Consider the following 72,089-nt stretch of genomic DNA (forward strand, 5'->3'; position numbering starts at 1 on the left):
GATGAAGTAGCTTGCCGTGTCCCATCCTCTAGGCAAATTAAATCACTTGCTTGTTTCAACCTTCCTTAGTGAGGAGAATGTAGCTAATGCAGGCAGGCTCCTGCTCATGGAGCATCTTCTTCATTCCCAGATATGTCATCAGTCTAGCTCCCACCTACATGGAAATCCACATCAAGTCCTTTTCCACTATGTATTTTCATAAATACCCTGTGCTTGATATTCCTCCCCAAGCCATCAACTATGTTCATCCAAATTGTATGTTGCCAGGAATCTTAAGAAGGGCCATTGTAGAGTCTCTTTATTCTCCACCCTCCCATTTATCATATTTTCAACCCTCACACCCATATTCAGAGAGGAGGAGATTATATAAGAGTAATGGGGTATTAGGGTCACCTAACAAGGAGCCAAAGAACAACAAATGTCAACTGTAAATGTGAATTATATTTTACTTTCTTAAAATATCTAATCAATGTCCTATCTCCTTTCAAATGGAAGAAAAAACTGAATGGTGGAACACTGAGGCCTCTGGGTCATCTCCTTTCATGCCGTCTCCATCCCTAGCAGTTATTTATATCATAATGTCTTGATCAGCTGAAAATTCTGGTACCCAAAGGAATGCTTCTTCCTTTCTTGCCTTGAGTATGCTGTAGTTTGTTGACAGAAAAGCAGTTACTGAACAATCAGTTCAAATCCTTATGTTTTGTGATGCTGTCTAAGTTAACCTAACTTAGGCGCAGTCTTTTTGTGTAGCAACCACACTACTGACTGCCCGATGCTGATTTCAAAAGGATTAACTAGAATTTTGGAAAGCCCACGCTGTGGCACATTGGAAATTTCCTAGGACCTTAAGTTACTATGATGATGACTTTTGTCAGTTTTTCTTTTCTGTTTTTGAAATGTAATCGGCTTCTTGCCTCTCATCAGTTTTTCTTTTTCTCTCTTTCTCCAGTTTTCTTCTTTCCTAAAAGCGTCTATTGTCACTGTCCATTACATTTGTCAAAGTGATGGTACCAATAAGACAAGGAGTATTCATGTGTTCTCCCAATAAAGGGAGTAATTGCCAATTGTGTCTTCAGTCACATCTGGAATCTGACAGATGCTGGTTCTCCTCCCTTTACCTCCTGTCTGGATCTGAACATGGACCACAGTATAAAACACAGAATTTCAAGCACACTGGCCAAGAAAGGCTTCTCTTCCTCTTTGTTTGGATATACTTGATTGAACAGGAAAAGCCTAGAGGGAGGCTAAAGGTCTCCAAGAGCAAATCACAGATGGTTTATTAGAAATGGCTTTTCCATTAACTGTCTGTGTGACTTTGGGCAAGCTGCGCTTCACCATGGCAAAGCCCTCATGCCCTCCTCTGGAGAGAGAAGAGTTTGACCTGTGAGCTCTGACTTCCCACCCTGACACTCTGACATCCATGAAAGCAGAACAGCTCTCCAAACAGTCTGAGTCTCCCATACAGGGAGAGACACATTGGCTGATACAGGCTCAGCTCAGTGATCTAGCCAGCTTCGCATCAGCAACAGAGAAAAACAGATAAAGCTGATAAGCATGGGGCAGACAGGAAGCAGCCATGAAAACTCATGAACGTTTTCTCTCGCTAGGTCTATAAACCTTGTGGAGCATCTCTACCTACCTCCTGAACAAGTACCTCACCATCAACACCTATTCCTAGGGCAAAGAACAAAGACTAACAGCTAAAAGTGCTCTGGTAAATAAACTGCAAAGCCTTCAGATCTATAGTCCTTAATTTATGCTAGTATCTCTGCTAATTGGCCTTGGAACAGGACAGTTGTCATATTCTCTACTCTGAGTGTTATGATTTTTCTAACCTTCATTTGCAAAAGGGAGATGATGATGGTGGTGGTGATGGTGATAGTGATGATGATGATCCCAATGTCAGAGAGTATTTGATGATCCGATCAGATTTGAGATTTTACTTCATAAGCTACAAAATGCTGAGATTACTGCAGTTAAATCACTCTGTTGCTTGCTGCTGCATTCTACCCACATTGTAAACATAATGACTTGGAAATGACAAATATTCTACATTGTCTTTCTATGAATCTTCTCCTTTCATACAATTCTGCATGTCATACTTCCCACTTAGCCTAGTGTCCACCCCTAATTTTCTTACAAACCCGTTTTTATCTTACAACCTGTCCTAAATCCCAGTATCACCAAGGACCCTGCTAGTGAGATACCCTTCCGTGACCCCTGCTCTGAAGTCAGCTGGTTGGTTGCATAGGTTTAACTGAACTATATAATACCACTTACTTGTTTTAGCTAGTCACAAGTGACAGAGAGCACAACCTCGGGAGGCTACACAGAAATCCCAGCGCCACTCAGACCAGCTGCCTGGATTACTTTGGTAAATCACAGAACCCCTCCCCCCCGAAACAGGTTTTTTTATCTGAAAAGCTGAGAAAATTTTTTGTTATCCAATCCCACAGATTTCTAAACATCAGTACAACAGACATTATAAAATAGTTAATTAACCAAGAGTTGCTAGAGGCACAGATTTTGTTCTGATTTGTTATCTAAATATTATAATTTTGTGACTTTTTACAGATCTGTTTTATATCTCCAATCTGATAAAAAAGAAAAAAGAATTCTCCAATCTGAAAAAAAAGAACAAAATCTTCAATCAGAAAAACATATGATTTGAACTTTCACGGTATTTGGGTGGGGTTTGTTTGTTTGTGTTTTGAAGTCAGATGGAAGAAACATCACCTGAATGCTTACTAAAATCTACATTATACATTTTCTTGCTTCATTGTTCTCTTTTATTCTCAGGTCAGCTCTCTGGAGGAAGTGGTATGATTTCCTATCACAGAGCAAACAGACACTGTTCTTGGGTTTCTGGCTGAGCAGTGGCACATGCAGTGATGTCAGTGATGGAGAGACAGCTTAGGGCAGGAGATGAGAGTTGACAGGTGAGGCTGAGGTGGGCTGACTTTGTCTGCATCCAGGAGGACCTGGGCTGTTCCAGTATACTTGTGTCTTATTTATGAGGAAAGACGTGAGGCTGAATGTGCAGATGTGGGGCAGCTATGACAATAAGCCCAGGACAGGGAGGAATGCTGGGTAACTTATTCATTACAATGAGCTGAAAAAGAAAAGGAAAAGGGAAGGAAAATCCCTGAAAATGTGGGGGGATTGAACTACAGAATGTGAATTTCAAATGGGAAGTGATATTCAAAATTGCTTATAATTGCACAATTTGTTTAAGACAATGTTCAAGTTGTATTTGGTGAGTTTCATGTTCAGATATCTGTTAACAATGTTGAGCATTTACAGATCTGTCCAGCTCATGTATCTCTACAGTGAAAGCAACAGCTGTAAAATAAGGATCGTGCAAGGAAGACTCATAATAAAAGTGGGGACTGATGAATCCGGAGAAAGACTGGAGGTCCCCAGGAGAAGCCTAGGGAAGAGAGATGGCTGATAAGCTAACAGAAGCAGTCATTTGTGGAGGAATAATGATGAGTAATTCATTAGGTCCAGGGCCATAATATGTATTTCACCACTCCAAAATACCTGTAGAAGTGGGATCTCATCAGACCTCCCAAACTGGGGATGATCACAGGCACAGAAAAGACCAATCAAGAGAAATGAGCATAAGAAGGTAATTCAATAATGTCTATGGAATGTGCTGACGTAAACTCTCTCTCTCTCTCTCTCTCTCTCACACACACACACACACACACACAGACACATATATATATACATATAAACTCACGTAATATACACATCGTATATATATCATACAACAACATGAACAAGTATGAAATAAATATAAAACAAAATACGCAAAATAATGTGCATACCACACTCATGCACATACTATAGACTACATGCAGACTGCATGCATAACATATGCGTACATATGTAACACTACATATATGTACACAAGTGCATGAAACTTACATACACACAAAAATATACACACAATAAGGTTCCCTAGCAACCAAAAACTGTTCACAGCATGGTCTTTGGGAGAAGGTTTGACAAAAGAAAAGAGGGGGATTCATTCTAGTCATTGCCCAAGATCAAGTATTGAACCAGGCAGATGAGAAGCGACTGCAACCAAGGAGAAGGTCACGAGAACAAGAGGCAGAAGCCTCCACTCCCTGCAGATCAAGCCTCGGGCTCCTCTGAGAACAGGAACTGCAGTCCTCTGAACAGAGCTGGATTCTCAGCCTGAGGCAGACAAGTTGAAGCTCCTTGAAAGGACTGAAACAGCTTTTGTTATTTTTTTCCCTGGGCTAGCAATGAATGCACGAGCTCTCAAAACTCTTGCACATCTGTCTCAGCCACTCCTGAGAGTTCAGAAAGACCAGTTCAATCTTACAGACAGTAACTACAGACTCATTCCTGTTGATCAAATGGTTTAGAGAAATGGTTTCAGACCAGGAAAGATAGAAAGAGTATCTGGGCACAGGAGACTGTGTTTCACGCTGAGGCAATCCCATCATGAACCTGAATCCCAGAAAGTGTTTCTTGTTTTCCTGACTAAATTCTTTCATATGGGAAGAATGCTCCAAGATATCAATATTCACCTCTTTCTTTCTTGTCACCAGAGAAAAGGGGTAGAATAGGGAAGTCAATTACCCTCTTGTCTCCTCTTTTACCCTGATGGAATAAAATTCTGGGAAATGTTTCCAGACGCTCAGCGGTAGCATTCTGGCTCAATTTCTTCTTGCCTGACCTTTCTTGTCAGGACTTCTCTGACAGCACAGAGTTCCATGCTGAGCCATCTCTGAACGTTCTGAAGCTTTGGAAAGGGAACTGGCACAAAGAAGGCCAAGTTCTCCTCCTGTCTTGCTTAAAACAGTCAGTGATGGCAATGGGGGTAGCCACTTCCTCTCATGGTCCTTGTCTGCCTTCTTTTTCACATCTTTTCCCCTGAAAAGATATTTGAGATGAGCTCAGTCTTCATATCCCAGAAACCCAAGAAAGCTGAGACTTATCTTTGCCCTCAGACCTGGTTATAGTGCTCCTCCTGAGATGGATCTGTCCTTCTCTGGGAGCTGGGAGGAAGTTCAGACTTACACGTACCCGTGTCTCTTTGAGTTTTCATACAGTCACAACCCAGTTATGCTCAATGATAAGGTGTCCTGACTCATATAAAATGAAAAGACAAAATGTCCTCAGCTGTCAGCCCCTGCCTAGATCAGTGTTTCAGATTTTGCCTCGAGCACAAAGAATTGGCTCAAAGTGATTCAGCCTTTGAAAACACATGTCTGGAACAATGCTTCTTCATTTCGTTCAGGGCCATTCAAGTTTAGGTCTATTGTCCACGCACAGTTATTAATAGCATCCATTTTACTCTCAAGAGTGTCCCAGTTTGTACAGCAACTTTTATCGTCAGTGAGAAAAAGCTGGGCATGACAGGCACAAATACACAAAACAGCAGGGTCAGTGTCTCAGAGATGATAACTCCAGGATTGCGAGGCCACATTGCAGCTGGGAGACCCACTCCCTGCAACACAATTCCTGCACCTGGCACTGCCCCTCCTCACACCTGCTTTGTCTTTCTCTACTAAGTTGAGGAGACAGAGGGTCTTGGGTGAGTCTCATTGGTTTCCTGCTGCAGTGCTGACTGCTGAGTTCCCCCCCAGCACCCCAACTTTGCTGTTTATTCCTGTTGTTTCTGCTCTTGCTGTCTTGGCTACTGGCAATATTAACAGGTTTTACTGTTGATGTATCCTTATCAATGTTGAGACTTTGGAGACTTTGGGGGAAAGATTGCTCACTAGAATCTGTCTTCCCATGACTGGGTTAGGGCTCAGTGGGTTTAGAGTACTTGCTTTCACTCCAGCATCCTGGTACAGAGACAGATGAATACCTGGGGGTCACGGGCCAGGCAGTGTAGCCCAGTCAGTAAGCTGCTGGCTCAGTGAGCAATCCTGTCTTAGGAGAGTCAATGTAAGAAAGACTAGACGCCATTCTAGAGAAAGAGAAAGACAAACTATATAAAACCACAACTGCAATAATAAAATAACTGGAAAAAAAGTGGCAAAATATATGGACAGTACACCAAAAAGAGCCAATCTAAGCCAAACTCATCTTCAGCTGCATGGTTGCCAAGCAAGGAAGGGTGGAGCGGGGGAAGAAACCTCATCCCAAAGATCAGCCAGATGGCCCTGGTTTAAAAAAAAAAAATCAATCCTACCTTCAATAACAAAGCCACATTCTTTACAAATTTCAAATCTATTTGCAAGTTTTTGATGAGATGGTGATTTATCTGGTACATGAGACAACAGTGAAGAGGAATTGCTCTGTTGCTTTGTGTGACTCAGACAGCAGTGTCTAGGTGCTGTCTTGAGAGGGAAGTTATCAGGAGAGTTAGAGAACAGGGAACAAATGCAAGATATGGAACCTAAATTTAATATGTGTGAGAGACAGGCTCGGAGAGCAATTGTGTGACTCTGGAGGGAAAGGCAGTGACAAGCAGCGATGTGCAGGTTCTGCTCAGGCAATGAAGTGACCAGGGAGTCACTGAAGAAATCAGGGAAGGAATTTAAAACTTCCTGGACTCATATAGAAAAGCAAGCACAACTTACTAAAAACCTTTGGGATACAGTTAAAACAGTTCTCCATGAGGATATAGCTACAAATGCATATAGTTAATAAAATCAAAGATATCTCAAATCAAATAGCAAGTAAAATACTTCAAAGACTTTGGGAAAAAGAATGAGCTAAACTCAAAATCACTAAGAGGCAAGGACTAATAAAGCTCAGGGCAGCAATGATGAAATTAGAAACTAAGAGTAACACATAGGCTCAATCAAACAAACAGTTGGTTCTTAGAGTAAGCAAGACTGACAAGCTCCTAATTGAATTAACCAAAAGAAAGAGGAAGAAGATCTAAGTTAAGAAGATTAGATATGAGAAAGGGATATTTAATATATATTATGATGAAGTTAAGAGAGCCATTAGTGATATTTTTGAAAAGTAATAGTTGAAGAAACTAGAGAAACTGAAGAAAATGAGTAAATTCCTGAACAGGCATGATTTATTTAAGCTTACTCCTTTCAAGTAAATTTTTATTTTCAGAAGATGGAAACTTCAGTATGGGAAATCTCAGACACAGGGCACCTTGTGTGTTTTACCAGCACAGACCACCAGGTTTCTCCTTATGGACACTAAGTTCCTTACAGATGACATCTGCACTTCCCTTTTCTTCTTGAAGCTTTTAATGTGTTTGTGTTCTTCGGTTTTCTTATAGTTCTACTCCATGTTTTACTCTCTCCCAGGATAGACCTGAGGGAGAGCAGAAAGCAAAATCTGAGCTTCAGTCTAAACCCCATTCTGTCTTGAAAATTTCCTCCATCAAGTCATTATTCCTGCATTTAGCTTCACTCCGGTAGTACAAAATAGGGATCCCTGTCCCAGTGCAATACTCACCAACCCCTGAAACTCTGGGAACTGGACTTCTTCTATCTGCTTTCCCCTACGTAGTCTTGTTTTCCAAGCTCCCACCAAAATGGTCCACTAGCTGTAGTGATTGGAGCTGCGGGCGGCTTCTCGCCACCCTGCTCTCGGCCACCCAGCTAGCTTTACCCGAAATAACAACACACAAATTGTTTTCTTTTAAACACTACCTGGCCCATTAGTTCCAGCCTCTTACTCACATCTTGATTAACCCATATCTAATAATCTGTGTAACACCATGAGTGGTGTCTTACCGGGAAAGATTGAACATGTTTGACCTGGTGGCTGGCTTCATCGCATAAATCTCCCTGAGGAGAGGCATGGTGGTCTGCCCCAGAGAGGAGAGGCGGGGCAATTGTCTGAGTCATCTACCTCACTTCCTTCTTCCTGTTCTGTCTACTCCACCTATATAAATCCTGCCCTATCAAAAAGCCAAGGCAGTTTGTTTATTGGCCAATGAGAATCCTCCATCAACTAGCCTCTGATTACAGTAAACAAGGACTTCTCTTGCTCAAAGTTCCACGTTGTTGCGAATCCCTCCAAGGTTCTGGTGTCTAGGAGCCCCTGGTATTTTTATCACGGTAGAAGCCCCACTTCTTGATACTAGTTTGCTTTATTAGTTATTTTTCCTACTGCTGTGACAAAAAAAAAATCCCTGAAAAGAACAATTTTAGGAAATTTAGGAAACAAATTTAGGAAAGAGGGTTTATTTTGGCTTGCAGTTTTAACGGACATGTTCCAAAAGGGCAGGGAATAGATGCAACAGGAGTGAGATGCTTGGCCTCCACTGTCTGGAAATAGAAGGAACAAGAAGTGCATCTTGTTTACAAAACATGCCCATGGTAGACCACTTCCTTCAGCAAGTTCTCACCTCTCAAAGCTTTTACAACCTTCTTAACTAACACCAGCAGCTGGGAACAAAATGTCCAAATACATGTGCCTGTTGGGGGCATTTTATTTCTGAACTATAGCATCATCCAGTTCCCTTAGATTGATAGAATTAATAATTTTAAAATGGCTATGTTACTTAAATAAATGTATTAAATCAGTGCAATCATATTCAAAATTCTAATAAATCTTCACATAACTCTAAAAATCCTAAAATTCATATGGGAGCACAAAATACCATTAAAATGCAAACCAATCCTAAGAACAAAGATCTCTGTATTCTATTTTGAATTATACTATAGTGCTATAGTAACAAAACAGCATAATACTGGCACAAACTGACCTGCAGATCAATGGAATAGACCAGAAGCCCCAGAAATAAAATCATATAGCCATACTCAGTTAATTTTTAACAAGTATATCAAAAGCAAATACTGGTAACAGGGACACCTTCTTTAACAAATGGTACAGGGAAAACTATAAAAAAATGTATCTATCTGAAATGGATCAGCCTTTATTAAAGGCTGGTACTTTGAAAATGATAGAAAAAGAAAAGAAAAAAAACCATATTAAATGTTTATGACCTCTCAGCTTTCATTCAGTTGTCCCCTATGACATTTGTCTCTAAGACGGCAAATTCTTGAGAACAGTATTTTCTTTCTTTGCTCACTCATCTATAAATCTATAAATAGTTCAGATCGTTCTACTACCACCTGTTGGTGGTGTCAAAATACATAAAAGAGGGGATGGATGGCTGGATAAATAGGTAGGTGGATGGATGGATGGATGAATAGATGTATTACAAATGAATAGCTGTACTGATGGATCAAAACAGTACAAAATGAGATATCATGAAGTGGAAGCTGTGGTTATCTGAGTAAGACCTTCACAAGACCAAGGCAGTCAGTATCCAAGCCTGATGTGGAATGGGCTCGTTAGTGTCCATCCATAGCTGAAAATCTAAGGCCAATGATAAAGGCCATAGAAAGGATAGACATATTTCTTTTGGATTGCGGCCACTGTTAAGTTTCCCAAGCCCCAATGAATGGGCTCATATTCATGTACATTCAGGAAGCAATAATTAGACTCCAGTAGAACTTTTTTTAAGGATGTGATTTTAAAAAGTGGACATGTTAGGGAGCAGGAGAATTAGCCGGGGGTGGGGATGGCTATGATCATAATATATTATATTTATATGTAACATTACAAAAGGATAAAAATTTTACATAGAAAATTATATAATCTAGAAAAATTATACGGCAGCAGACAGAGTGCCCCCCAAATCTGCAGGAAAACTACTATATGCCTTTGCACAATCATTTATTTCAGTGTAGCATAGACAGGACCAGATAATAATTGAGTTAAAAACTCATTCAAAACTTCATGAGCCAGGCAGGAGTCACCAAAGGGCTTACCTCACAAGCATAAAGACCTGAATTCAGTATCTAGAACCTATAATTTTCAAAACCAGAGGGACTGCAGAACTGTCTTAGTGTTTAAAAACAAAGCCAGCATCCATAGGGACTTACTCAACCTCCAGGGCATCTGATATCTTCTTCTGTTCTTGGCCATTACTGCACTAACATGCACATTCCCCTGGCAGAAACAACACACATAAATACAAATAAAATAAATAAAAGTAAAATTCAAAAGCCAGGTGCAGTGGTACACATTTATAACCTCAGCTCTGAGGATGTATAGACAGGTGATCACTGGGGACCAGTGCCCAGAAACTCGTCTACAAAAAAGAAATTATATGTAATGTTGACCTCTACCCCCCCACACACATGTATACACACACACAAACACACACTTATGACCCTATAATTATGACTCTTGTGCCAAAATTAGGTAGAAAGAAGAAAAACTCTATTACCAATGGCTTGTATGCCAAAGTTATTTTAAGGACCAAACTTGAACCATGGTTTCTCCATGTATTAGTTGAGGACATTACAAGAGACAGTTTTTGTTCTGTATTTCTCTAAAATATCTGAGTCAAAATACAGACATTTCACCTTCAAAATTCACACTATAATTGATATGGTTACAACCCCAGTATAAAGAAAAGGAACACATTATCCATAAGAAAGTGACTGGACATTGGTTAGAAACCCGTATTTTCAATGGGTTCATTTTTACTTCCCCCATAAAATCCCAGTTCTGTTTCAAACATGATATTTTTCTTTTCAATATAAGAGGCAATTTATTTTATTGTTACTTGAAACTAAAGAAATTCAATAAACTGGCTTGGAGCCAAAGAAGACCATAATGACAAAATGATTGATTTTTCTACAATGCATTATATTGCTCTTCTCAAATTGGAGAAATGCAATATAGAAGATATTCATTTATACCACCAACTGGTATTCATCTCTGTAATAGAATGTAATACTCCTTTGTATTTATTAAGTACCTGTCATCACTAGAAATAGAAAGTAAAGAGGGCTTCACTATTAATTCTCAGGCATGGTCAAATATTAGTTGTTATAGTCTATTGACATAAAGAATCTTTATGGGCACTTAAGTCACAAACATCCTCTCTATTGCATAGTTTAAAAAGTGAAAGTGGTGTGTCCATGATCCAACGATGGAAATGGAAATTAAGTAAGCAGACATAATTTAACAAAAAGAAAAATGCATTATCTAAAATTTTAGTTAGCTGTATTTATTATTATCCATTGTACATATGACATGTATGCATGTGGTGTGTGTGTGTGCGTGTGTTTGTGTGTGTGTGTGTGTGTGTGTGCTTGTTCACATGCTCACAGAAATGTCACCACACACATTCTGCAGTGAGAGGATGGTTTTTCACTTGTTAGTTCTTTCCTTCTAATATTTGTTTGCAGGACTGAACTCAGAGGTCCAGACTTGTACAGCAAGTGCTTTTAATTCTGAGCTGTCTCACCCATCTGAGAACTACATTTGTAAGCAGTAGGAGTTGACCAACAATGGGGACTGGCAAAAGGGAGCCCCAGATGCTGGACTCTGAAGTGGGTATGTGCTGTGCCATCTTGCTACATCTTTACAACACACACCTGAAACAGACATAATTGCTCGGTTATACAGATGAAAAAGCAAGCACAAACTCAAGAAAGTTTAAGCCATTGAACAATATATAACTGTAATGACTTTTTGCTATTACTTCACAATACATCTTCATGTACCTGCTGCTTGCTATCTCCTCACATACTCCAAATAGGCAATCTGAGGAAAACAAAACTGTGCATATTTATAAGTTCTTCAATTCTGGCATTCTAGGTTAACAAGAGCCATTGTTTAAATCTGTCTTCCTCACCACCTTCCAGACCTCTGGTAAACATTATGCCACTGTCTATGTCTATGAGACAACAATTTTTTTATCATAATGGATTAAAGTTACAGCTACATAGAATGGGTTTTAGTATTCTATAGCACATGGAAAACTAGAGTTAGTCCTAAGGTACTAATATTTCAAAATAGTTAAAGAAAGGATTCTCTATAGTCTCACAACAGAAAATGCTAACCATGCTTTGACATGTTCAGAAAGCATGTGCACACTCTACTCACCTTGCTTTGGTCATTACACAACATACACATATGAGAATGCCATATCGAGTTCTCAGAGTAGGTGCACTTGTTGTTCATTGATCAAAAAAAAATCCTAAAAAGTAATGTTCTATGTAGAAATTACTTGGCAGGACAGATTTTTTAAAAATAATATTAAAAGTTTTTAAATTTTTGAAAGAGGATTACAGTTTTTTTTTTCTCATGGTTTATTTTTTTTATATTTAAAAATTTCCATCTCCTTCCCTCCTCCTCCCCCCTCCCTCCCCTCCTTCTCCCCCTTCTCTCCCCTCCTTCTCCCCCTTCCCTCCCCTCCCCTCCACCCATACCTCCCCTCCCTCCCTCTCAAGGCCAAGGAGCCATCAGGGTTCCCCACTCTATGCTAAGACCAAGGTCCTCAGTTTTTTGAAAGGAATAATCATGGGGGGAAATTGTGCTGTGTGAAGTCTTCAAGAGCACATGGCTCTTGCAGTCCACACTGGCACATTAGGAGAATAGAGACAACTGGTAATTGACATGGCTTTCTGTAAACGCCAAGTACCTGTGACAGCATATAATGAGGACTCCTTGGAGGAATATAAAGTAAGAGGGTCTTGCACCTCTACCATGACTTGCCATTTTCCCAGACCTCCTTTCAGGCTTAAAAGTCTATGTTTCTCAAGCTTCTATTATTCTTCATCTTATTTTTGACAGCAGTATCGAGGTACAGTTCATACACACATATTAAATAGCCACAGCTCAAATAATATATAAGGCTGAAAAGGTGAAAAGTTCTAAAACTGTAAATCTGATGACGAAGCCCATGCTCATCATTTCTCTTTGACAGAGTATGAAGACTTGAATCTTAACTAACTAAGCCAGGGAAAGAAATAGAAGGATTCAATTTGGGAAAAAAAGAAGTAAAATTATCTATTTGGCTGGTAATAATACCATATAAATTGAAAATTCTAAAGACTCTACAAAACTTTTTCAGTAAATTTGGAAGGTGCATCATCAACATATAATACAATGCTTCTTTATATAATGAAATATATGAAAATAAAAATTAATTGAATGTTTCATTTTATAATAGTGTCTACAAGGATAAACTTATCAAGAAGATGGGAGACAGTGAAAAGTATAAAACCAAATAAATCAATTTAAAAAGACAGACACAAGGAGAAAGACATCTCATGTTTGTGGGTTAGATTTAAAAGACAATGCCATTGGAAGATCCACAAAACCCAAAGCAATGTAAAGATTAAATGCCATTCACACATACTTCTGAAATTTAAAGGATACTTCTCATGAAATTCATTCTAAGCAATAATACTTTAATGCTTACTGTTTAGGTAAAGCAATTAATTGCCCATGTCACAAGGCTTTGGAAATCCTAATTTTCAGGTTATCTGCACCAAAAGATTGCAACCATTTCAACCACACACTTATAAGAATTAGCTCTTTTGGCCTTTTTTTAAAAGAACTTTTTGTTTGTTTCCATTTTATTATTATTAAAAATAGATTCTTTTCTCATTGAATATATCCCAACCATAGTTTCCCCTCCTTTTGATCCTTCCAGCTCTGCCCCACCTCACCTCTCCCCTAGATCCACTCTGTCCTCATTTTCTCTTCAAAAAATAGTAGGCCTCCAAAAGATAACAGCTAAACATGGCAAAACACGATACAAAAAGACAAGGCAAGATGGACAACGGTGGTGTGCGCCTATAATCCCAGCTCTCAGGAGACAGATACAGGAGATCTCTGTAAGTTCAAGGTCAGCCTTATCTGCAAAGCAGTTCCAGGACAGTCAGAGCTGTTACACAGAAAAACCTTGTCTTGGAAAACCAAAACCAAAACCAAAAGAGGGGAAGTAGAAAGGGGGCTAGACAAGGCTTCTTTGCCAAAAAAAATCAAGTGTCTATAGGTGTGTGGATTTATATCTGGGTCTTCAGCTTGATTCCATTGATCTGTTTGTCTGTTTTATGGAAATTCCATGCTACTTTTATTACTATAGCTCTGTAGTAGATCTTGAGATCAGAGATGGTGATACCTCCAGCAGTTGTTTATTGCTATAGAATTGTTTTAGGTATTCTAGGGTTTTTGTTGTTCCGTGTGAAGCTTAGTATTGTCTTCCAATGTCTGTAAAGAATTGCTTGAATTTTCATGGGGAGTGCATTGAATCTTTACATTGGCCTTTATAAAATGGCCATTTTTACTATGTTAACCCTACCGATCCAAGAGCCATGGGAGATCTATCTTCTGATATCTTCTCCAATTTCTTTCTTCAAAGACTTAAAATTCTTGTTAGGTCTTTCTCTTGCTTGATTAGAGTTACCCCAAGATATTGTTTTATATTCATATTTATATTATAAGCATGTTTGTGGCTTTTGTGAATGGTATTATTTCCCTGATTCCTTTCTCACTCCTTTTATTATTTGTATATATGAGGGATAGTATTTTTTAGTTAATCTTGTATCAAAAACACTTCCCTAAGGGTATTTATCAGCTGTAGGAGTAGGGATTGCTTACTGTCATGTCATCTGCAAACAGCAATATTTTGACTTATTCTTTTCTAACTTATCCCCAGCTAAAGCTTCTGGCATCAGTGGATGCATAGCCTGAATAAACCATCCACTGTGATCTGATTGGTGACTACCCCAGTTGTCAGCAGAGTCTGTATTTTCTCTGTGACTGAGGGAGTCAGGTTCAGAGACCCAGGGCCAAACATTGGACCAAATATTGGGGTCCCCCTGAGGAGAGGGAGGAGGAATTGTAGAAGCCAACGGGGATCAGGAATGTGGGGTTACAGAAATGGCTATCCTGGAACTTACAGAGTCTGAATCAACAATCAGGTAGACTACATGGGAATGACGTAGGCCCTCTGCATATATGTGACAATTGTGTAGCTTGATCTATTTGTTGGATTCCTGGTAATGAGAGCAGCTGGTGTCTCTGGTGCTTTCTTTGGCTTTTGGGAACCTATTCCTCATGCTGGATTGCCTTGCCCAACCTAAATATGAGGGGGGGTGCTTGGCCTTATGGTAGTGTGATATGCCATGCTTTGCTGATGCCTATGTTAAGTACTGCCCCTTTGAGTGAATGTGGAGGAAGGGTGGTTTGGGGGCCTGGAGGAGGAATGTGTAGAGAATGAAACAAGGAATAAAGGAAAGAGAATCCCAAAAAGAGCCTCCTGTAGTTAGGAGTCTTCTGTTTCCTTTATAGAAACCAATAAACTATTCTGTTGGTTTCAGATCATCCAAATTTGTGTTACCAATCGTGCCATTAAAGAAAATCATGAGTAGGGCATTCCTTAAGCAAGTGTATTTTTAAATATACATCAAATCAAAAATTAATTAGAGAATTCGTGTTAACTGGTCTAGGTTCCATGATTTTCTTTGTATCATCTAAGTCATCAAGTCACTCACCCATCTATAGAAACCATGTCTTCATGTTTTCCATATTTTATGCTTTGACAGCTGGGCTGTGCTGACCCCTGAGAGTCTTGCTTTAGAAATCAAGAGCTAAAAAATAGTTTGCTCCTGAACTTGGTTTTGGTATCTGAATAAAACAATACCACATTTCCTAATCCCCTCCTCCATAGGACCACTGTCTTCCTATTGTAATAATTTCATGAAGATACCAATCAATGTGAGAGAACATATATAGTTCAGAGACTCCCAAAATAATGCAAGCTAGTCAGTCCAGCCTCATTTGGCTGCCTATTTCCATGTTAGCCACAATAAAAACTTGTGTTCATTTCTGTTTTTTTCTTTGCCTCTTGGCTGATCTCAGCAAAACCTTAAGTGTAGTTCCTTCTTGTGTTGAAAAAATTTGTTTCTTTTTCTTCAAAATGATGAGTAATAACTTTCCATGGATGGTAACCGCCTGATTCATAGAAATTTCTTAAACTGAATTTTTAATAATTTATTTCTGTGTGCATGTATGAGTTTATATGTGCCATGTACATACAGGCACATACAAAGGCATGAAGAGTTCTTTAGAGCCCCTGGAACTGACGTGATAAATGGCTATACACTGCCAGATACAGATGGTGAAAACTGAAGGAGCAGGAAGTACTCTCAAACTCTGAGATAGCTCTCCAGCCCTGTAACTGAACACTCTGAAAGCCTATATTTTAAAATATAGAGTTCCATAAGTTAGATTAAGAAAAAATACTTTGGTTTGTGCTATGCACAGTGAGATTTGTAAATTAAATATTAGGAAGGATTCACTGCCAACTGTTAAAACCTGGAAGGATGTGGAGGCTGTTGAACTTTGAATTACAGAAGTGAAGAAATACACTCTTCCCAACTTCCCTGAAGAAAAACAGATTCTCTAATGGATATTCATGGTCAGTTTCCAGATAATTCAGGCTATGGATTTCTTCTAAGTGCAAACTCATTCCCAGGTCTGTGAACAAATCAGATACCCTTCTTGACTTCATGTAACTTAATTCTGTAGATGAAACTGTTCAGCGTAATTAAGATCTATTCTACTTCTCCACCCCCAAGGGATGCTTTCTATTTTCCTGGTTTCTATAGGTATTGTTCCAAGTTAAACACAGAGACCTATAGGCTTCATGCTAGGATCCAAATATGAGAGAAAACAGGGCATTTGTCTCTCTGGCCCTGTGTTACCTCACTCAGTAGAATTTCCCCAACTCTATCCATTTACCTTAACATTTCGTAGGTTCGTTTTTATTTACAACTGAATAAAATTCCATTGTGTATATTTACCACACTTTCATTATCCATTAATCACTTGATGGACATCTAGGCTGTTCCTAATTTCCTGTGTATTGTGGGTAAATTAAGCAAGGAAAGAGATGAGCAAGTGTGTCTGTAGTAGGATCTAGAGCGATGCCCATGTTAGACAGAATCCCAGTTATAAATGATAACAGGACACCTCTTCTCACTGTACCTTGAGAGGGAAGAGAAATCTTGTTTAATTATTTCCTGTCCATTACATAGCCTATTTTCATTTTTATTATTTAGTTCTTATTTAGACAATAATTCTCTGGGTTAGGCATATTTTACAAAAATAGAATCAACTACAAATATGTGGTACGTAAGTGAGGCACATGTATGTATATAAAAGGAAATTTGTTATGAGAACTGGCTCACATGATTTAGAATTTGAGAAATTCCACTGTGACTCATGGCTCAGGAAACGTAATGGTATCATTCAACTGGGCATAGAGTGGTGAGGAGTAACCCATGAAGTTCTAGAATTTGGGTGTTGGAGATTTGAGCCTCCATTGTCCAAGGGAAAATAAAATAGATGTTCCAGCTACAGAAGAATCTGTTCTTCCTTCATGCTTTAAACTTTTGCAGCTGTCAAAATTTAATGATGTCTGCTCTCACTGATGAGGGTTGATCACCATCAGCGACTGATTGAAATGCTAATCTCGTCCTCAAATACCCTCATATACAAAGGCCAAAGTAATATTTTACCAGTTATCTGAGTTTTCTTAACGTGGTCAAGCAGACAAACATTAATCATTGCAGTGATTAATCATTTGAATAATACAATCATCTAAAAAACAGTAGCAGTAATGTGTGTATAACCTAATATATAATAATACATAAAATGTTAAGAAATATAAATGTGTGATACAAATTTATGAAATGTTCTTATTTAAAATCCCCTAAAATCCTGGTTTTCAAACCTAAACAGATAAACTAGGTTTGGTTATACCCAAAGTTTTGAGAGACTCCAATTTCAAATATGAAGTTATTGGGATTTCGTTAGAATTGTGTACTACTATTTTTAAATTAATTTGTAATAATTGCTGTGACCAGATCTAGAAGCTTCCAAATAAACCTGAAGATGAGCTCTCTGGCTATAAAGGTTTTTTTTTTTTCTCTTCGAGTCTTGAGGAAGCTACACAACACATATTCCTGCCAAAATTTAAGTTCATATAATATATAGTAAATACTATGGGATTAGGGTTTCTTTAGGTATGATGGTTAAAGACAGAAATCAGTTTTATTGCAGTGGCATTGTCTTTAGGCAGCTTTCTTCAGGAAGGCAGGCAGATTGTCAAAACCCAGGTCTTGATTGCTGCCTTGAAGTTGTCAATTCAGAGAAATGGTCACCGACAAAATCAGGTTTCCTCCTGGGTAGAAATAAAGGGCTATCTGCTAGCAGCTACACTATTTTGAAAATGAGAGAGAATAGCAACTAGAAGGGCAGTGCTGTACGACCCAAAGCAGTCAGAACATACCTTTTTGGTCTCATAAACTCCGGTCAGTCTGATATGAGCACAGAAGTAGACTGCTAATCCGTAAGGAAAAGAGCATAGTACTATAAAACAAACACCCAAGGACAGTCACCCCCGACCTGCCATCCCTAAACTAGATATTGGCTACTTCAATTTTGAATCACAAGAGTACACCTGTAGTGGCCTCTCCCTATCTATATGGCACATCTTCCAAGACCTAATCTTGCACACTAAAGGATTGGTCATCAGACTATGTCACATTGAGGAAATAGAAACTCTAGGATGAGACTCAATGGGGAGACTTTATGTCACTGGAGATATACACTGGAGGGGATAGCGGAGTACCAATCCTTCTCTCTTCTGTTGCTTCCCAGCCATCAGAAAATATTTCTTCCACCTCTCACTCTCACCATGAAGTTCTTCCTCACCCCAGGCCAAAAAGCAACAGAGCCAAGTTACCATGGATTGAAAGCATTAAAACCAAGCCAAAATAAACTTCCCTTTATTAGTTTACTATCTAAGGAAATTTATTACAATGGTTCAAAGCTGGCTGGCTAACATCCATGCTACCTATCATGCAGTATGTGTGAAGCATAAGAAATTTACAGTAATGAAAAATAAAACAAAATAGCTATAACAATCATGAAAGTCATATGGATGTCATGGGAGTTGTGAATGATTCTCTTTCTCCCTGTTTCCCTGCTCACTCACTGACTCCACTTTCTCTCAAGTTCTTATTTCACTGTCATCTTCCTGTACAGGGAGTGCTTTATGATTTCTCTCTTACCACATCTGAATCGACAGCTGCACTTCTCTTGGGTTTTGGGATATTACTAAGTAAAGAGGGATCACAAGTTATGTGACACTTCAACAGAACACATTATAACAAAGATGACTACAGGAGCATCAATGTGTGGGTAGCATATACAACGAGGATACACTAGACAATTGTTTGCATATAGATTGGAACAGAAGAGTTAGATACACAATTCTATCATACTACTCAGATCCAGAGTGATATACACTTAGAACTTCAAAATTGTTTGTCTTCCATTAAATGGAATTTAATTTAATTTCAGCATGTTTGTTAGACATTAACTGAAACAATAGATAGCTAAAACACAGATGGAGGGATTGCTGAACAGCTAAAAATAAAGATTTACTTTCTGCCAGCAAAACACGGCCTATGGGCTGGTAGTGATGACATCTCCTGAGGTCATTCAAAACAAGAAAATAAAAATGAGGGAATCATGGAAGGTCACTGGACTGGCAAAATTCATGCATAAGTTACTTAGGAAGAAGTATAGATATTGAGTCATCTAATTAATCATTGGTTAGCTCTATGTATGATTGAAAAATAAAATAGAGTATACTCTCACTTGCTGACTTCACAAAACTGCTATAATTGGAAACTAGCTGGGAGCCAGGGAGCCACCATGATGGGTGAATCTCCTGGGGTTTAGAGCTCCCTTTCTGCTCAAGTTAATGCTTCACTGCTCTGACACTTCCAGGAAATTAATAGACTCTACGGACAGGGAAGGGGGTTAAAGGAGAGAAATTCTTTGAGCAGATACAACTCCAAATACTCAGATCAAATTTCAGCCTTGAGATGGTATGTAGGGTATTACAGGAGGTCAGCTGTTAACTATATATAGCAGGTGAAAATGAAAAATAAAAGGTATGTATGCTTCTGCTTTTTGTTCTATTCCCTGAGTTCAATTTTTTTCCTTTGATCCCACATAAAATGATCTGTTCATTTCCATCTAAACAGTGCTCTGGCCATCCCTCTGGAACATCACTGACCCTAAGTACCGTAGAATTCTTCACTCAGTGCATGTATTTCAGAGTTTATCAGTTGCGGGTTAAAGGCCAAACTTCCCCAGTTTAAACCCTAACTTATCTCTATTTCAAATAGCCCTGTGGCTATTTAACCTCACTGTATCTCTAGTCCCTCCCCAAGACACTGGAGATAGTAATACATCTACCACATGCTGTTGCTGAGAAAACTAAATGAGAGAATTGTGCAGAAATGTTCACAATAGTGCCAAGAGCATAACTCAGGACTGCACCCCTGATTGCCTCACCCATCCTTAATAGGAGAGGAGGTCCCCATCTTCCTGCGACTTGATACATTATTGCTGGCTAATATCCCTGGGAGGCCGGCCATTTTCTGAATAGAAGCAGATGAAAAGGAACAGATAGGGGTGTGGGGAAGGAGTGGAAGAAAAGAAGGGGGGAAACTGAGGTGTGGATGTAAAAAACAATGAATTAAATAAATAAACAAACACAAAGACAGATGCTGGTTAAATAAGAGCCAAGAAAATGAGAATGAATGGTTAAAACAATCATGATTTGCTTTATGAAATTAAGGCCTATGAGTCTACACAAACATCTAATAGAGACATGGTCTCTAACAAAACAACAACAGCAAACAAAAGAATCAAAGAATGCTATTAAAAAGTGGTTAATTTAAAGCAGTAAATCCAATACAACTAAGAGCTTACAAAATGAAAAAAATAATTCTGGAATGAAAATTCCAAAGAGATTGAGAACAATTTGCTTTTCAGCAAGCTCGTAGTAGGAAAACCATTTCTATACATAAATCAGACCATAAATATTTCAGACTTTGTGGTCAAATGCTGAAAATTTTCAACCCTTCCGTGGCACTGTGGAAGTAGTCACAGGCAACCCGTACTACACAGCAAAATTTCACAGACCTCCCACTGGTTCTAACCAGTTTTGTATCCTTTTGTCCTGACCCTGACAAGACACTCAATAACTGATATGGGATTTGCCTCTGTATGCTATGAATATGTTTTATTACCATTTGTTAATAAAAAAGCTGCTTCAGCCTATAGCAGGGCAGAATATAGTGAGGCTGGGAGAGATATATATATAGAGAGAGTAGGTAGAGTCAGGGAGACACCATGTAGCTGCTGAAGGAGACAGACACCATGTAGCCACCTAAGAGGCAAGTGGTAACAAACCACAAGCCATGGGGTAAAACAAAATAATAGAAATTGGTTTATTTAAGATGTAAGAGTTAGTTAATAAGGAGCCTGACCTAATAGGCCAAGCAATGTTATAATTAATATAGTTTCTATGTGATTATTCAGAGGGTCAGGGTTACCAGGAAACTAACAAGTAGCCTCTACCTACATAATTGTTTATTGAAGAAATTGAAGAGTTAACAATAAGCTTCCAGAGAGCACCATGGCCCTGACCATGTATTAGGTCTGTGAATGGATCCCATCACACTAGGACACACATCTCTATTAGCAAAGGCTTTCCTAAGTAAATCTACCTTGCTGAGCTCATTATAACAAGATTGTTTACTGTTTTCAGCAAGCCATTCCCATCTATCAGAGCAATTTTATTTCACATTTGTTTCAACTTAGAACAATGATTGTTCCTTCAGAAAAAGGTAAAGGAAACCTTATAAATGCATCTGATCCCTTTCCTCTCTGTTACAGTTAATATCAAGTTCATTGGATTCGGAGGTATCTCCATTAGTGAAACATACTTGTGGAGATGTCTAAGTGTGTGCTTCCAGGGAATATTCGACCACAAGGACTCTGACCCCATAAATCACTAATCACTAGGTGTGTTTAAATATGAAGGTATTATTGAGAGATGGTGCCTCGTTGAAAGAAACAGAGCACTGGGGATGTGACCTCAGGAGGCTGTATCTTGCCTTGCCTCTTGCTATCGTCCCTCTTTTGCTCTTTATTGGCTGCTTCCCCCAACCATGATGCACTGGCACTCTGAATCTGTGAGGCAAAAGAAATCTTCTTTATGTTTTCTGGTCCATCGATTTGGTGCAGTGGTGAAGGGCCAGCACACAAGCATTCACACTTCCTGTCTGAGTTGGGCAGCTTTCACTCAGGACCTCACTCTGGATCTGGCAAGAGACTCCTCAGTATTTCTGTGCTTCCTACTGACTCCTCCCTGTGCATATGGATCATTTGACTGATTCTCACCAATTAAATATGCACAGGAGTCATATCCAGGGCAATGGACAGTCAAGAGATGTGTCCTTTCTTCTATACTCTCCCTCTCTCTGTTACATGCAAGGTGAGCGTGAGGTTGTAAGGCCTAAAGGAAGATATGGCAATGGCATTAAGTTATACACAGAAAGCTAACTACTGCTATAAGTGACCAGAACAGTTGAATATTAATCAGCAGTCTCCAGAGGGAAATAAATCAGCAGAATATACAGGTAGATTTGATGTGGGATTCCCCTCTGTATACCACTGGCTAAAATAGAAGCTCCTTTTGAACAATGGTTTAATGGAGTAAAGCCTGGCTGAAAGAGATATATATAGAGAGAGAGTAGGTAGAGTCAGGGAGAAGTCATGTAGCCACTGCTGGAGCTGGTAGAAACTTTGCCGGTAGGCTATGACCTCATGGTGATGCACAGATTAATGGAGATTGGCTAGTTTAGGATATAAGAGCTAGCTAGCAATGTGCTTAAGCTATTGGGCAAACAGTAGTGCAATTATGTAGTTTCTGAGTGATTATTTCTGGTCTAAGAGGCTGGGAAGAAACAAGCAGCCTCATCCAACATAGATTAATGCCAGGTTGTCAGATACATAAATACATGTATGCACACATACACATATAACATAGATACATAGACAGAGGACAAAGATATATATGACTATTGTATATAATACTAATATGATATGAGTACTATTATTTAGTGTAATGTTCACATTCTGTGGTAGCTTGAATGTAATTGCCTACCATAAACTCATAGGGAATGTCACTATTGGGAGATGTGATCTTGTTGGAGTAAGTACAGCCTTTTTGAAGGAAGTGTGTCACTTTGGTAGCAGGTTTTGAGGTCTCGGTGTCTTAGTTCTCTTCCTGTTGCCTGCATATCAAAACTTAAATCTCTAAACTCCCTCCCCAGCACCATGTTCGCCTGCATGCTACCATGATGGTAATGGACTGAACCTCTAAACTGTAACCCACTCAATTAAATGCTTTCCTTTGTAAGAGTAGCCACAGTCATGGTGTCTCTTCACAGCAATAGAAATCCTAACTAAGGCATGTGGGATTGTGGAGACATCACATGATCTGCCCTCTATAAGGTGGAGTTCTAGGAAAGTCTGGTGTTTAACACACAGACTTTAAAATCTAGAGGGTTGATAATATGAATTCCAATTCTAGCATGAATATCCCAGGACAGAGAGTGCTCGGGTTCCAAGGTCAATATTCCAGCTCATGTGTTCAGAGTAAAAGCAGATGAAACCTTCCTCTACCTTTATGTTCTACCCAGACCCTATCAGCTTGTGTGATGCTACCTATATTGGCAAGGGCCATCTACTTTAGTGTTCTAACTCAAGCTCTTATTTACTCTAAAAATGCTCCCATATTCAGACCTAGAATGTAGGGATGAGCTAGAATCTGTGGGTATCCCATTACTCAGTCAAGTTAATAATTGCCTTGTCCTCTCTCTTGAAGTACACAGTAGGTATTCTGTTTCCTTTTTCTGCCATCTCAAAATAAGATGAATGCCCCATCTTTCTCCATCACGTGTTCTTCACTCTCATTGGGCCTTTAGTTGCCATGGCTTCTTAGCTGATCTCCTGACATATGGTATTTTCTTCCTTGTTATTCTATTCTTTATTCAGGTGATGGAAATAATCACATAAAAACTTAACTTTTTTTTAAAAAAATTATCTTTAGCACCCACAACCATATCAGTGCTCATTTCACCATGTTACTGGGGGGAGTGAGGTATCTTATCCACTTGTCATTAACTCAACTCTCCCCACTACTTGCCTTACACTTCATCTATCTTCACCACCCACAAACACACACACACACACACACACACACAGAGAGAGAGATACAGAGAGAGAGAGAGAGAGAGAGAGAGAGAGAGAGAGAGAGAGAGAGAGAGAGAGAGAGAGAGAGAGATCCAGCATGTCACATTACCTATAATTCCAGAACCGGGGAATCTGACTGGCTCCCTTGTCTGACATCCTCAGACACTCACCCATAGGTGCATACATTCCCACACAAATTCGTACATACATACACATAAACAAATAAATATATAGATACATAAGTAATAAATCTTTTTAAACAAGAAGTAGGAAACAGTTATAATGGTATAATTTATTTTCCAACTATGACAACAACTTGGACTGTGCCCTCTAGAAAAATCACTTTCTCTTTGTAGGGCTTCATGTTTCATACCCCTAAACAAAAAGCTATACTCTGATTACCCTTTCCCTTAGGAAGACAGAAGGAAGTTGCTATAATGCACACTTTTTTGAGACTTAAAGAAATCTTTAGACTCAAAGAAATGTAAATTTATACATACTATCACATCACAAGAAAATGCATTATAAAGCACATCCACCAATACTGTTCTAAGAATCCAGATACATGAACTCTGGCATAGACTCCTTCTGGCTATAAAATTCTATGGCACTAAGGAGGAAAGGGGAATGCAAAATTAAGCAATAAAATCAACAGCTCAACCCTGGGGACCTTGCAACAGACCAATGTTCAAAGTGTTCTGATGTCTGAGCGGAGTACTTAGCTCCAATTTGCATGCAACTTCCAAGTACATATCGTAGTAGGTTCTTAGAAATTCAGTCGATAGGTTCATTCTTGTGTCTGTCTATCCATCCTCATAACTCACACAGAAATATGCCAAACTCTCCAGCATGCCCTCAGTTTCCTGGATTTAAGAACACACAGGGTTGCAGGCAGATTCCCCACCTCTTCATGAACCTCTTGATGTCTTGGGTTCACTCAATTCCCCTCACCCACTACTGATTGAGATCTTCCATGCAGATGTCACTTTTGAATTCATTCACGTTGCTTTACACCTTTACCACCTTTTCAAATACATTGTGAGTAACTTATAAAGCAATGAAAATTCTAATGTTTTCTGGCCACAAAACAGCTCAAAACTCTGGGAAGATGGAAATAGTAGACATTTGAACCAGCAGTGTTAATAAGGGTGCTTTAATTATGTGTTAGATTTGGCTGTGCAAGTTCTTGCAGCTAAAGCCAAAAAGGAACTTTAACATAATTCTCATAGGCAAAGTGCATGTGATCAAATTCCTCAAGGGACACAATAAAGTTTTTATCCTGCTACTAAACTGTGAAAATTGTTTCTTATATGAGCCATGATGAAAGTACCAGTATGATATACTGAGCAGTTTTATTGGAAGATTAATAATTATATGCATACTCATTTCCTGTCCATGTGCTGAGGATCTAGCAAGACATGAATCCTTGGGTTCTAAAGTACAAATGGACTGAATGCCTGAGCCCTGCAGGATTCCTTCTGGACAGTGCCATAAACTGAAAGATCCCAGGACATTAAGATAAATGTGGTGGGAAATGCAGAGGAAGTGATGAGGGAAACTCCACGGAGAGTGTTGGGTTTCCTCCAGCCATGCATTGCCATTCACAAAAAACACATCTACCTCCCAGTACAGTGCAGGAAGTTCTAGGGCATGTCAGTGAACAGATAGGTGACTATCTTCTTCATGGATGCTAACCTATATTAAGAAAGGTAGAAAATAAAGATAGGCATACATGTGTCTCAGTATGTTTTAAAGTTTAATGATAGAAATGATCAAGAAATAACTTTATAAGAGAGCGAAAGTGGGAAAGAATAATAGAAACCAACATTTCTGTCTTAACACTATCACTCACTGTCTTTCATATAGGGAAACTGACCTAGAGATTATAATGGAAACAGAGACAAGGCACAGAAATGTGTGATGAATATATTTTCTAGGGAAAATCATTACAAATTACAGAGTTTCTGTTATGGGCTGAATTGTGTCTCCAAATTTTTCTGTGTTAACACTTTAGTGCATAAGAATATGACTGTGCCTGAATAAGGGACTATTAAATTACATTGATGAATTAAGTTTCACCAAGGTCATGAAGGTAGACCTGAGATGACTGGCTTCCTTACAAAGAGAGACAAAGGCACACAAGGAAAGAGCATGTAAAGACAGTGGAAGAAAATAATGTGTCTATAAAGACGTGGCCTGAAGGAATCCAGTCCTACTAACACCCTAATTTCAGACTGCAATCCCCTAAAATCATAAATGTATAAAAAAATCTATGGTTTAAAACAAATTTGTCGCACTTTGCTGTGACACCCCTATCAAATGAAGGTTAGCCTTGATCTAGAGATCTGTTTAGCAATTATGGAGAACCAAGTGCTAGAGCATAATGAGGCAAGGAGGGTAGAAGTAGTTAGGGTATGCTGGCAACTCATGGAGGCCATGAGATGCTGTGTGAACCCCTCTTATAAGCCCTCTCAGCTAATTCTGTTCACCTGTGGCTGTAGGTAGACTTCCATTCATGACAGTAGCATCTCATCCTATAACCATACTACTCCCCATAAGAATACTTGATATGTGCTTAAATTACCATACATATGTGCTTTAGTTATTGTCAGAGCACCTGACACAGGCAGAAGGTTTATTGTATCTGAGGCAGTGCTCAACTATTTAAGAATAAGCATGTGTGACTAAACTTCTAAGTTGGGCATTTGTACATATACCATTTTTAAGTCATATTCCACAATATTCCACCAAATATGCAAGAGGGTTTAAGTCTCAGATTAAAGGATACTCTTTCTTTGCTCTCCCATTTTCCTGTCTCATTTTCATCCCAATCATTAATTTGAAGCCCTCAATTTAATTAGTGTTTTAGATTTTCTTCCTAGTATGTTTTTGTTATTGTTGTTATTGATGATGATGTTTGTTTCTTTGTTTTCAGAGAGTACTTTTGTAGTTATGAGGCGAGCATGCCTGCTTATCATCCTGCCCAGATCCCACACGGCTTGCTTTACACCCCAAATAACAACACACAAATTGTATTCATTTAAACACTGCCTGGCCGATTAGTTTCAACCTCTTATTAGCTAATTCTCACATTTTGATTAACCCATTTCTGATAACCTGTGTAGCACCATGAGGTGGTGGCTTACTGGGAAAGATTCAGCATGTCTGACCTGGCGGCTGGCTCCATGGCATCTGTCTCAGAGAGGCGAGGCATGGCATCTGATTAACTTCCCTTCTTCTCAGCATTTTTTTTTCTGTCTACTCCACCTATCTAAATCCTACCCTATCAAAAGGCAGTTTCTTTATTAACCAATGAGAGTCCTCCATCATACTTTGAGCTGGGGCATAAAAAAAACCTGTTTTACATGATTTGAGTATATTTTTGTCTAATTTTTAAACACCTGGGCAGCTTACATTTGAAACCTGAGTAGATTTTAGGTGTCATGATCATGAAGATTTAGCCATTGATATTGATCTTTGCACCTGCAGTCAAATCAGACCTAGTTATACAGTTATCTGCCTGAGAAAATCTGTTTCCTTATGAGTGACAGTGGCATCCCCACTTTAATTAATGTCTCTCCTTGGATCTAGAAAACTAATTCTCAACCTTCCAGATGCTGCCACTCTTTAACAGAGGTCCTCATGTGGTGGTGACCTCAATCATAAAATTATTTTGTTGTTGCTACAAAACTGTAATTATGATACTGTTATTAGCCATAATGTAAATATTTGATATGCAGGACATCTGATATGCAACCTCCAATGGAGTTGTGACCCACAGGTTGAGAACCACTGCTCTAGAAAAATGTTAAGACCTGATATCTGGCATCAGATTCAGTTCCTAGTTAGATAAAGCAGGTAAAAACTAAGCCTGCACATTTGCAGTTAGTTAGGATATATGGCATTCTTCATTTGAAGAGCCACCACTTGATGAATGATTTAACCAAGGCCAATGACCACCAAGCAGACATTTCCTAAGTGATTACGTTGTGACTTATCCTTCCATATACCTGCTCCAATTCCTAAGCCCATACCAGGTTTTCAAAGGAAGGAAGGAAAAAAGCAAGCAAGCAAGCAAGCAAGCAAGGAGGTAGGGAGGGAAGGAAGGAAAGAAAGCAGTTAAGAATAAATACCCAGTCCACTCTTCTTTTTTCATGCCAACTGTTTTCCACTAAATTCTCTTGCCCTTTTCAGCTGCCATCCTGTACTGTGGCCCTCAAGTCATGTTGGCATCTTATAGGGTCTTTCTGAGCACAGTCAGGAAGGAGGTCACAATGACCCTAGTATATGAAAGGGCTCACACAGTACTTCTTTCCATTCAATATATGTGCTACCTGGTCTAGTTCCCAGTTTCTCTGAATTACAACACTGTTGAGGATTTCATTCCCACACACTGTTAGAAAGGTTTTAATTCTCTGGAGGTTATGAGATTCCTTTGCTATCTGAGCACTCTGGGTTTTGATTCTGTGGTTTAGGCACAATTATCTGCATGATGCTCTGAGTCACTCAGTGTACCTAGGCCTCACTTTCATCCTAAAAAGAATATTTGCTAAGACAGTCTCCAAGTGTCCTATCAAAGCAAAGAGTCTAATTCACTGTAAGGAGAAAAATAAAAGAAGGAAAATTTTCTTGGCACAGCATAGTTGTCCTTAAGCTTGTGTCTGGCATTTGGATAATTCGCCATGAGAGGCTTCTGTGGCTGGGTAGTTATGACTACCCAATGCAAAGTAAGACAAGTATTGATTGCTTGGAGAGAAGCTCATGGCTTCAGCATAACTGATAGAATGATTGTTTTGTTATTGTTTTAAGACCAGAGATTCATGGAACCCAGGCTGGTTTCAAACTATTCATTTAGCTGTGGATATCCTTGAACTTCAGATCCTTCTGTCTCTCTACCTCCTAAGTGCCAGAATTAAAAGTATGTACTCCTATACAAGTCTTGACATTTCTTCTTAAGCTTGCCAAACATGAGCCAAAACGAACTTATAACATTTTTAACATGATACATTCTAGTCAAGCTCTTTTCCTGAAAATGACCCTACACAAGCAAAAGCATTTTTGTTTGTCCCATTATCACATGGAGAAAGCAACAGTTGAGCAGCAGCCAGAGTTTTCTTTTGCTAATTTGTGTAAATAATACCTGACTCAAAATAGATACTGGGTTTGAATCCCTTGGCCTCAGTTTTCTCCCCTAAAATAATAGAACCACAGTCCTGCCTATTCTGTCAAAACACAGCTCTCAAATGGTTATAATAATTGACTTAGTCACCAATGTACTTTCTGGTCTGTGATATAAATGAAACAGTCATTAGCCAGAGGTGAAGACACAATAAAAAATGGCCTAAATGTATGCGGTAACTTGAACAAAAATGGTTCCCATAGGCTCCTGAGTTTGACTGCTTGGTGGTGTGGGAGATCTTTCTGTCTATGTGTTGCTTTTATTGATTAAGAATAGCTGCTTTGGACCTGTTGATAGGGCAGAACTTGGCTAGGCTGAAAAGACTAAGCTGAATGCTGGGAGAAAAAGGGCAGAGTCAGAAAGAGGCTATGGATCTGTTGCCTGAGACAAACACTGGGAAGTTTAGCTGGTAAGCCACAGACACATGGTAATATACAGATTAATAGAAATGGGTTAAATTAATATGTAAGAGTTAGCTAGTAAGAAGCTAGAGCTAATGAGCCAAGCAGTGATTTAATTAATATAGTTTCTGTGTGATTATTTGGGATCTAAGATAGCTGGGTGGGTGGGAAGAACAAGCAACTTCCTATAACAGCTTGGTCATTAAGGAGTGGTATTGTTTGACAGGGATAAAAGGTATTACCTTGCTGGAGTAGGTGTGGCCTTGTTGAAGGAAGTGTTTCACTGGGGATGAGCTCAGGGGTTTCAAAAGCACAAGTGAATCCCAGTGTCTTTCTCTTCCTGCTGCCTGCAGATACAGATACAGAATTTTCAGCTTTTTCTCCAGCACCATGTCTGCCTGTATGCCACCATACTCACTGCCATGATGACCATGGACTAAATCTCTGAAACTGTAATCAAGCCCGGTTTAAATTCTTTCCTTTATAAGAAATGTCATGATCCTGGGACCACTTTACAGCAATAGAACACCAACTAAGACAGTGTATATGAACATGTAGGAAACGTGGTAGACAAGGGAAAGACTCAGCATTTGACACACCCATCAGTAATCATAGCCTCAAGAGGAATACATCTCTGATCCTTTCTACCTCTGTAGAAGTTTGGAGATGAGATACATGAAGAGGAGGCTATTATTTATGATGTATTGACTGAGGATCTCAGGGAAAGAGGGAAGACAGGAATAGGGTGTAGTGTGAAGCGGCGGGGCTGCGTCCTGCCACCCGGCTGCCGGCTAACTTTACACCCGAAATAATTACACGGAACCTGTATTCTTTTAAAACACTGCCTGGCCCATAGTTTCAGCCTCTTATTAGTTAATTCTCACATCTTCCTTTAACCCATATTTAGTAATTTGGGTAGCACCACGAGTTGTGGCTTACCAGGAGAGATCTTAACCTGCGTCCATCTCGGAGAGGAGCAGCATGGAGTCTCACCACGCGACTGCCTGAAGCGTCTCTCCCCAACTCTACTTCCTTGTTCCCATAATTCTGTTCTGTCTACTCCACCTACCTAATTTTCTGTCCTCTTAAAGGGCCAAGGCAGTTTTCTTTATTAATAATGAAAGTAACACATAAACACTCCTCCATCATTTCCCCTTTTTCTGTTTAAACAAAAAAGAAAGGCTTTAACTTTAACATAGTAAAATTACATATAACAAAACAGTTATCAAGCAAGTATTACAGTTACAATATTTAAATCTATTTTATCTTTTATCATAACTAAGGAAATCTATAACTATCTATTTATTCTTCAACTCCATCAAAGACTCCAGAAGGATATAATGCTACCTAAGTAAATAAGAAATAAGTAACTTATAAAACTCTAGAAATGACAGAGACAACTCGCTGCCTGGACAGTCACCCAAAGTTCCTCTGTACCGTTGGGGCATCCATCTTCAGCCTTTAGGCCCATAGTGTCCAGCAGACTTTTTCATGAAGCAGGAAATTCCAAAGACAGTTCAGTCACTTTCTGCTGTGTCCTGCAGAACGTCTCGCAGACTCTTTCATGAATCAGGAACCCCAAAAGGCCATCTCACCTTTAGGCAAGTTCAGCAGTCCTCTTTCTGTGGGTTCCTTGTGTCCAATTTATGCAACAGTCCAGGCAAAAGCAGTTTCTTGCCCAAATGGCTAACAAACTCCATAAGTAGCCTCTTCGATGCCCATCTTCCTCTTGAAGTAGATTGGTGCTGCCAGGAGCAGACGTGTCTCATTGTCATGAAAAACCCTAAGTTATTAAAACATTAAATGCCATATTCTGCAGTCTTTGAAAGATATGAAGAATGCCTATCTGAAATATATCTATGCACATCTAGAAAATGACTAACATGACTACAAGCTTGACTATTAATCGATGATTATCCATTAACAACCTATATTTCCTAATAATACATTACATTCTTTAAAATGAACTACAATCACAATAGCTTAATCAAAATCAGAAATACATATACATATAACAAAATTGACCTTAAAATCTATACCAATGCAAATTCATATCTATATCATCTCCCCCTTTAAATGTAAAAGAACATTTATAAGCAATATTTGGGAAAATGGGCACAGTTTTTTCTCTCCAAACTGCTTCCTGCTGAATGGGGGCGCTGTTATTTAGGTCTTTCATGGTGTAACCTGTGTGCTAGGTTCCTCTCAGTCGGCAGTTGAACGAAGTAATTTTTTGAGGGTGTTCACAGCAACCTTTCAGGAGGGCGTGGTCTATCATACCATATTGGGATAGAAGCAATCCACAGAGTCTCATCCTCTGTGAAAACAAAAGAAGAAACTCTTTTCCAAAGCATCATGTTCTTAGATCCAAATCCTGAAGTCATACCGTTAAGATGTCCATTCTGGTCTAGCCTGGCAGCCCATATAATGAAATGTCTCTCTGTATTTAGCTCCTTTACAGTCAAAAAAATCAAAGAAAACACAACAAAATACATAATCCAGACTCTGTGAATTTTCCATTTTTACGTGGCTTATTTTTACTCTATCACTTTACTTCTTTTAATCTATAACTATCTGTACTCTGTCTCTTTAAAGACTTTACCCTTTTTTTTAAAGGCATTAACTTTATTTTCTATATTTTCTTTTTCTCTCTTTTAAGCCTACGTGAGCCATTTAAAGGCCTTCTATGTCTGAATCTTTTCTATTGTGAATCTGTAATTTTTTACTATCCAGGAGCATTTCTTAAAAGGTTAACCACTTCTTAAAATAATACGGTACTGCCTGTTTATAGCCAAGTCTAAACCTTAACTGCGCTGTTATCATGGTAATTACGATAGTTCCTGCCTGAGGTCAGCACAATTCAGCATGGCGGAGCAGAGCCAAAGCCGCTCCTGCCTCAGTCATTTGGTGCCCCTGGGCCGCACACAGTTCCAGGCACACAGCAGTCGACATTGGAGCCGCACTCAGCAGTTTAATTCTGAGACTGAGCGTGCAGCACAGAAACTCTTTTAATCCAAGTCACAGCCGAATCTGAGGCGCAGAGCAGTCTGAAAACACCTCTCTCTCTATTGCGGCAGGAATCCGCAAATGCTGTCCCGCTCGCCTAAGCCTGATTCCGCCATCTGCCCAGGTGCAGGAAGGGAGCAGTGAGCCATTGGCATGGTCTCAGAGAACTTTCTTTCCGATCCCAAGCGGGCAAGGTTTTTAAGTGGATTTAGTCACCACGTTGGAGCGCCAATCTGTAGTGTGAAGCGGCGGGGCTGCGTCCTGCCACCCGGCTGCCGGCTAACTTTACACCCGAAATAATTACACGGAACCTGCATTCTTTTAAAACACTGCCTGGCCCATAGTTTCAGCCTCTTATTAGTTAATTCTCACATCTTCCTTTAACCCATATTTAGTAATTTGGGTAGCACCACGAGTTGTGGCTTACCAGGAGAGATCTTAACCTGCGTCCATCTCGGAGAGGAGCAGCATGGAGTCTCACCACGCGACTGCCTGAAGCGTCTCTCCCCAACTCTACTTCCTTGTTCCCATAATTCTGTTCTGTCTACTCCACCTACCTAATTTTCTGTCCTCTTAAAGGGCCAAGGCAGTTTTCTTTATTAATAATGAAAGTAACACATAAACACTCCTCCATCAATAGGGCCCTTTTTTAAAGAAGCAGCCATAGTCAGAGCATTTTGTAGCTAGACTGAACCTCATCTGAGAGGCCGTTGTATTGTTTCCAATCTGTCTGTTGCCTTATCAATTTGAGCCTCATTGTCTTCATCTGTGAAACAAGGTTGCCTAATCTAGAATTCATAGAAAAGTAAAAAGTTTTGGTGAATGGGTGGGGACACCCTGTGTCTGCTGAAGGAGATGCCACCACCTGCCACCACCTGCCACCACCTGCTGCTTTGTGTGGTGCAGTCTGGCCTAACTGCACTACAGTAAATAGCTTTGTTTCAAGATGTATGGAAGACTCGAATGAGATGGGCATTGCAATGTTACTCACTTATATTTTTTATTGAAAATAGATTTTTGATACAATATATTCTAATTATTGCCCTCACACCACACCTCCCAGATTATCCCCCACCTCTCCATCCACCCAAATCACTCCATTAGAAAATAAGCAGGCATATAAATAAATAAAATTCGAGACTTATGTTGCCCCTATAGCCCAGAGTCACCTTTGCCAATAACTTGCTCTGTACTTTGGGCAATTTCCATCCTCTCTCTGATCTTCCATTTTTTTCAATGTCTGATAATGAAGACTGGGTACCTTATACCAATTTCTCTTTTACTTCTACCCATTACAGAAAGCACTATGTGTGCAAACCCTGGACTTGTAAGAGCAAATGTCTGTTTGGTATTGGCTATACCATGATGGCATGTGACATGTTCACATATTTAGTCCTCCCCATTGTTGTTGTGGGAGGTCCTTCTGTATATGTGTTGCTTTTATTGGTTGATGAATAAAGCTGCTTTGACCAATGACTTAGCAGTCAAGCCAGGCAGGAAATCCAAACAGAGATAAAGAGAGAGAGAGAGAGAGAATGGAAGGAGTCAGGGAGATGCCATGTAGCTGCCAAAGGGGAAAGATGCCAGCTGCTAGTCAGAACGTTACCAGTAGGCCACAGTCTTGTGGCGATACACAGATTAATAGTAATGGGTTCATTTAAGATGTACAAGTTACCTAGAAATATGCCTAATCTATTGGCCAGGCAATGTTGTTTTTAATATAGTTTCTGCGTTATTATTTGGATCTGGGTGGCTGGGAAATGAACAAGCAGCCTCTTCTTACACACTGCCCTATGAGAAGGGCCCTCTTGTCACCACTATTATCTAGAAGAGGAACAAGAAAACTGGAGAAATTAAAAATGAGTTTGAGGTTTTACAAAAAAGAGGGTGCATTCAAACTGGCCAATGTGCACAGAGTGAGAGAATTTGAAGCACTCAGACCTAAATGGGATTTCAATATCTCACACCTCTCTTCAAGACTCAGGATTCCATGTAGAAGAGATGGAAAGACTGTAAACTCCTGCAGTGATAGATGAGTTCCTGGAAATAGTGTAATCTAGGCATGACAGGACAGATGAACAAATTCACAAAGACTGTGACAATGTATATAAGACATGCACGAGCTCAAGTCAGTCAAAACTCCAGCAGGAAGGAAGGAAGGGAAGTAGGAACAAATTCCCACCCAAAACCAAAGAAGCTATTTGCAATTGGTACCTGTTGAGAGAAGGTAATCAGTTTTCTACAATAAAGTGACAGGGTATATCAATCACACGGCAAGGCAGTTCACGTGCTTAAGAGTAGCTGGCTAATTCAAATCAGATACCATTTTCTGTTTGCGTGTGTGTGTGTGTGTGTGTTTTGTCTTTCAAAAATAGAACAAGAACATAAAATTGGATGGGTAAGGAGGTTGGAAAAGATATGGCATAAGTTGTAGAAGAGGAAAGAATATGATCAATATCCTTTGCATGATATTCTCAGAGAATAAATAATTTTTTTCTAGGTAGAGGTTTTTTCACTTGTTTCTGGCCATCTAGACCCAAGATAATCAAACAGAAACTGTATTAATTAAAACAATGCTCAGCCTATTAGCTCTGGCTTCTTATTTACTAACTCTTACATCTTAAATTAACCCATTCTTATTATTTTATATTTTACTACAAGGCTTGTGGTTTACCAGTAAGGTTGCTGGGCATTTTTCTCCTTTGGTGGCTACATGGTGTCTCTCTGAATACGCCTATTTTCCTCCTCCATCTGCTTGGAATTTCTGCCTTACTCTATTCTGTCCTGCCATAGGCCAAAGCAACTGTATTCATTAACCAATAAAAGCAAAACATATACAGAAGGACATCCCACGTCACCTTTTAAGAAAAGAAAAGAAAAGAAAAGAAAAGAAAAGAAAAGAAAAGAGGGTCTTCAGAGTCAAAGCTATGGAATTTGAGTCCATAATTCAGATACCCTTTTGCTCAAATTTTCTTTTTGAAACTTGTTTGCTAGTTCAATTTGCATAAGGAAAAACAAGATTTCAGATACATTCCAAGGGCGGGAGATAAGTAACAATCCCAGTATTTTTAATCAGTGCTATCCCAATCACTCTCTGTTGTCTTAAATAGAGAGGAGAAAAGAATACTGCCCTGGCTGAGATCTCAATAAGCCCTTGGAGTCTTGCCTCCTGTCTCCTACCTTAGGTCTTCCTTAGAAAGGGTTTGTTTTAGTAGCTACTCCTCTTTTCAGATTCCAGATCAACCTAAGAGAAGGAGCTTGTGGGTGAGCATACAGATGCCTGCTATTTAGATTTATGAGATGTGGAATCAAGTCCCTAAAGAAACAAGTGAATTACAAGAAGTTATTTTCCTTTTAATTAAAAAATATTATCAATAATGACTCTGGTCCTGATGATTCTCAGAGCAGATAATATGGGTAAGCATAACAAGTGAGCAATATTAATTTCCCCAACTCATTTAAAGATAACGTCCTCACATGTTACAATAGCCTGTGGGTCCATTTGTGTGCCAGTGTGTCCTTTGCCCAAGGGCTCTCAGGTTCCTATGTCTTTCTGCTGACCTTGGAGGCATCATCAAGGAATTAGGGAGTGAGACATGCAGAATACAGGACAAGTAATTTCACAAGAAGCAAGTATTCTTATTAAGAGTGCCAAGAGGCTGAACAAAGAGAAGGACTCTTTAAATAAGAGATGAACAACAAGAAATTTCACAGAAAAATTCTGACTTTCCAGATTACCTTTGGCCTTATGTGAAAAAGGTTATGGACTAAAGTCTGCTCCCCTACCAAATTACATGTTGAAGCTGAAACCCATAGCTCCTCATAATGGACTGAGTTAGATATAAGTGTTTACAAACAAAAATATTTTATAGTATATCTAATCTAGTGACTGAAGTTTATAGGAAAGGACATTAACACAGACATACACATTGGGTAAGACATGTGTGGACACAAGAGACAATGGCTATCTATAAACCAAGGAGCCAGGTTTTTGGAAAAGCAATCTTCCTGATATCTTGATCTTTAGATTCAAGAACTGAAAAGTAAGCCTGGTGTTTAAGTCATGCTTCTAAGGAATTTCTGTTGTGATATGTCTAACAAAAGTAATTAATACTTAGGAATAACTCTTCATTTCCAAGTCTTCATTTCTGTGAAGTGTGAAACCAAAGAAGATTGATCTCAGTCCCTTCGGCTCTAACTTCCTTAGCTGGACTGTGGGAGTAGCATATTCCCCTAGCAAACTGATACCTCCTAAATCTTCCTAAACAACACCACTGCCTCAGACCAAATGTTCAAATACATGTGGTGTGGGATTCCCCTCTACATACTGTGAATATGTTTTATTATCATTGGTTAATAAAGAAGCTGCTTTGACCTGTGACAAGGAACAATAGAGGTTGGCAGGGAACAATAGAGGTAGGCAGGAAAATTAAACTGAATGCTGGCAGAAAGTAAGCAAAGTCAGAGAAATGCCTTGTAGTTGCTAAAGGAGACAGACATTCCAGAACCTTATCAGTAAACCACAAGCATTGTGGTAAAATATAAAATAATAGAAATGGGTTAATTTAAGATATAAGTGCTAGCTATTAGTCAAGCAGTGTTTTAATTAACATAGTTTCTGTGTGATTATTTTGGGTCTGGGCACCAAAGAAATAAATGAGCATCTTCTGTCTGCACACATGAGTCTATGGGGAACATGCAAACCATGACAGAGAATGTCAGATCTACTGAAGGTGAGTGCTAAGAAACAAATTCTCTCTAGCCAAAGACCAAAAACATTTTAGTGAAAAATTAGCTCTCCCCATTTATTGTAAAAGCTTAGAATCCTACCCATCCTCAAATCAGCACAGTCTCAACTTATTTCTGATCTTCCCTTGGGCTTCTTCATTATCATCACCCCATCTGCTTTCCAGGTTCTGTATCATGATTAATAAAAGTCCAGAGACAGAATTTGGGGTTCATTCTGAATGTCAGAAATGCAAAACAGCCAGCCACTGGCTCTTATCTCTATCTCAGTCTGAAATGATGATCATGTCTCCAGGAATCTAGAATGAGACTGTGTATAAGAGCTGTCTCCTCCTCCTATCCTGTTTTAAATTCCTCTCTATTGCTGGGCTTACAGGCATGCACCACTACCATCCAGTTTCTAGTGGCTTTATTTATTAAAATACAAATGAAATATCACTACAAGGTTCATATAGTAGCCTTGCTGTTTTTTCTCCATGACTTACAACATTCTATGATATTCTATTATTACATTTGAGAGATAGATTTAATTAGTGTCTAAAAATTTTGTTTTTCCATTCCAATTTCCTTTGCAGTATGACTTAGCATCTTCATCCATCAAAACCAAGGATCTGGCAACATTTTGCCTCTAGGTTGTTCTTGTGATTTGATTATCAAATAGAATTCAACAGAAGTGACACTTTGCTGGTTCTAATCCCTCAGAAGGCTTACATACCTTCTCTTGCCCTCTTAGACTTCATTTTCTGCTATGAGAACAAGTGAGAGTTTTTCAACTGTTAAATAAGTGATCTCTTAAGGACAATTCAGATACCTGCATTCCTGTAGACCAGGAAATACCTTGACAAACATTCTCTAACCATGACAAAAGGGAGAGTACAGCCAAGATCAGAAAAACTAGGAAACAAGCTAACAAGTAGCCCAAAAGCAAGTACAACTGGGGTTAGAACAATGGGCAGAGACAGGGATAAATCACCTGTCCATAGAATTCAATCAAAGAAAGAATTTTCTTCTTTTTTTTTGCAATTTAAAATTGCTTTAAATATTTGTCTTCTTTAATATAATTGCATATTAATAATTCACTTATTTAATAATAATCTGTTATTAAACTTTATTTCCACTCCATACATAGCTATATTGGTACTTTAATAATGATGATAAGATTATAAATTTTATATAAATATTATGTATTATTTCCATGTAATTTCATTCTATACAGACTAATTGATATAAATGTGTATTTTATTATAAATTTCTTATACATGAGGCAACAGGTTTAAATGGCTATAAACTTGAACAATACATAAGTCAGTCATGTACATCAGGTCAAGGCTAGTACAAAAAAATCAACAGAAAGAAATCTAAGAAAGAATTTTCTTACACCATCAAGTGTCTAGGTGGTTGAGCACAAATTGACTAAGTCAATTTTTTCACATGGCCTACAAGAAAATCTGTACCCTGTAAGCAAGGGTGTGGCTTAGTATTTGTGCAATATACACAATATTATAGGTGTAAATAAAGTATATTCAATTTATAGTGAATTGTTCTTTTCAGAGTTAAACTCTCCCTGTATGTCTCCTGGCAGATGTTGCATGGAACAGTAGTTCCCACTTCAATGAGGCGTTGCCACACACCCACTAAATACAGGGTATTCTTCAACACCTTCATCATAATGAGCCCTGTAATTTATTTGATTTGTATGATACAGAATAAGTATAACAATGTTGTTTGAACATAGCTTTTACCTGGTTTAGGGTTACTATTAGAAAATTATCACAGTAGTAAGAGATAATACTGTGCTTTGATAAACTCAAGGCATGTAAGACCTAGTCCTGGAGGACAGCATGGTACATAAGGATATAAATGCCATGGTGTCAAGCACTAAGTGGGTCACCATTTTGGAGTAGATCCTCCAGAATTATCTGTTTTAGATGGTGCCAGGTGAGAAAGAGACAAATCACTAAACTTCATCTCTCCCCATAGCTTAATGCTCAAATTATAAGCAAAATAAATGGCTGCTTTCAGATACTAAATTATGTGATCATTTATTGTAAAGCAATAAGAGAATAAAGATAGCAAGCTGCATAAACTCCTGCCCTACAGCAGTTAAAAACATAGATTTATAACCAGCTTTGACTTCAGACAATGATGTGCTAATGGCAAGCACACTTACATGCTGATTTTCAGTATCTTCATTTACATGATAGGGTATAGTTAATCATTTAATAAACTGCTCTGAGAGTCTAGAGGTAACTATGGTGAATAAGTCTCTGATTCTGCCTTCAGGGAATTAAAGTCATTTGGAGGAAACAAGGCAAGAGGCCAGCTAGTCTCAAAACAAAGCTTTCTCTCCTACTTTCACACAAGTAGAGTAAATCCTGGGATACATAGAAATGTTAGGGTTAGTTCTGGACTCACAGGTGATCCTTGCTCTAAAATGGAAAGTGATAGATGAAGTAAAATTCAGGTAGAGATCAGAAAAACAGAATGAACTGGAGAAAAAGAATTTTGAGAGACAGAGACAGACATACACACACACACACACACACACACACACACAGAGAGAGAGAAAGAGAGAGAGAGAGAGAGAGAGAGAGAGAGAGAGAGAGAGAGAGAGGGAGGGAGGGAGGGAGGGAGAGAGAGAGAGACAGAGAGAGAGACAGAGAGAGAGATTAGAATGTGTATGAGTCAGAGCTTGGAGGAAGCATAGGACCATATAGAAGAAATAATTGGCTGGCATGGGGTTTAGTGTGACTGTGAAGACTGTATGTCCTACTTCAAGTCCATTATCAAGGACATGCTCTTGACTTAAAGAACTGGAACTAAATTTCTCAGAAATGAATTATGCAGGCAATAGTGGTCTTTTGGTAGGACACAGCTTGATGAATGCATTGTAAAATAAAAATTAAAAAAACGGTTTTTCTAAGTATTGCTGGAAGAAGAACAACAATGAAAATTAGAATGTAGGAGAGAAAATGGCTTTAGACTCCAGGGAAGTATTGGGGTAATAAGTGGAGAATACATGTGATTAAAAATAGAACTTTTGAGCCAGGTAGTGGTGGTGCACCCTTTTAATTCTAGCACTTGGGAGGCAGAGATAGGCGGATCTCTGTAAGTTCGAGGCCAGCCTGATCTACAAGTGCTACTTCCAAGACAGGCTCCAAAACTACAGAGAAACACTGTCTCAAAAACAAAACAAACAAGCAAAAATAAATAAATAAACAAAAAAGAATAAAATTTTCTTATTTTGTTTTAAACAGAAAAAGCACATTCCAAAAGGCACTCAGAAGGAAGGATTATGGTACGGGAAGATAGCTTAGTCAGTCCATAAAGTAATTTTGATTCCAGAACTCATGTGAAAGAAACACACTTGTAATTCCAGAAGTGGGACTGCAGAGACAGCAGGACTCCTGGGTGATGTGGGAGGGTCTTCTGTTTTAAAAAAGAAACTGCCTTGGCCAGCCCTTAGGTGGGTGGTGTAGACAGAACAGGAAAAAGGAAGTGAGGTAGATGGCTCAGACAGTTGCCCCGCCTCTCCTCTCTGGGGCAGACTGCCGTGCCTCTCCTCAGGGAGAGATGTGATTAAGCCAGCCACCAGGTCACATGTGCTGAATCTTTCCTGGTAAGACACCATTCATGGTGTTACAAAGATTATTCGATATGGGTTAGTCAAGATGTGAGTAAGAGGCTGAAACTAATGGCCAGGCAGTGTTTTAAAGAATACAGTTTGTGTGTTGTTATTTGGGAGCTTATGCTACCCTGGCCACCGGGATGAAAAGCAGGCCTCCCCGCAACTCCGCACTACACGTGGGGCCTACTGGTCAAGCAGGAATGCAGAATCTCAAGAGCTCCAGGCTAGTGAGAGTCTTTGACTCAAAAAAATAGAAAGAAAGAAAGATAAATAACCCTTAAAGATCAATACCCAAAGATGTCCTCTGTCCTACACAATCTATAAACATACAATGAGAGAGAGAGACAGAGACAGACAAACAGCATATAGACAAAGACAGGGGTAGAGAGCATAAGGCTTTGGAAGCACAACTCCCTAAATGAAAATGAGCAACACTGGATACTATTTAAAGATCTATATAAATCATATCAGCTTTCAGAATATTTTTTCCTTTTAATTAAATTAATTTTATGAGAATATTTTTTCTTAATAAAAATATGACAAAAATATTAGAACAATACTTCTCCACATAGACAGGAAGATGCAGAGAGAGAGACTCTATAGCATTTTTTCTAATTCCCAAAGGAAGACAGGGACTAAGGTATCTCACAAGATATTTGTCAAACAAGCTCTAGGGGAGCAGATCTTTAACCAAAGAAAGATGTCATCAGAGGAAGTCCCATTCTCTAAACTTAGATGTATTGTGTCAAGTAAGTAACTGAGATCACTCTTTTATCAGAATGATATTGGAAATGTTTCTAGGGTCAGCTGCCTTGAACCGAGTCTTCACATTTCAGGTGGCTAGTTGGATACCCTACATGTATAATCTCACTTCTAGGACCCTGGGATTCATTCTCAATAGCCTTGGACTAACCTTGAGTGTCTGAAAGGCTTCTTGCTCAGCTATTTTCTAATAAAAATTCCTCAAGAATGAGGCAAGGGCACTCTCCACATAATGATGTTCTAACCTCAGATCCTCTAGAATAATATTCATCTATTCTGGCATTGGCTTTACCCGAAAGGAGTGAAATACAAGAAATTTATCTTGTTCTTTGTACACTCAAAATCCCTAGACTGGATCCAGAATAATTCATTAGGCTGTGTGCCCTAAATATCTAATAAGGCACATTGCTTGTTGCAAACCAATGTATTCATGGAATCATTGTGTCTCTCCAGGAGAAGCAGAGGACATGTATCTTTAACTCTGCATTTTCTTCAATATGTGAAGAGTAAACACAACAGAATACAGTTACAAAATAAACTGTATCCTGAAACCAGAAAAATAAAATCAAACTGACCATGCATAAAGAGGTGTCGGTTATATTACTTGCCCAAATGTCTAGGTCATTCTATAAGGACTAAATGAGGAAAAGTGAAATAGATGAATCCACTTCCAAATATAAGGTGGACTAGTAACAGCAAAATTCCTAGGGAAGATTTAAGAAGTTTCAAGTAAAGATTTGGAGAAACATGACTGCGGTGCAATTATCCCTGTGAAGATTAAAGACTACCAGCAAGTGAGAGAAAAGACACTTGCTTAAAATAACAAATGAAGACACAGAGGAGTCTTCTGCATAAAGATAAGAAAGGGAGAGGTTTGAGGGAGACCTGAAATTGATACAATACCTACTTTGTACAGGGTCTTTACATATTCATCTACCATCCACTGTGGTGGATGACATGGTTTCCATTTTATAAGAAACAGAAGCTTAGGACCCTTAAGACACTATCTCAAGATCATACAAAAATAGTTCAATAATCAACAAAATTGGGATTTTGTCCCACATAACACAAAATAATAGCTGGACAGTAATGCCTCTTTCAGGGCTGGGGAGCAGAGTGTTTAACTATTAGGCATCCCGGACTGAAGTAAGTTTAGAACAAGCAGTAATAATTATACTAAGTCCTTTGAAGGCATCATTATCATCTCACTGCCTTTTCTTGCTTCCATTCTTACTCACCCAATAGTAAACTCGACATCATATGGTCTCCCAGACATATGTGACAGTAGGAAAACACTTGGAAGTTCAGTGAAATTACACTCATCAGCCATCTTGAAATGAGCCAAATGAGCCATTTTTATATTTTCTCCCTCTAGAAGCACATACAACCTATGATGTACTTATAGCCGAGTTTTTTGGTAATGGCTTTGATAGATATCACTCTAATGATTACTCTTTCTTGGTAAAATAGAGTTAGGAAAAAAATGTCCTGATGGGTTTGAAGAAACAACTAGTCACATTGTGAACTACCTATCATTAGAGACATATGGAAGGGCAGGGCAGGGATCCTTGGGAGCTAAAAGCAGTCTCCAACTAGTGGTCAGTAAGAATCTGAGATATTCATTTAGATGACCTTGAGAAAACACAGTCAGCCAACAACATGAATGAGCTCTGGAACAAATATCTCTCTAGCCAAGCATCCAGATGCACCTACCATTAGACTGATACCTTCATTGCGGTGGAAGGGATTTGATGGCAGAAGACCAAGCTCATCTGTGCTCAGAATCTTGACCAACTGAAATTCTAAATAATATGTGAATTGTTTTCAGCTGCATATGTTTTGATAATACATGATGCAGCACTGTACAACAAACATAGTATTTCAAGTCTACATGTGAAAGCGCTGATTCTAGTATACTCACTACAGCAACTAGCAAGTGTAGTATTTGTGTGTATCCATACACACATATGTTGACAACGTTGTACTCCAGCACAGGAAATGAAGGGCACTATAGAGAATATCTGGAAGACTCTGGGATTGCCTGTCAAGAAAGAAAAGTAAAGCAGGCAAATTCAAAGAACTACCTGGCATTCATAACTCTAAGTCACTTCCCACCTTGAAACTTCATGAAGCTCAAGGATATGCCTAACAGCCTGCCTTTGGTTAAACCCTCTTTGACCTGTTTTTCTGTTGAATGTCCATGGAATAAATATTTAAACACATTTCAGTTTTACATTTCTGGAATGAGAACAAGGGAAATACTTGTCTCACAGAAATGATAATGTACATTTAATAAGAATGATGTAAGTAAAGTGTTTGGAATTAGGCTGAACCCAAACAGACTTCAAAATGAACACCACATTGGTGAATTTAGAACTAAAATTTGGAAGTATTAGTTTGCTATCTGGAATCCCATTTTAAACCATTTTAACAGTTCATCTTTCATTTCAAAATAAAGCACCCAATTCCTGAGTAAGGTCTTTTTAACTAGATGCTCAACTTTGAAGGTGGAAATCTATGATTGGTCAGCCCGATTGATTAAGCCTCAAATGAAGCTTTTATGGCAAAAAAAAAAAAAAAAACCAGCACAGCAGTGAAATAGGAGACAAAGTAGCAGAGAGGGTCTTGTATTGGCTTTTTGTTTTGTTCTGTTTGTCTTGTTCTTAAATGACAACTTGATCTCATGAAGTCACCATGAATCCCTTCTGAAAGCACCATTGTAGACAACTAATATTCTTGTAGTACACCACCTATTTTAAGTCCCACCATGTCTCACATCATGACACTGCATGTCCAAAATGTGAATCCTGGGGGATTAAATTCAAAACCACCTAGCCTTAGAAAGTATCTTTCAGAAGCCCCAGGAAGAGACAGATAAGCTTTGTCTTTGCTGGTAGAAAACAGAAGTTAGTAGACTGCACGATTCTGTGTTATACAATCACACATCCATCATCACTGAGATGTTTTCTCACTCCCTGCTGTGTACCTGCTAACAGCAAATAAAACCAAAAATAATATAAAACAAGCCTGTCTCTTGCGCATAACAGATGGCAATATAGCATGAATAAATCGTTCATCAGGAGCAAATCAAGCTAGTGGTCATGCATTTCAGCAAATAAATCACCAGCAACACCTTTGAGAACTGCAACAAGAAAGATCTGCAGGGAACTGAGCAGCCAACTAAGATGGATAAGCCTCAGAATTAATCTGAATTAATCTCTCACTGACATAGGGTAAAGTCCTCTCCTGACTGACCACTCCAAGCCCCCGTGTGACCACATAACTTGATATTGATAGTATCTTCTAGGAAACAGAGTCTTCCTTGTCTGTTTACTGAAAGGCAGAAGCCATTTATGGTTTAGATAAAAAAAAAATAAACTCCTGGGCATCAACTAGAAAGTTTCCTTCCGAACAAGGCTTCTTAAGCACCTCACTCATTCTACCCCTTTCCACTTGAGAAATTTTAAGTTATCTTGTGTACACAGGTCTGTACACAGGTCTGTAAGTACTCATATAGGACAAATGTCTACTGACTGATATAACTAATGGATAAGTTTGTTTTAAAACAATTCTTTTTATAAATATAATTTTATGATTTATTAAATATTATATGTGTATATGAAACTTTTGATAAGTAAAAAGAGATAATCAAATAATCAGGAAGGTGATACTGACAACCCAAACATACAAATTTTATGTTGGAGCGGATACATTCTGGGGAAACAGAATGTTGATTGAGGATTGTATTTCATAAGAAGTTCTGGAAGGCACAGCATCACTAAAATCTTCTGTATTCCTAACTCCATCTCAGTTCATGTTAGAAAACCCATCACCCGACTCCCAGGTATTTACAAAAGGCAAGAGCCTTCCTTATCAATGGTATTTATAAATGTTCTGCCAAGTGTCGATTGTACCACTGCCCTATATGAACACATTTAATTCTTGTCTCAATGAAAATTGACCCTGAGTCTAATCAAGAGTCTGTCATTTGATTATGCTCTTCTGAGAGTACGTGATAGCCCATATCACTCAAAAGGAGACAATGCAAACATTTACAGCAGTCATACTTATAAATAAATGGGCATGTGAGACACAAAGATATATTTATATTTTTATATATAACTATGCAATGAAATAGAACAATTTATAATTTCCACCATAAATTAAGATAAGTGTCTTGACTAGGGCTTCTATTGCTGTGATAAAACATCATAACCAAAAGCAACTTAGGGAGGTAAGGGTTTATTTTGGTTTACAGTTCTCAAGTCATAGTCCATCACTGAGGGAAGTCATGGCAGGAACTCAAAGGCAGGAACCTAGAGGCAGAAACTGAAATGGAAACCATGGAATATTGCTGCTTACTGGCTTGCTTCCTATGGCTTTCTCAGCTACCTTCTCACACAATCCAGGACCACGAACCAGGGGGGCATTGCCAACAGTAGGCTGGGTTCCCATACATTAATCATTAATCAATAAAATACCCCCCACACACAGACTGTCTACTGGTAAATCGAATGGAGTCACTTTCTTAGCTGAGGTTCTTCTTCCCAGATAATTCTACCTTGTGTGAAGAAAACAAAAAATCAACTAAAACTTTAAGAAAATTGAACAAGGAATCTATTCCAAATAGACAAATATTTTAGGAAACCCTGATTTGGATAAATCCCTAGGATGGTCGCTGAGAAAATAATAAAATTGAAATAGTTCACAAGCCAACAGAAAAAGATATAACAGGTAGTTTTCAAACTCAATGATAAAGAATATTTACTTACTTGCTGCTTTTGCAGAGCGCCTGAGTTCAGCACCCATCACCCATTTCAGGCATTCACAAAGGCCTATAATTCCAGCACAAGCAGAATCAACACTGTCTTCTGGCCTCTAAAGACAACTGTACTCATGTGCATATAATCTCACACAGACACACAGGAAGACACATAATTAAAAGCGAAAAAAAAGTAGGGTGAACAGGAAAATAGGGAGGGATCTGTGATGAGCTCAGGTAATGAGAAGAATATGATCATGAAACACTGAAAGAATAATAAAAAATAAAAACTTTGACGATATCCAAAAGAGTAAAAGTATTTTAAGTTAGACAGTTTTTATTAAGTAAAAACCAACCAGGGCTTCTTTCTATTCACATATTTGGAAGAGACTCCTTGCTAGTCATGTCTGTGGAAATGAAAGATTGAATGAAATGCAAATGCAAATCTGAGATAAGCATTGATGGCAGGCTGAATGAGTTAGTGTGTGGATCATCTGCAGGCTGAATGAGTTAGTGTGTGGATCATCTGCAGGCTGAATGAGTTAGTGTGTGGATCATCTGCAGGCTGAATGAGTTGTTAGTGTGTGGATCATCTGCAGGCTGAATGAGTTAGTGTGTGGATCATCTGCAGGCTGAATGAGTTAGTGTGTGGATCATCTGCAGGCTGAATGAGTTAGTGTGTGGATCATCTTCCCCATCGAACATTTTAGTTAGCACTCAAAAGCAGTTTATCCAAAAAAGCTTCTCAAAACAGAGTCCTCCGCTCCAGATTTCTTGCTTCCTTTCAAAAGGTTTACTGATGTCTCAGATAATTAAAACCAACAGCTCACCAAAGCAAGGTGGAGCAGAGACAATATTGGTTCAAGTCCTTGTTTTAATGTGTTTTCTTATGTCTTTGTTGTTTATTGGTCTGGAATAAGAAACCAATAATGAGAAAGATGAAAAAGTATGTTCTTAAGCTTTCTGAGGGGCCAGGACTCTGAAGAAGGCATTCTATATCCCAGTCACTAGGATTTCCTGAGCTGAAGTAGTTTTCCTGAAAAAGCTGGAGGAGTAGTCTAAGTTCTTGGTCAGCTGATTTCCATGAGAGTATTGACTCTGCCTGAATCTGGGCATCTTTTGATTTTTTTTCACTTGCTGAAGAGATGAGCAAGTTCAGTTGTCTCCAAGGCCATATACTCTTGATTTCATAGAGGGGATGGGAGGTTGTTGTTAAACACATTGTAAGAAGTAAGTATAAGAAAAACCCCTTCAGCAACAACCATCCTTCTAGGGTAAAGTCAAATAAATATTTTCCTCGTTCTTTTCCTCCTTCAGCTTTGTAAATGAAGCACAGTTGCCTCAGGCAGGTATATAACATTACTTTTACATCCTCCATTTGCTGAACTTTTCAAAGGGAGAAGGAAGTTGTGGGAGGCAAAAAAGAGGGCAGAGCTGGAAAACAGAGAGGGTGTTATATAATAACATTACCCCTGCTATGCCAGAAGGACATGAACACCTCACGCTATGAGTTCTGTGTCATAATCCAAAGAAACTGGTTATGGCTTTGAAAACAGTGATTGAGTGGGAGCGAGCTAGGATGACTACACATGAACCTGGAGGGAATTTTCCACTCATTAGATTTATGAGTTTTATTATTTCCACTTGGCATAGACTATACCAATTGGTGATAAATACTTCTTAAACTTCTAAGAAAATACTACATCATATAGAGGGGAAAATATAAAGAAAACAATGTCACTACTGTTTTTTCAAGGGTTGATTTACCATTTTAACATTAAAACATTTCTCCTCCCCACATAGAAGGACTAAAAGAAAACAGAGGAAATTGTTTGGGATCCCAAATGTTGCAAGGCAGGTGTTATCAGATTGTACTTTATTATGTTCCCTTAAAAGCCAAATGAAAAGGAGATTATAACCAGAGAATCTTAGTTTCGGGCTGGCTCTCTCTGGTGGGTTTATGAATGTAATTTTTATCTCTCTAACAAGAGGGAAAAGAAAATTATTTGCTGATAGACACGTGGTACATTGGCTGGTACAGTCATCTGAAGCAATTTGTCATTGGGCTCTGGAAAATCTGGCCTCTCTGAGAAGAGACCCCCAACTGAAGAAGGAGAGGTGGGCTGCGTTCTGCTGACCGGCTCCTGAGCAGCTAGCTTTACCCAAAATAATTACACGGAAACTGTATTCATTTAAACACTGCCTGGCTCATTAGTTTTTTTTTTTTGTTTGTTTGTTTGTTTGTTTGTTTGTTTGGTTTTTCGAGACAGGGTTTCTCTGCAGCTTCTTTAGAGCCTGTCCTGGAACTAGCTCTTGTAGACCAGGCTGGCCTCGAACTCACAGAGATCCGCCTGCCTCTGCCTCCCGAGTGCTGGGATTAAAGGCGTGCGCCACCACCGCCCGGCCTGGCTCATTGGTTTTAGCCTCTTATTGGCTAATTCTCACATCTTGCTTTAGCCCATATTTAGTAATCTGTGTAGCACCATGAGGTGGTCACTTACCAAAAGAGATATTAACTTGCGTCTGTCTTGGAGAGGAGAAGTATGGCGACTGCCTGAGGCATCTGCCTCACTGCCTTCTTTTTCCCAGCATTCTGTTCTGTTCACTCCGCCTACCTAATTTTCTGTCCTATTAAAGGGCCAAGGCAGTTTCTTTATTAACCAATGAAAGTAACACATAGACAGATTTCCCTCCTCCATCATCCAAACCAAAAGTAACAGCACCAAATCTACTGTATTCATTCTCCCCGCTTCTATAGCCCTCAGTGGAGACCAAAGATAATATTGAAAAAATCTTGACCCTCTCAAAAAATAAGATGGGAAAGAGATGAAAAGCTTAGAAAGCAGAACTATGTATAGGAAGAAAATAGAAGAATAGGCAAAGACAGGGAATGGGAATTTTTATAATTAACTCCTCCTTCCATGTAACTGGCATATAACAAGCATGTTTACATTAAGAAGTAACCAAGACAATCTAAATGAAAAACACAGGTGCTTTCTTCAGCTAGAACACCAGCAAGAGAATAACCACTGTCATTGGCAGCCTGACAGGAATTCAAGGGCAGGTTGAGTAGAGAAATGGTATACTGAGCCAAATGGATAGCTTTGGGTGCCCTGATGGGAGGCTGTTGGTAGAGGTGGAGCTGTAGCAGGCCATCCTAGGAGGTGGTTAGCTGTTAGGCTTCCTGTAATTGGAACAAAATTGTAACTAGAGACTACAATTACAGAAAACTCCAGTTATTCAATCCCTGGTCATTGAAGTTAAATTGTAGAAGTTATTGTTTAACTTCTTAAATTGCTTATTAGAGATAGGAATCTGATAATTCCTATTAATTGATAATCCAATAAGTTAGGACTCCCACTTAGATCTGGTTAGTATCCAAGGATAATTAGTGGAAGAATGAGGTTGACTCTATGGGAATATTTCTGCAAGCTGTGGGCCACAGTACTTTTTCATACAACCTCACCATTTAGCATGCATGTACCTACTGAGTCAACATTTCCTTTCTACTGATGCTCTCTTCTCAAATCTGTGGTAGGTATTTGAATTTATTTCTTCAAATGAACCTCAGAAATTGCTATACTTATGTAATAATGAAAACTGACAAGTTCCTTTTGGGTTATGTATTCAACCCAAATTTGTTACCGTACCATACTCCTCAGAATGGAAAACCTTGGAGAGGCTTCTTGCTATAAATCTTAAATTTTCAAAATCTCAGTCTTCTCACCAAGACTAGTACTAAGAAAAATGCTCTGATAGGAATCCATTAAAGGCAGCATCGGATCTCTGCAGCAAACCCTAACAGCTTCTAGAGAAGCTTTTAGATATAACACAGATTAAAAGACTGTGAAACTGTTCCTTTCTATCAATAAGCACTGCTCTACCCATCCTGCCTATCCACAATTCATCATTTCAGATCAGCAGACATTGACTGTGTAAGTGCTCAATGATAACAAAATGAATGCATTCACAGTTGTATTCAGTCGTTAGTCTATATTCTTTTGGGCTAGAGAGTTTAATACATTATAGTAAACAGCTAAGAACGATGTGAAAAGTAGGCTAGACCGCTAGGAAACCTCAGGAGGTACATCACTCAGTCCATTATGAAGACAGGGTTTAAGAGACTCAAACATCAGTTTAGGAGATTCAACCTTCCACAGAGAAGAAAAAAAATGCCCGTGCCTTTGTTCAATGTTATCTGCCTGCAGAGCCATTTACTGTCCTGTTCCAAGTTCAAAATGCTTCTTATTATTTTTTAGATCCATTGATATCTGGTTTCACATCTGATTTGATATTTCTTTGTGACAATGTTTTTTACAGTTTCTCATGATAGGTATTGTTTGAATAATGTCTTTAGAGTCTCAGTTCTATCTTTCCTCCTGCTTTCCAATTTGCTTTACCTAGAAGGCAGGGGAATCCATATATTTTGTTTGTATCAACAAATAAAAATATTACTTTTCTTCAGAGCTAAGAAAACATTCAACACTTACAACCTACGTAAGTGCATCTTAGGTAAGATAAATTAAACACCAGAGTTAACCAGGATGATGATGACAAAGAACTGAAGACTAGATAGCTTCATCAGTAGATTGCTTTTTCCCATAATTTTGTTCAAGATAAGTCATTGGCATAATTGGTTCTTCTGTGACCTCTTCATCTCTCTAATGACTGTATTCTCTTGTCCTCACATGGCCCCCTTCTGTATCTGTCTTTCTTCTTTAACTATAAATACACCATTCTGGTGGATTAGGTCCATACAAATGACCTGGTAATTTTCTTTTTCTTAAAACTATAAATAATTTGTGGGAATAAGGAATCAAAAGACTCAAGAAATTAATTTGGGAAGCAGCATAATTAAGCTTATAGACAGGCTAATACACAGCAGCTAAAATTAAGCTTCTGGGAACACGGAACCTGCCGGTTAATGGAAAGGACTTAGCTGAGCCTGCATCCTCTTATTCCTCCTTAGCCATAGGGATCATAGGATAGGACAGAGAATTATGGGTTTTATAGACTACTATGAAAAATATGGCCTCACAGAGTCAAAGCTGCTAGAGTCTTGACCAATGCAAATCACCACTCAGGAGGTCAAAATGGAAAGTGATATCCAGCCCTGTTTAAAAGAGAAGTCTAACAAACCTCCACATCTGCTCAGTCTCCTTAGTAACCCTTTCCTGTGGATAAGGATTTGAATACTAAAGACAGACTGGGAGAATTAGAATTAGAATTCATCTCTTCTGTGACCAGAGGGTAAAATGAACAGGGGCAAAAGAGCAGGGTAATGGCGGTTCTCCCAAATACAATACTAACTCTTAGGCTCCTGGGCATCAGCTACCTTCTCCAAAAACAACGCATTTTTTTTTTTTGCTATGAAAAACATCTGTTAAAATGATTTATTAAAGGAAAATTTTCTTTTGTTTCACAGTCTGAGTATACACTTTTTTTCTCATTTTTTTATTAAAGATTTCCATCTCCTCCCCTCCTCCTTCCCCTTCCCTCCCCTCCCTTCCACCCATACCCCCACTCCACCCCTCTCCAAAGACAAAGAGCCATCAGGGTTCCCTTCACTATGTTAAGTCCAAGGTCCTCCCAGCTCCCCCTAAGTCCAGGAAGGTGAGCAACCAAACTGACAAGGCTCACAGTGAGCCCGTCCATGCTGTAGAGTTCATGTTCATTGCCATTGTCCTTGGTTTCTCAGTCCTCCTCCACCGTCAGCCACATTCAGAGAGTCCGGTTTGGTCCCCTGTTCCATCAGTCCCATTCCAACTGGACTTGGTGGTCTCCCGTTAGATCTGTCCCACCGTCTCAATGGGTAAAAGCACTCCTCGCGGTCCTGCTGTCCAGCTAGATGTTCTCTGTTTGTTTCATGATTTCTGAACACATCTTCTCAACTCTTCAAGAAGCAATCCAAATTCTACAATGAATGTGCTTGACAAGAAATAGTTCAAAACCTGATGAGTTTGGCTTTTATATTTTAATAGTATCCCACCCCCCTTCTTGAAACATCATAGACTGAGACTGGAGTGGAAATATGTTTGATTTTAATTGCAGGGTATGTTTCATCAGCTCAGAGGCAGTGAATCCTCCCTGTCATCTGAAACAAAGCATTTGTATCAAACAAAGCTGGAAATGCAGAGGAAAAAAAAAAGGTCAGATTTGCCATGCAATGAGGAAAATTTTCAAAACTCTTTAAATAAAGAAATATGAAGAGAAACAAATTTATACAAAGAGCAGGTTTAAAGGACATGACAGCTTCAAAACCTTTAATAATTGATTCTTGCATCCTCGAGCACTTTGAAGACTGGATTTCTGCTAATATAATAGGTAAATATTGCCAAGTCTCTGACAACATGTTTTTATAGCAAACATTTACGAAGCCTCCATTCTGTAGGCCACATTGAAAAAGCGTGAGAGATGGCTTCTACTTCAGGTTGCTAAGAAGGACTTCTTATATAGAACACAGTTCTCCAGGTGTCATAGACATGGTGGAGACTAGAAAGTTTTTTTTTCACCTGTATCTGGCTGGCCTCATGGGCAAAGTCCTCTCAGGGGTTTTGCTTAAATCATTTTCAAGCAAACTCTTCACACATCTGAATCTAATATTCTCTGTGTTCTAAATCAGGATTAGTTACAAATATTAAGAATCCTACTTTTTTTGAATAAGAGGATTATAAGCATTCTTTAGAGGTCTCTGAGTTCAATTACTAACTTCTCTGCATAATAATAAGCATTGCTCTTTTGTTGCATATACTTTCATTAGGACAAACAGTGATAGGCTCCTTGATCAAATACCTACCCTGCAGAACTTTAATATTTTCAGTCTTAACAGCCTGCAGGTAAAGTAGCAGACTCACTAAGTAGGAAGCAAGTGCAAGCAGGCCTGCTCCACTCCACCCCCTCTCCCAGTTTCTGTGCTTGTGGTTCTTCCTCTTTGATCCTCAACAATGAACTAGGGCTTCTTTTGTGAGAGAAGACATTTTGCCTGGAAATTCTCTATTTCTCAAATTCTTCCACTGACTCCATCTTGAATTCAGACAAGCTAAATTCAACCTAAATTCCACCAACGTGTTACTTTGGTGGAAACTGACAATCATTTTTATCTGAAGCATGTTGATTTGTCTCTGAGTACACTGTGGACTGTTGGATACAACTTAGCATCCAAGATGTAGAATGCAAAGTTTCTCTCCCATTAGAGCAATAGAATTCCTTCTCACTTGCTCTCCATGTATTAACCCTACCCCTGTCTAATCACTATCTATCCTGTCAGACAGCATCCTTCCTGGACAGATATGAATAAACATAACTCACCTCATAAAGGGGACTGATAAACAACCAATGTACACACATCAGCAAGCCAGCAAATTATTAAACCAATGTTTTTTTTTAGTGGGGTTGATTACATAAATTAGGAAACAGTACAAAGATGACTCAAAGACAGCTACAGTTCCCAAACTTACCCCAACATGGATTATAGCTAATGCATACTGAAAATAGGGAGGATACATCACAGCCCGAAGGTAGCTCCACAGAGTGGAGAAAACCATGTCTAAGTAGATCAGTTTGTTTCAGCCTTTCCAGGCAGCTCGGCTGCTCTCTGATTTTTCTAGTGTACCAGCTTGTCTGAAAGTTTCTCTCTTTAGTCTTTAAAGCGTATGTGTGCTTGGGGATGAAAGGGTCTAGTGAATCTTCTCAGTTTCAGGGACTTCCAGAAGTCTTTGTGTAATTTAGTTCCTGAGTTGTAGACGTTTCCTTGTTGTTGGAATGTGTTCTCTTACCCTAGAATATTATTTGTCTTAAGGAGCTTCCCTTTAAGATAGACAATTTAATCTTAGGGGAAATCACCATGAAGATGTGCCAGGTGTCATGGATTAGTAACTGGAATACAGCTCATACTTCTTCCCATCCTACACACCAGAATGATGAGGCTCAGATTCATACTTGGTTTACGTAGAATCTTAGATGCAACTTTAAAGCTCATGGTATCTTCTCAATATTAAACATTTATTATGGAATATATCTTGCCATTTCATATTTTGTGGAAAGGGCATATTTTAGAACCAGTATCTCACTTTACTATCACAACCACACCAGGATGAGCCTGCCTGTAAGGTATTAGAATCTCACATGAATGGACTTGGATTTGGATCATTTGTAACATCTCAGATTCAATTTCCTTATCTAAAAGGGAAGGTAGAGAAGTAATAAGCCTCCCTGGCAATAGTGCCATGCAGGATAAATTATAATAAGAAATGAGCACATTTTCTAATACTGGTTAATGGTTGAGTTGAGCAGAGTATTTCATTTAAGAAACAACTCTTTAAATTTTAAAGAATATTTTATATAATCATCTAAACCTGTCTTAATTCCTTGCCATCATAGATTAAATTAGGTCATTTAAAAAGCTTCTAGTTTTAAAAATATCAAAACATTCTCAGTAATATCTCACTCCCCCCAACAGCTATGATGTGACTAAGACAGTTTGCTCATAGACAAATTCTGCAGGGGCTCTGATTAAGATTGATAGGCTATGATTTTGATGCAAGTATATATCCGTGGGCTGTAATTATGCTGCTCCTACGTAAGTTTGAATGATATCAGAACTTTATTATATCCCTTCTTCTTCCAACCCCAAGGCTAATATTATTAACATCAGTTAGAGGCAAGGAAATGATGGTACAAAGAGGAGACGTGATGGATGAATTACTTTAAACAACTTATTCATGGCAGCCAGGCAAGCAACCTAGCAATCCATCACAAAGAAACTCCACCTTTCCCTAAATGAGTTGGCATTGCATCTTTACTGGCTTGCTGATTCTGTCTAGTTTATAAAGAAAACCTGAAGACACTTTGTCCAAGTTTCTTTTCCTTTTTCTTATCATAAAATAAGGACTTTAGTTCCCAAAAATTAATTAAAGAGTAGACAGGAAGCCAGATAAGAAATAGAGAAGACTTGAATTGAAAAACAGTTTATGCAATAGACCTGCTTTTAAAGATGGATACCTAAGCTACCCAAGGTTATTTGAGGGTAAACATGTTGATGTGGTGGTATTGATCTCTCCCCAATCTGAAGGTTAATTCTCCTAATTTACAAAGAAAACTATCATTTTGTCAATTTTGTTTTCCCTTTTCCCATTTCATTTAATTGGATGAACCAAACCTTATGCACTAAACCACCTCGATCAACCACCTGCCCAAACACACAGGGAGAAAAAGAACAATAGTTGAAAAATGTATCTAGTCAGTCAGAAGAAAATGCATTACTAATGAAGGATTATGAATATGGGTCACTCCTCAGCACAGACAAACACAAGCCAAGGACCATTCTTCTTGATTTGTTACAGGTCATTGTTAGCTTCTGACTGGCTTCACAATGCTAATGAGTCATCTTGATAAAATTAATTTTTGCAACCATCTGTTTCATTACACTTCTAATGTCAATTTCTCTTAATGTATTTTGATTTTTGCTCCAGCCCAAGCTGAAAACATACCACATTTTATTAGAATAAAGCCTAATGTCTCCAACTCCCTAAATGAGAAGAGTGAGATCATTTTCCACCCCTTGCATTTGCACTCTTAAATTTCAACATATGTTAGCATAATGCTTTCATTCAATGCTATATCCACAGGCAGAGGCTCTTCTGGATCAGTTTCTTGATTCACAACCAGATCAAATAGAATAAGCAGTTTATACATATAAAAAGAAGGATTTGACAGCAACACATGCCAAAATAATAGAGAAAAGCTATCTCATTTGGTAAAGAATTCCTAAAGAACACAAACTTTCCTTAGATCCTGATCAAATGGGAAAAATGAAAGGGATTCATGCTCTATAATTCTTTTATGGCTAGCTGACAAAGGTAAGATACATTCAAGTTTTTAGAAGAGATATGTAGGACTATCCTCCTACAACCTCAGTGGGACTCTGAAACACAACTTGCTCCAATACTGACGGGACTTAAGAGCCATACTCCACCCTCAAACCCACCTAACCTCCTGCAACAGGAGTTTCCTGTTGGTAGTCTCCCCCAAAATCCAACTCCATCCAGCAGGCCCCTCCAAACTACTAGTCCCACCCTGCCCCCAAACCTGTTTATCCTCCTGCAACCTTGGTGGAACTCTGAATCACAGCTTGCTCCAATACTAAGGGGACTCAAGAGGTGAGTGAAAAACCACACAGCAGGACACCCCACTCTCTAGTACTTCCATAATGGGACAAACCCCAGGCCCCTCCCCCAATTCCATTGGCTTTTCTAGCCAACCAGCTGGAAGTTTCCTGTGGGTAGGATCCCCCAAACTCAACCCTATCCAGTGGACCCTTCAAGCTACTAGCCACTACACACCTAAAAGTTGAGAGCTTGCTATAATACTGAGGGGACCAAGAGAGAACACCAAGAGAGCAAACCAGGAGAGAAGACCAAGAATGCTTATAGAGGCCTCAGAGGCTTTCTGAAACAGACTTTGACAGTACAGAGCGGACCAAGAAAAACTCCCAAACACTCAGAAAGCCACTGCAAGGATTGGACCAAGACACAAAGACACTGTTGACCTCATTTGAAGCAAGAATTCCTCCAACAACCTCAAAAGCAACATGGTAACCCCAGAACCCAGTGGTCACACAAAAGGAAGAGTTCATCATCATTACACAGAATTAGAAGAAAATGACTTTAAATGAAACTTTGTGAAAATGATAAAGACCTTTAAAGAGGAAATGGAAAACTTCATTTAAGAATTGAAGAAAAGACAAAAAAAATTGGAAGAAATTAATAAATCCCTCAAAGAAACCCAAGAAAACCAAGAAAAAACAATCAAACAGGTGAAGCAAACAGGTCAAGACTTGAAGACTGTAATAGAGGTAATAAAGAAAACACAAACCAAGGGAATTCTGGATATAAAAAAATCTGGGTAAATGAGCAGTAACTATAGAGGCAAGTATAACCAACAGAATACAAGAGATAGAAGAAAGAATCTCAGGTACTGAAGATACTATAGAGAAAATAAACTCATTGGTCAAAGAAAACATTAAATCCAACAAATTCTTAACACAATACATCCAGGAAATCTGGGACATCATGAAAATACCAAACCTAAGACTAATAGGGGTAGAATAAGGAGAATGTTAGCTCAAAGGCACAGAAAATATATTCAACAAAAATCACAGAAAAAACATTCCCAACCTCAAAAAGTATATCCCTATGAAAGTACAAGAAGCTTACAGAACACCAAATTGACTGGGAAAAACAAACCAAAACAACATCCCCTTGCCATATAATAATCAAAACACAAAACATACAGAATAAAGAAAGAATACTAAAAGCTGCAAAGGAAACAGGTCAAGTGGCATATAAAGGTAAACCTATCAGAATTATACCTGACTTCTCAATGGAAGCCATGAAAGCCAGAAGGTCCTGGATATATGTGCTGCAGACACGAAGAGACCATGGATGCAAGCCCAGACTACTATACCCAGCAACGCTTTCATTTACCATTAATGGAGAAAACAAGATATTCCATGACAAAAACGGATTTAAACAATATGTATTCACAAACCCACACCTACAGAAAGTATTAGAAAGAAAACCCCAACACAAGGAAGCTAACGGCACCCACAAAAACACTGGCAACTGATAACCTCCCCCCCACACACACACACCAGCATAACAAAAAGAAGTGAAACACACAAACACTACTACCATAAAATAGCCAGAATTAACAACCACTGGTCATTAATATGACTTAATATCAATGGACTCAATTCGCCCATAAAAAGACACAGGCTAAGAGAATGGATATGAAAACAGGATCCAGCCTATTGCTGTATACAAGAAACACACCCCAACCTCAAAGACAGACACTGCCTCAGGGTAAAGGTAGGGAAAAGGTTTTCCAATCAAATGGACCTAAGAAACAAGGGAGGGGGTAGCTATCCTAATATCTAACAAAATTTATTTCAAACTAAAATAAATCATAGGAGATAGAGAAAGACACTTTATACTCAACAGGAACAACCCATCAAGATGTAGTCTCAATCCTGAACATTTATGCCCACATTTATAAAAGAAACATTATTAATACTTAAATCATACATCAAACCCCACACATTAATAGTAGGAGACTTCAACACTCCACTCTTGTCAATGGACAGGTAAACTAGATAGAATCTTTTTTTTCTCTCATTTTTTTATTAAAGATTTCCATCTCCTCCCCTCCTCCTCCCCCTTCCCTCCCCTCCCTTCCACTCATACCCCCACTCCACCCTTCTCCAAGACAAAAGAGCCACCAGGGTTCCCTTCACTATGTTAAGTCCAAGGTCCTCCCAGCTCCCCCTAAGTCCAGGAAGCAACCAAACTGACAAGGCTCACAGTGAGCCCGTCCATGCTGTAGAGTTCATGTTCATTGCCATTGTCATTGGTTTCTCAGTCCTCCTCCACCGTCAGCCACATTCAGAGAGTCCGGTTTGGTCCCCTGTTCCATCAGTTCCATTCCGACAGAATCTTAACAGAGAAATAAGGGAACTAACAGATGTCATGAATCAAGTGGATTTAACAAATAGCCTATATAACATTCCACCCAAACACAAAATAATTTACCTTCCTCTCAGCACCACATGGAACCTTCTCTAAAATTGATCACATACTTGGTAACAAAGCAAACTTCCACAGATACAAAAAAAAAAAAAAATGAAGTAACCTCCTGTGTCTTATCAGATCGCTATGGATTAAAGTTAGAATTTAACAACAATACTACTCCCAGAAAGCATACAAACTCATGGAAATTGAACAGTGAACTACAAAACCACCCCTGGGTCAAGTAAGAAATAAAGAAATAAGTTAAAAACTTCCTTGAATTCAACGAAAATGAAGGTACAACATATCCAAACCTATGGGACACTACAAAAGCAGTGCTAAGAGGAAAGATCATAGCACTAAGTGCCCACATAAAGAAAAGGGAGAAAGGTCACATTAGTGACTTAACAGCACACCTGGAAGCTCTAGAACAAAAAGAAACAGACTAACCCAGGAGGAACAGAAGACAGGAAATAATCAAATTGAGGGCTGAAATCAACAAAATAGAAACAAAGGAAACAATACAAAAAAAATCAATAAAACATAGAGCTGCTTCTCTGAGTAAATCAACAAGATAGACAAAACCCTGAGGTAGAGAGAGAACATCCAAATTAACAAAATCAGAAATGAAAAGGGGGACATAACAACAGGCACTGAGGAAATTCAGAGAATTATTAGGTTATACTACAAAAACCTGTATTTGACAAAACTGGAAAATATAAAAAATATAAAAAAAATATAAAAATGGACAATTTTTAGATAGATACCATTTACCAAATTTAAATCAAGACCAAGTGATGCATTGTTCTTGATCAGCTTGCCATCCTTGATAAGGTAGCCTTGACCAATCTTGTAAATCTTCTTGTTGATCTCTGTCCAATTATGGTAGCCTTTCTGCCCATCCCGAGCCACAGAGAAGGCCACTTCTCACAGGGTGCCAAGTGCCAATACAGGCAACATTGCACAACCCTCAATGGGTCTTGTGGGGGCACTTTCTTTGTATGCCAATGACTGGTCCCCCCTTTGTAGCCTTTGCCTTTTGTCACCCCATGACATCAGTCATCTCATCCTGCTCAAGCACCTGGTTCACAGGAACCTGCTGCTCCAGCCTCTCCCAGACCCGGTCTATCCTCTCAGCCACAGTGCCTCCATTCACCTGGATCTCCATCAAGTGTGCCTTCTTCTGGCGCAGACGAAGCAGACGCATCTGAGTGTGGGCAATTATGCGGATGACGTGGCATTACTTCTTCATTCTGTTGAAGCCCTTCTACAGCTGTTTCTCGCTAATGTCATCCTGCCATTTCTTACAGTATTTGGTGAAGGCTTTCTGATATTTGTACCAGTTCTTGTAGAAACGCCTTTTACACTCGTCACTGAAGTGCTCAGCAAATACTGTCTTGAAAGTGCAGAGACCCCATGGGGTTTCGGGGTATCCCATGATGCCCATAACTACCATAGGTGGTGTTTCCACAATGGTTATAGCCTCCACGACTTCTTTCTTGTTTACCTTGAATCCTGGTCTGTCAACCCCCCAGACCATGTGGGTCATGCCAGCCTTGTAGCCTAGAAAGGCTGTGAGGTGAACAGGTTTGAAAGTGTCATCCTTGGGGAAACTCTTCACTTTCCCACGATGCCTGCTGCTGCACTTCCAAGGCAAGAAGCCCAAGGACCCATGTCTGGGAGCAGAGAATTTCCTTTGAGACATCTCTCCATCACCAATAGAGTGCTAAACTCTTTTTATGATGTTACAGTTATCTTGATACCAAAAACACACAAAGACTCAGCCAAGAAAGAGAATTACAAACCAATCTCACTCATGGACATGGATGCAAAAATACCCATTAAAATACTGGCAAATTGAATCAAAGAACACATCAAAAAAATTCCACCATGATAAATTCAGCTTCATCCCAGGGATGCAGGGCTGGTTCAACATACAAAAATCTATAGATGTAATCCATTATATAAATTAAATGAAAGAAAAAAACCACATGATCATTTCATTAGATGGTGAAAAAGCATTTGACAAAATTCAACACCCCTTCATGATAAAGGTCTTAAATAGATCAGGGATACAAGGAACATGTCTAAATATAATAAAGGCAATATACAGCAAGCTGACAATTATATCTTATGCTGGAGAGGATGTGGATTAAGGGGAACACTCATCCAGTGCTGGTGGGAATGGAAACTTGTACAACCACTATGGAAATCACTATGGCAGTTTCTCAGAAAATTGAGAACCTACCTCAAATTCCAACATATATATCCAAAAGATGCTCAATCATACTATACTAAAAAGCATTTGTTCAATTATGTTCATAGCAGCATTATTTGTAATAGCCAGAACCTAGATGTCCCTCAGCCAAAGAATGGGCTAAAGAAAATGTGGCAAATTTACACATTAGAGTACTACTCAGTAGAAAAAAAAAACATCCTAAATGTCAATTCTGGAAGTAGAAACACACTAACCTATCTCAGTGACTCAGAATAGAACTGCACTTGCTGTTCTTGTCTGCAGAGACTCCCTTCTCAATGAATCTCTAAGACCCAGCTCCTTCTGTCATGAATTTTTGTGATATAAAGAAATTATTAAAAAGTTCCTCTCTCTACCTCGTCTCTTACGTTGTGTTATATTTTTCATAATATAGGTGTATGAATAATTTCTGACTTTAATTGCTAATCACACAGAAATATACACAGCTTCTCTACAATATAGGCCCTGGAGAAAAAAAGAATGACTTTGGTTTAGAGACACTTCTGTTATCCCATTGACCACTCTGAATGGCCACGCAAGTTCTCTTTATGCTCTCACTCTGTAATGTCAGTCTTGCTTTCTGCCTGCTTCCTGTTTCTATTGTTGTTAAAACACAGTAATTTCTGTAAAAATGGCCTGTAAATTAGTACACATAACTTAAGTATAATTCTTGGCTTACATAACTCATAGTACCTTACCATGGGAACTTTTGTACACATACCAGTTTTTACCATTGAAACAAAGAAGCATTGATTAGTAATCACAGAATCTTGCTCCTCCCATACCTCTACTTTTCATACACAGAAATGGTAGTGCTTGCTTCTTTAATATTTGAAAGATGAGCAAATAGATATGGTTATAGATATAGATATCAATGTGATTCAATCATTCATTCTAATAGTTTTTATTTAGTACACATTGTTCTTGACTTTCAATTGGATTGTGGAAATTTAAGAAAGAATTAAGTACCAGCTAAAACAGACACATAAAAAACCATTTCAACTGAGAAAGTAAAAATTCATGTACAGCGATACATAATACGTGTTATTCAAACTCTTGGTTTAGGCACAAATAGCTATGAAAACATGCAAAAAGGTACTAGGTGCATGAGAAAGACAGTGATTCAGATGACTCTTCAAGATGACATTGTTAATAAGCCCATTTTAAAAGGAGAAAGGCAGTAGTATAATTTCTATGTGCATTTTAAATTCTTATCCTTCTACCAACAGATAAGTGTATTTCTCACCCGGCATCAAAAAAGTTTCTTTTTATGGCAAACAGAGAAACTTATCAAAAGTCACAGCTTGTAAAAATGCAAAGAACAATTGAGTGTGGGGTCCTAGGTGGTCCAACTCCTAGTGAAAAGATGGTAAGAGCCAGAAAACTAGGGTGTCTGCTGTGAGATTGTGTCTTCTATTATGACAAGGAAGCTACACCCATGAAACTTCAGCAATATGGCTGCCTAAACAAAACCCAGACCTTCACAAGACCAGTAGATGGGCTAACATGGAAGGTAGAAATCTTATGGAGAACAATATCTTGAAAAAGAACTACAGTGATATAAAGAGAGGGGAAAATTTAGCCTTCTTCATGAAGGAGCCCTCCAGGAGGCTATGTAATATCATGTGGTCTGATGTGGGATTCCCATCTGTATGCTATGAATACCATTGGTTCATAAGGAAGCTGTTTTGGGCCTGTGATAGGGTAAAGCAGAGCTAAGTGGGGAAAACTAAACTGAGTGCTGGGAGAAAGAAGGTGGAGTCAGAGAGAAGTCATATAGCCCCACCAGAGACAGACGCCAGAATTTTACCCAGGAAGCTACGGCCTCGTGGTGATACACAGATTGATGGAGATGGGTTAATTTAAAGATATAGTTAGCCAGAAATATGCTTAAACTATTGGTCAAACAGTACTGCAAATAATATGGTTTCTGAATGAATATTTTGGGAGTCTGGGCAGCATGGAAATAAACTAGCAGCCTCCTACAACAGTGTTCTGTCCTTGTTTCTAAAGAGATGCATAAAAGAAAACTAAACATAGTCAGCAGGTTGCAGTTATATATTTATTTGTGTACTGGTGTGTGTGTGTGTGTGTGTGTGTGTGTGTGTGTGTGCAAAAATAATTTAGGAAAGAATCTATGAGTTTGAAGGGCAGCAGGGGAAGAAAGAGTATTGGAGGAATTGAGGAGACAAAGTGTCATAGTCAAGGTTTCCATTGTAGCAATGAAATACCATGACAAAATGTAAGCTGAGGAAAAAAGAGTGTATTTGCTTGTGGTACCACATCCTGGTTCATCATTAAAAGTAGTCAGGACAGGAATTAAACAAAGACAGGTGTTGGGGGAGGCTGCTCATTTGTTCTTAGCTGCTCAGCCCCAAAATAATCACACAGAAAGAATACTATTTGAAATACTGTTTGACCAATAGCTTAAGCGTGTTTTTGGCTTACTCTTATATCTTAAACAAACTCATCTACATTAGTCTGTGGATCACCATGAGGTTGTGGCCTACCAACAAAGTTTCAGCAGGCTCCAGCACAGGTGTCTGTCTCCAGCAGCAGCTACATGGCTTTTCCATGACTCTGCCTACTCTCTCCTCCTCTATCTGCTTGGAACTCCTGCTTTGTCCTATTCTGCTAAGCTACTGGCCAAAAAAATTTATTCATTAACCAATAAAAGCAACACATAGACAGAAGGACTTTCCACACCATTCAGGAAGCTGGAGGCAGGAGCTAACACAGGAGCCATGGAGGGATTCTGCTTTCTGACTTGCTTCTTATGGCATGCTCAGCCTACTTTCTTTTTTTTTTTTTTTTGGTTTTTCGAGACAGGGTTTCCCTGTAGCTTCTAGAGCCTCTCCTGGAACTAGCTCTTGTAGACCAGCCTACTTTCTTACAGAACCTGGGGTGGACAGCCCAGGGACGCCACCACCCACAGTGGTCTGTGGCCTCCCCATCAATAACCAATTAAGAAAATGTCTTATCGTCTTGTCTACACCCCGATCTTTTAGAGGCATTTTTATTTGCATTTCCCTCTTCTAAAATGACTTTAGTTTGTGTCGAGTTAACATAAAACTATCCAGCATACAGAGGAATGATATAATTATATTTTAATTAAATAAAAAATATTTGAAAAACAGCAAGTTCAGTGGATGAAAGTATAGCTAAGACATACAAAGTAAGATGGTGATGGCGTAAATCACAAACAATCCCACACCAGTTTGGAATTATGATTAATAGAATGGTTATTTATTTAAAGGGGAAAAAACTTACAGATCACCGTCCCAGACAACAGCCCTCTGCGCAATCAGGAAGGGAGCCTAGTCGTCAGAAGCGGAGCCGGAAGCCAGAGAGCGAGCGGAGGGAAGTGGCCGCATTTTTAAAAAGAGAGACCACGCCCCAATGGGCTGGTATCTCAGCAGCTATTGGCTAAAGGAGCAGAAGGAGCTCCCGCAACAAGATGGATAGGGTCTCCACCCAGCATTCAATTCTGTGGAAGATATTCATAAATAAAGGAGTAGAAGAAAATGAGGCTGACAGTGCTAGGGGACCACATCATAATGAGTGCTGAAGAAAATTAGCAAAAGCCTGGTGATGTATAAATAACTCAGTCCCGTTATTCCATTCCCCGACCACACTTATAAAGATCTTTTCCCAGAAATTGTAGTTTTAATAAATAATTTCTTTAACATTGTTTATGGTCCATCATCTTCTCACCTTCATTGACTACACTGAGAAAAAATTCCCTCATAGTGAATAGGTATCTAGTGCCACCTGACCACAAAGACAAAGGAGAACATTCTTCTGTCATTTGGGTCACGTCAGTGAGGACAAACCATCTAAACAGAGAAAGAGCAAAACTTCTGTCTATCAGTTAAACCGTGATGAACCCAACTCAGGATTTGGTGGAATGGTATCAGGTTCAGACCTTTGATATTTGACATGTGTATGTGTTTTCATATGGTCTACGTTACGTAGTTATTCAGTCTACACGCATTCACTTAAGATCCAGTTTGCCAGTGAAAAACAAGATGAATAAAAGAATACCAGGTGATTTTAATTTGTACAGGTAAAGACCGACACAAGATTCTGGAGGAGTCTATGATACTCAAGGAAGCACAATGCTTTTAAGAGAAGCAAGGGTATGGAGGAAATGGAAGATGGAGGGGATGAAACCATGCAAGAGTGATTTTGGAGAAAGCCCATAAAAAGTAGCTACAACCTTGTATTACGTTATTATTGCTATGACAAAAATGTGTGACAAAAAAAAAAAACTAAGAAAAGATTGATTTTGATCCAGGGTTTCAGAGAGTTTCAGTCTCAGTCTGGCCTGTTAGGAAAGGCAATCTGGAGCTTCTTGGTTCATAGCAGCAGTAAATCAAGCACAGTGTAAAGCACTGACCTAGGGATGAGGCTACATCTGTAAGCCCTGCTACTAGTGGTCCATGTCCAACAGGGAGGCCCCAAAGTTGCCAGAGACCCCCGCATAGTCCAGATAAGAAACAAGTATTCAAAGCAGGATCCTTTTCCTTCTACTGGGTTGCCTTGTCCACACTTGAGGTGATGGTATGTGCCTGATCTTATTGTGGCATGTTAAGTTGTGTTTAGTTGATGTTCCTGCAAGACCTTCTCTTTTCTGAGGAGGAGAAGAAGGAGGGTGATGGATCTGGGTAAGAAGGGAGGTGTGGGAGAAAGACTGGGGTAGTGGAGGGAGGGGAAGCTATGGTTGAAATGCAATATATGAGAGAATAATTAAATAATAAAAATAAAACATTAAAACATGATCCTGTGGAAAACACTTCATATTCAAACCTTAGAAAGCTCTGGTCCTTAATAGCTCTGAACTAAAAATAAACCTACAGCCAACCCTACCACATGTAGCTTAGCTTTCAACTCCCACTCAGATCAGACCAAGAAGAATCACCTTCTGATGGAACGAATAGTTGAAAAGTAACCATAGCGTCATGCTACATAGAAATCAATACAAGTAACCAAGAGCCAACATTTTAGAACATGAGAAACAAAGCACAAAGAATCTGAGCCATGAAGAAAGGGTAGGAAGGATGTACGCACTTTGGGACAGAAGATCATAGAGTTCCTCCAGAGTCACTGAGGAGCTGGATGTGGGGTGTGGGCAGCAGATTTGCAACCTGAGGGGCATATCCATAAATTATAGGCATTGACTAGTAATGGGCTTACTATACCATTCAAATGCATGCTGGATCTACTGGCTCTCCTGGCCACATGAGTAAAGTGGGGTTGATGGTTTGCTGTCTGACTCACTGAGTTATTTCTGCTCATTTCAACTCCAGAAAACCAGGGAACTTTGTTACTTTACTGACTAATTCTATTTTAATATCAACCATAACACACAGGAAATAGAATCATGGTTATCTGTGTCTACTATGTCCAATAGGTATTAATTATGTATCTCTTTTCTTTGCCTGTTAGAGTCTACTTATCCCTAACCCTTAAAATCACTTTTGTGTAAAAAGTCACAATTGACCATTAATATTCAAGTTTACTTGAAGGGCTGCTTTGAATACTACCTTACAAATGAAGACTTCTAAATTTTCATAGAACTAGAATTTTGACCCATGTTTCATATGTTTATTAGTGTCAAAATATATTTGCCGTCTATCACTAAAAGGATTCTTATGTCAACAGTTATGAGACTGTTTTCAATCTTGTCTAGTGTCTTGCCATCATGTGTGTATGCAGCTAAGATGAAATGTCCTTCTACATAGTTTTTGTGAACATAACAATGATGTTATTTTCTTCCCTAATTAATTGACTATGTTTCTAATGGAACCAGATAAGAGAAATAGCTCTCTACAAAGTGACTCTTCTTTAAGTTTTTTGTTTTATTTGAATTTTTTCTTATCCTCCAAGGACATAAACTTGGGTTGTGTTTACTACAAATACAAGAAATTAAATTTCTTCAGAATTTCTAGAAAAATGTGGATGACAACTTTAAAATTAATATCTATTGCAATTAAGATTTATTATACTTCTGAAAAGTATTGTTTCTACACAAGATAGCTTCTTGTAAACTCAAGGAAGCATTAATTACATGTTTATCTTCAAATTACCAGAAATGTATTACAAATTACCAGAAAGATGTTTTGCACGACTTGTGAAACATCTTCAAAGCCGAGAGGATTGTAGACATTAGAAGATATCAAGTTGGCATACAAGATGGAGGACAAATTAAAGTCAAAGAAAGCACATGAAAATAATTTATTATGACCTATTCCCAGGATAAAGATAACAATATATGTTATTTGGGTCAAATTAGAAAACAGATGGTAACTGGCTTAGAGTGATTGGACTTATGATCGGATATGTTTAGGATGACAGGGAAGTAAACAAGATGAAGTCAATAGAAACAGAACTTGACATTTTGGTCCTTTCCCTAGAATAACACCATGACATATACTGCCCTCATTATGCATTGCAGCATCCTAATCAGTCACACCATCAATGAAAGACACGATCCCTACCCTCTGCTGCACTGTGCTATTATACTCTGGTGCTTGCTAAGGCTATTGAAGGCATTTTAGTTGGCTGATTGGCTAGTTGCTTGTTTTGTTTTGTAGAAGGGTCTCACTAAAAGCCCAGGATGACCTAGATATTAATGTGAGTAGGGTTTTACTGTAAATTCCTGATATATCTTCCTGTCTCTGTTTTTGAGGGTGGAGGTAATAGGCATACAACACCATAGCCAAAGTAAATGGGTTTTTTTATATCAATGATATTTCCTGCTGACAATAAGCTCATATACCATTAGAGCTGGAGTAAACCCAGTAGTTTAGTAATATGGAGTGGCATGCTTACTGTAAGACAATAAAAATAAAAACAGTGTGTATATGATATAATGTTGACATGACACACGATTGCTACTGACAGCACCAATGTATTACCGAAAAAAAAATGTTGAACACCAAAGACACTCGACTCAGAGTTCATTTTCATCTTGACACAACTGACCTTTGGGCCAGGAACTGCCCATGCCTCAACCACTGACAAAGTACGTGGTATCCAGACTGGATAAGCTGGACACAAGGACTGCCAAAAATCCCCTTCCTCTAAAAATGGTCTGTCAGTTATGCTAGGCCTTAGCCAAAGTTGGTTGCTTCAAGGTTGCAAATACGACTTTGGGTGATTGCTCAGGTTGCCAACTGTCTCTGTCATATACTGCTCGCTTTGGAAGCTGCTTTATTGTACTTCCTGCTCGACTCAAGTTATATCTCCCTTCTCAGGCCATTGGTGGGGTTAAAGATTAGACAGTCATAGTTACCTTCCTCTTATGATTTAGCCAAGCTTATTCATGATGAATGATTTAGACTCTTTGGGAATCAAATGTTTATTAAAACATTTGCCATGTGTTCCTTGCTTAATATTGCTTATGTTGGTTGTAATTTTATACTTGATATCTCTTTCTATTGTATACAGTTTTGCTTTGGGTTTGGATCACCCTTGTTTAGATAAAAGGGGAAGGTGATGGGGAAGCTTTGTTAACAAATTATCTTTAAGAGGTGGGGCTAAGTTTAGGTGTGGTTTTCTGGGACCTGGAGGGGGGAAAAAAAACAAATGGGAGCACAAGGCCCAGGTGCACTGTCTCTTTGATTCCCACAGGGCACAGAGGAGCTTGGACTTTTTATTCCTGTTTCATGAGTTTTTCCCTTATAACAAAAAAGTATATATATATATCCTTTAGCTAGCCTGTTTTTTTTTCAAATTGAGCTAATTTCTACAATATAAGATAATATACGTATCTTATTGTTCGTGGAACTCTTATCATACAAACATAGCATGGAAAAAACTCTAAGTTTATTAAAACTGGTGCAAGGGACAGCTGAGAACCCCAAATTCTTTCTCATTTTGTTGACATTGAATTTAAAATTGCAGATACTATCTTAATAGAATGCAATGAAGGTATTGCAAACCTCTGTGCAGAAAGACGAATACACAAATAACTGCTGCACAGAAAAGGATGTAACCTCCCATCCCTGGATTGGATGAGCTAACATTTAAGTGAAACCTACTGCTTATCAATATCAAATTTATTTCTATGTTTTCTACAAAGCCATGGAGAAATTGAAAACAATATTTGCTATATTCATGAAATACAAATAACACAATGATTGCTCAAGAGAATTACACCATTTCTTCATAAGAACCTATAAGGATTTCTTCCAGGGAGGGTTACAAAAATGATAAAACAAGAGAATAAAACTGTGGATTTGACTGCAGTGTGTCCAACCTCTTCACTATAAGCCCCTCAAAGGTTGTCATAGGGCCCCTTTCTTGACATCAAATAACCATCAAATTCATTTTCAAAGTCTTTTCTCAAGAATGGCATTAGACAAAGCTGTAACCTAGATACATGTTTGAGGCTTGTCTGAAAAATAGACCAGGACATCTCTAGCAATCTACCTGCATACCAATGCTCTCAGTAGAGCCCTGTCCACATAGGGGAAAGAATGAACTTAGCTGCTTTTCCATGTGATGTGTCAGGAGTTTGCACATCTTTGATTTCTATTGTGTGAAGCCTGGCACAGCTGGGACACCAATGAGCTTAGGGCAGAGAAAATAAGCTTTTGTGGGAACTGAGGGAAAAGATCAGAGCTCACTTTTGAATGCTATCCTACCCTGTACAGCAAACGCAAGGTGAGCTGAGGAAGAACATGCCTTGGGCATGACTTACTCATACCATTTCCAATCTGCTCATAAGAACACAAGACTAGCTAATTAAAACCCCCAATCTCTATTACATTGCTATGAGTGTGAACTCTATACCACCTAACTAGAACAAAAGCAAATACATTTATTGAAATACTTTAGTAAATTATCCACCCAAATATCTCAATTTTATATTCTAATAGTTAAAAGTATGATAAACTAAGAAGACATACATGCCGGCAAAACCATGAGACAGTTCATTGAAGTGAATTATGATTTATGAACAATTTAAAATTTCTCTCCTGGAATTCATATCAAATCAAAATACCAGGATCAGAATAAAAACACATCTTGCTCCTCCACATATTGGCTAACCTTTGGGAGGTAATGGTTCCATAGCCTCCCCTTAGTGAAAAACTGAAGAAAAATTCTGTATACAAAATAATTCCATTTCTAGAAATTTACTTTATATATACAATTCAATAGAAAACAAAATATACTTTCTAGAATGAATGCTTCTGTAGGAAGCTGGAAACAGCTCTGATGCAGTTTCTTAAAGAGCTGTTGTTATTGTTATATTAATTGCTACACAAAGAAATCACACGTAGGATCAACCTTGGGACCATTCATTCTTCATCTAAAGAAGTCACCAGCTCAAGCTCTTTGGAGTCATGATTTCCTGGATAACACCCTTACTGGCTGCTGCATCAGGCCATGACCCTATCACATGCAGGGCCAGTACATCTGCCTTCTCAGATGATAATGTAGTCATTGATCTGGCATAAACACTTGGCTTCTCCTAAATAAGATGTTGAACCCCCCCCCCAAAAAAAACCATATATTTATCCGCCTGGATATTGGAAGTTGACAAGATCATCGGGCAAAAGTTGGGAGCAGGGGGGTGTGGGTGGATTGGGGAAGGAGAGACGGGGAGAGAGAAGGAAGAAGGGGAGGACTGATGAGAGCTTGGGAAAATGGGATAACTGAGATAGAGGAAGGGTGGACATGGGAGCAGGGAAGAAGTTATCCTAACCAAGGGAGCCACTTTAGGGTTGGCTAGAATTTTGGCTCTAGAGGGGTTCCTAGGTGTCCCAGGGGATTTCCCCAACTGGTTCCGTGGGCAGCAGAGGAGAGGGCGCCTGAACTGGCCTTATCCCATAGCCACACTGATGAATATCTTGCATATCACCATAGACCCTTCATCCAGCGATGGATGGAGATAGAGACAGAGCCCCACATTGGAGCACTGGACTGGGTTCCCAAGGTCCTGATGAGAAGCAGAAGGAGGGAGAACATGAGCAAGGAAGTCTAAACTGTGAGGGGTGCATCCACCCACTGAGACTTTGGGATTAAACTAATGGGAGCTCACCAAGGCCAGCTGGACTGGGACTGATGGATCATGTGATCAAACTGGACTCTCTGAATGTGGCTGACAATGAGGGCTGACTAAGAAGCCAATAACAATGGCACTGGGTTTTGATTCTACTGCATGGACTGGCCTTGTGGGAGCCCAGTCTGTTTGGATGCTCACCTTCCCAGACCTGGATGGAGGGGGGAGGACCTTATTCTTTTCACAGGGCAGGAAACCCTGACTGCTCTTAGGACTGGTGAGGGAGAGGGAGTGGGGGGAGTGGGAGGGAAATGGGAGGAGGGGAGGAAGAGGAAATTTTTAATTAATAAACAAATTAATTAATAAAAAACCCTTGGCTTCTCTATTGCTCATCTGTGTATCTTTATATACTCACCAGTTTTCTCAGCATTACTTTTCAGAAACCCAGAGACATTTCCAGGGGATACACAAGTATACTGATTATTCATATAAGACTTACGTTCTACAAGCCTTCCATTTGTGTTCCACACAATAGTAAACCTGTTCATTATTTAGCACTCTATTTGCCATGATTGATTTATATTATAATACTTGAATTTCTAAAATTCTTTTGAGATAGGATTTTATGTATCCTAGGATGACCTTGAACTCATTTCAAGCAGAAATTTACCTTGAATTTTTTATCTTCCCACCTCTGCCTCCAAACTGCTAAATTATAAAGACATGTACCATGATACCCAGTGTATGTAACACATCCAGAGTATGAAACCCAGGACTCTATAAATCCAAGATGAGCAAGCACTCTTCTAACTGAGTTGTGCCCTCAGCCCAGTGCTTGTAGTTTTTCAGGGGTTATTTAC

The 72,089-nt window shown here is 38.9% G+C and overlaps 1 pseudogene; it reads right to left on the reverse strand.

Moving 5' to 3' along the window:
* Positions 1-21,699: 21,699 nt before the first annotated feature.
* Positions 21,700-60,665, reverse strand: LOC119809231 (annotated as a pseudogene).
* Positions 60,666-72,089: the final 11,424 nt, after the last annotated feature.

Source organism: Arvicola amphibius, chromosome 1, assembly GCF_903992535.2.
Source record: "Arvicola amphibius chromosome 1, mArvAmp1.2, whole genome shotgun sequence".
Lineage (NCBI taxonomy): Eukaryota > Metazoa > Chordata > Mammalia > Rodentia > Cricetidae > Arvicola > Arvicola amphibius.